Genomic DNA, 71,188 nt, shown 5'->3' with positions numbered 1-71,188 from the left:
GTGGTGGATACCTGAAACTATCAAACTGCAACCCAGAACCCATGAATCTCGAAGACAGTTGTATAAAAATGTAGCTTATGAGGGGTGACAATGGGATTGGGAAAGCCATAAGGACCACACTCCACTTTGTCTAGTTTATGGATGGATGAGTAGAAAAATAGGGGAAGGAAACAAACAGACAAAGGTACTCAGTGTTCTTTTTTACTTCAATTGCTCTTTTTCACTCTAATTATTATTCTTGTTATTTTTGTGTGTGTGCTAATGAAGGTGTCAGGGATTGATTTGGGTGATGAATGTACCACTATGTAATGGTACTGTAAACAATCGAAAGTACGATTTGTTTTGTATGACTGCGTGGTATATGAATATATCTCAATAAAATGAAGATTAAAAAAAAAAAAAACCACAATGAAAGATCATCTCACACCTACCAGAATGTCTATTACAAAAAAAAAAACAAAAACACAGGAAGTTACAAGTGCTAGAGAGGATGTGGAGAAAGAGGCACACTTATTTACTGTTGGTGGGAATGTAGAATGGTACAGCCACTCTGGAAGGCAGTGTGGTGGCTCCTCAGGATGCTAAGTATAGATGTGCTACATGACACAGCTATTCCATTACTAGGTATATACTCAGAAGAACAGAAAGTTAAGACATGAATGGACATTTGTAAACTGATGTTTATAGTGGCATTTTCATGATTGCCAAAAAGATGGAAACAGCCCAAATGTCCATCAACAGACAAGTGGATAAACAAACTGTGGTATATACACATGATGAAATATTACACAACTGTAAGACAGAACAAAGTCACGGAACATACAACAATGTGTATGAACCTTGAGGATGTTATATTGAATGAAGTTAGCCAGAAACAAGAGGACAAATACTGTATGGTCTCACTAATATGAACTAACATTAATGAGCAAACTTTGAGGGTTAAAAGCTCAGAACACAGGTTATCAGGAGATAAAGAGGGTAGAGATCAGGCATTTCATATGGAAGGACTAGAATATTCAACAGGATTGAGTGTATAGATCCAGAAATAGATAGCATAATACTGTGTGATGGCAGCACAATATTGTAAGTACACTGAACAAAGATGTCTGTGAGTAAAGCTGAAAGAGGATGGCTAGGGACATTTATGACACCAAAGGTAAAGATAGACTATAAAGACTGGTACTGTAGAACTTAGCAAAAACTAGAGTGGTCAATGATTGGGACTAAATGTACAAATATAAAAAATGTTTTTACATGTGGGAGTACAAATGAATGTCATCCACGCAAAATGGTATTGGAGAAAAACTATAATCAAAGTGAACTGGAGTCTATGGTCAACAGTAACATTGTAATATGCTTCCATTAAATGTAACAAAGGCAATATACCAAAGCTAAATGTGTGTGAGAGGAGGATATAAGGGAGGGATATGGGATTCTTGGTAGTGGTGATGTTGTCTGACCCTACTATTATATTGTATTGCATCATATTTTATTTTTCTTTTTATTATCTTCTTTATTATTCTTAAAAGAAAGTTTTTTCATAGCAATGAATATGTTCAAGTGCTGACTGTGGTGATAAATGCACAACTATATGATAATACCATGAATAACTGTACACTATGGATGATTGTATAGTATGTGAACATATCTCTATAAAGTCATAGGAAAAATATAAATAGGGATAAAAGTGCTAGAGAAAACATGGAGAGAGGGATGTATTTATTTACTGTTCATGGGAAGGTAGAATGGTGTAGCCTATCTGGAGGACAGTGTGGTGGGTCCTCAAGATACTAAGTATGTGGGGGTGATAAGGTCCTGCAACATTATGGGGTATATACTTGGAAGATCTGACAGCAGGGACATGAATGGACATTTGCACACTGGTGTTTATGGAGGCAGTATTCATGATTTGCAATGGGTGAAGGTGGCCTGAGGGTACTGTGAACAGTTGATTGTACACCATGGATGATTGTATGGCATGTGAATATATCTCAAAACTGAATTTTTTAAAAATGAGAAGGGATTTTAAGGGAATCAATAGGAAAGATACACTAAATACAAAAATAGGCAGTAATGGACAAATTGTAGGACAAAAAAGGGTAGAAAATTTATATATAAAAAAGAGGAAAATGGCAGAAAAAAAGTCCTTTATTATCAGTAGTTACTTTAAATGTAAATGGTTTAAACTCCCCAGTCAAAAGGCAGAGATTAGGATTATGGGAAAATAGTGGAGTAAGAAGGACTAGGAATCAATCTTTACACCAAACCAACTTTTGAAATGGCAGGAATTGTCTGAATTGACTATCTGAGAGCACTGGAATATAGTGGAACACTGTGCAGCATCCAGTAAGCACTGAGTAGAAAAGCTGATAAATGGTAAATATGGGTGAATTTCTTCCTTTGTACAGTGGCTACTTTCCCCATCCCCCAGCCATGTGGGAGGAAATAGGAATACAGCCAGGGCTCCTGGTGCAGCTTACTGATGTCATGATGGGCTATAAGGACTTAGTCCTAAAAAATTCAAGAAAGTGTGGTCTGATTGCTGATCACAGCTTTTGATTAGCTACTTCAGATGAGGTTAGGGGTGGCTCTGAGAGTACCCATTGTTCTAGTCCCCCTCAGGCAAAAGCAGAAGAGGAATCTTAATGAGACAGTACTTTTTTTTTTCTGTTTTCGGTTTCCTTTTCCTTTGGGGGAACAAAATTAATTTGGAAAAGTTAAAAATATCGGGCTCCAGTCCTCAAAACAACAACAACAATAAGAGTTATAATAAGATAATATTCAGAATGTCCACTTCTCAACAACAACCAAAAATACAGAACACATAAAGATACTGGAAAGAATGCCCCATTTACAGGAAACAACAACAAAAATAACAACAAAATTTGCTAGACAACATCCATGAGGAAGCTGACACATTGAAATTAGTCAAAGATTTTGAATCAAACATCTTAAATATGTTCAATGAGCTACAGGAAACCATTTCCTAAGAGGAAATTAGGAAAACATTCTCTGAACAAAATTTTTTATAAAAAAGAAGTTTTGGAGCTGCAAAGTACAGTTATGGAAATAAAAAGCACATTACACAGATTCAAGAACAGATTTGAACAGGCAGAAGAAAGGATCAATACACCTGAAGACAAGATAATTGAAATTATTCAGTGTTAGGAACAGAAAAAAAAAAATGATGAAGAAAAATGAACAAAACCTGGGAGACCTGGGAGACACCCATTAAGCGTACCAACATCCACAGCACTGGAGTCCCAGAAGGACAGGAGGAAGAGAGAAAGGGACAGAAAAAGTATTTGAAGAAATGACGGCCCAAAACTTCCCAAATTGCATGAAGGACATGACATACACATCTAGGAATCTCAACAAACTCCAAGCAGGATAGACTCTAAGAGATCTACACCAAGACACATTATAGCAAAACTGTCAAAATTCAAAGACAAAGTGAGGATTTTGAAAGCAGCAAGAGATAAGCAACTTGTACATACAAGGACCTCCAATAAGAATAACAGCAGATTTCTCATCAGAAACCATGGAGGCCAGTTGACAATGGGGTAACATATTTAAAATCTTAAAACAAAACAAAACTGTCAACCAATTCTATATCTAGCAAAATCGTACATCAAAAATGAAGGATAATTAAGACATTTACAGATGAACAAAAGCTGAAAGAGATCATTCTTAGAAGACCTGTTCCACAAGAAATACTAAATGGCATACATCAGGCTGGAGAAAAATCACCCTAGAAGTGACTTGAAGCCGTAGGAAGCAAGAAGGAACATTAGTAAAGGTAACTAAGTAGGTAAATATGTAATCTTGTATACTATAGTTTTGGTTTGTAACTTCTACCCCCTCCCATATATGACTTAAGAGGCAAATTAAAAAAAAAAAATTTAACATCTATGTTAATGGCCATACAATGTATAAAGATATAATCTGAGACAATAACAACATTATGGGGAGGAATGGAAATATATTGGATAATTTGTATAATACCAAAACTAGGTTATTATTTTAAAATATTAATGTAATTACAAAGATAATCACCAAGAAAATAAGTGAAAAATACAGAGAAAGAGAAAGAAGGGAAGCAAAATGGTACACTACAAAAAGAAATCATTTTTTTAAAAAGGCAGGAACAAAAAATATACAAGACATTTGGAAACAAATAGCTAAATGGCAGAAATAAATCCTTCCTTCTTATGTTTTGATGCTAAATGTCAATGGATTAAAATCCCTTATTAAAAGGCAGAGAGTGGCAGATTGGATGAAAAAGCATGATCCATCTATATGTTGACTACAGGAAGCTCACTTTAGGTACAAAGATACAAACAGGTAGAAAGTAAAAGGGGAGAAAAGCTATTCCATGCAAACAGTAATCACAAGACAGCTAGAGTGGCTATATTATTATCAGATAAAATAGACTTTAAGTCAAAAAGATTACAAGAAACAAAGAAGAATAATATATATTGATATGAGGTTCAATCCAGCAAGAAGTTATAATGATTATAAATGTACCTCACAACAGAGTCCAAAAATACACAAGGCAAAAACTGATAGAATTGAAAGGAGAAATAGATCATTCTACAACATAAGTAGAGACTTAAATACAATACTTCAATAACTGATAAAATATATAAACAGAAGATCAAAAAGGAAATACAGGAATTCAACACTATTAACCAATTGGACCTAATGAGCATATATAGAACCCTCCACTCAAAAACAGAATATACATTCTTCTAAAGTGCACATGGATCATTTTACCAGGATAAACCACATAAGGTCACAGATAAAATCTCAATAAATAAATTTTAAAAGATTGAAATCATACAAAGTATCTTCTCAGACCACCATGGACTTAAGCTAGAAATTATAACAGAAGCAAAATTGGAAATTTTATAAGTACTTGGAATTTAAAAACACACTATTAAACAACCAATGGGTCAGAGAGGAAATTGCAAAGGGAAATTAAAAAATATCTTGATATGAGAGAAAATGAAAACACAATATACCAAAAGTTAGGGGATGCAGTGAAGGGAGAGGAATATTTATAACTCTAAATGCCTACATTAAAAAAGAAAGAACACAAATCAGTAGCCTAAATTTAAAGCTAAAGAAACTAGAACAAGAATATCAAACTAAACACAAAGTTAGTAGAAAGGAGGAAAACATAAAAATTAAACCAGAGATAACTGAAAAGGAGAACACAAAAACAGAGACAATCAATAAAACTAAAAGTTGGTTTGTTGAAAAGGTCAATGAAATTTACAAACTTTTAGCCAGATTGACAAAGAAAAAGAGAGAGGACACAACTAAAATCAGGAAGGAAAGTGGGGACATGACTACCAACATTAGAGAAATAAAAAGGATTATAAGACAGTACTATGAACAATTATATGCTAAAAATTAGAAACTGGATGAAATGGACAAATTTCCAGAAACACACAAATTACATAATCTGATACAAAAAGAATAGAAAATCTCAACAGACCTATAACAAGAAATTGAATCACTAATCAAAAACCTCCCAAAAAAGAAAAGTCCAGGACCAGATGGCTACACTGCTTAATTCTACAAAACACTTCAGGAAGATTTAGCATCATATCCATCTTAAACTCTTCAAAAAATAAAGAGGACAGCTCACTTCCTAAGTCATTCTATGAGGCCAGCATTACCCTAATACCACAGTCAGATAAAGGCAGCACTGGAAAAGAAAATTCCAGGACAAAATCACTTATGAATATAAATGCAAAAATTCTCACAAAATACTTTCAAACCAAATCCAACTGTGTAATAAAAAGATCAAACACCATGACCAGGTGGGATTTATTCCTGGAATGCAAGAATAGTTCAACATAAGAAAATCAATGTAATACACCACATTAATAGAATGAAGGAAAAAAAGCATGATTATCTCAATTGACACAGAAAAGACATTTGACAAAATCCAACATCCTTTCATGATAAAACACTCAGAAAACAGGAATAAATGGAAACTTTCTCAGTATGATAAAGGACACTTATGAAAAATCCACAGCAAATATCATATTCGATGGTGAAATACTGAAAGCTTTCCCCTAAGCTCAGGTACAAGAATGCCTGCTGTCACCACTGTTATTCCACACTTAACTGGAAGTTCTAGCCCAAGTAGTCAGGCAAGAGAAAGAAATAAAAAGCATCCAAACTGGAAAGGAAGCTGTCAAATTATCTCTTTGCAGATGACATGATCCTACACATAGAAAACCCCAAAGAAAGCTACTAAAATTAATAAACAAATTAGCAAAACTGCAGGATACAAGGTAAACTCTCAGAAGTCCTTTGGGTATGTATAAACCAGTAATGAACAATCTGAAACGGAAATCAAGAAAAAATTCCATTTACAATAGCATCTAAGTGAATAAAACACCAAGTAATAATTTTTACCAAGGAGCTAAAAGACTTGTACACTGAAAATGACAAAACATTGCTGAAAGAAATCAATGAAGACATAAACCAATGGAAAACCATCCCCTGATCATTGATCATAAAACATAATATTGTTAAGATATCAATATCATCTAAAGTGATCAACAAATTCAGTGCAATCCCTATCAAAACTCCAGCATTACATTTTGCAGAAATGGAAAAGCTGATCTCCAAATTCATATGGAAATGCAAAGGGCTCCAATTATCCAAAACAATCTTGAAAAAGAAGCACAAAGTAGGCGACTCACAGTTCCTGATTTTAACACTTACTACAGAAATCCCAATACATCCCAGAGTGATATGGGCAGAGTGTAAAAGTGTATTTGTGGGGCTCCCCAAGGAACTGGGGAGAAATAAGGAAATGTTGGACCTCCCCACCTGGGTTATTGATTTTCCTGCAAACATTGAGGATGGCCAATTTAGTGGGCCAAGCCATCGATCTGGGGGCTTTCCCTTGTGAGGCTAGTTGCTGCAAGGAGAGGCTAAGCCTATCTGTAATTGTACCTAGGAGTCCCCCTGCCCCACCGCAGAGAGCCTCTTTGTTGCTCAGATGTGGCCCCCTCTCTCTCTAAGCCCACTCAGCAGGGGAACTCACTGACCTCCCCCTTACGTGGGACATGACACCTAGGAGTGTAAATCCCCCTGGCAATGCAGGAGATGACTCCTGGGGATAAGCCTGGACCCAGGACTGAGAGGATCTTCTTGACCAAAAGGGGGAAAGAGAGATGAAACAAAATAAGGTTCCATGAGCTGGGAGATTTCAAATGGAGTCAAGAGGTCACTCTGGAGGGTATTCCTATGCACTATATAGATATCACTTTTTAGTTTGTTGGAATGGCTAGAGGGAAATACCTGAAGCTGTCGAACTGCAACCCAGTGACCTTGATTCTTAAAAATGATTGTATAACTGTGTGGATTGCATAGTGTGACTGTGTGATTGTGAAAACCTTGTGGCTCACACTCCCTTTATCCAGTGTATGGACAGATGAGTGGAAAAATGGGGACAAAAATTAGATGAAGAACAGGGTGGCATGGAGGGGATAGAGAGATATAAGTGTTCTTTTTTGCTTTTATTTTTATTTTGGAGTAAGGAAAAGGTTCAAAAATTGATTCTGGTGATGAACGCATAACTGTTTTATGGTGCTGTGAATAACTGATTGTACCTGTAGATGACTGTAGGGTGTGTGAATAAATCTCAATAAAACTGTATTTTGAAAAAGTAAATGAACAATGGGGGGAGGAGGGGAATGGGATGTTTTGGATGTTCTTTTTTATTTTAATTTTAATTTTATTTTTTGGAGTAATGAAAATGTTCAAAGATTGATTGTGGTGACGAATGCACAACTATATGATGATACTGTGAACAACTGATTATACACTTTGAATGACTGTATATTATGTGAATAAAATTGCATTAAAAAAACTTACTACAAACCAACAGTAATTAAAACAGTGTGGTACTGGCATAAAGATAGACATACAGATCAACAGAATAAAATTAATAGTCCAGAGATAAATCCACACATTGTGGCCAGTTGATTTTTGACAAGGGTGCCAAGTCCACTTAATGGGGAAAGAAGAGTCTCTTCAACAAACGTGCTGGGACAACCAGAACTCCACAGGCCAAAGAATGAAGGTAGACCCCTAACTCTCACTATTCACAAACAACCTAAATATAAGAGCTAACATAATAAAACTCTTACAAGAAAACAGGGAAATACTGTCAGGACATTGCAATAGGCAATGGACTTTTCAATTTTACACCAAAATTACAGGCAAAAAAACAAAGAGTATATAATATGGACTTTATCAAAATTAAAAAGTTTTGTGTTTTGAAGGACAGAATAAAGAAAGTGAAAGCTATAGATGGGAGAAAATATTTGGAAACCAAATATCTCATGAGTTTAATATCAAAAATATAAAGAAACGCTAACTCAATAAAAAGCCCAATTTTAAAATAGCCCAAGGACTTGAACAGATATTTCTCCAAAGAAGATATTCAAATGGGCAATAAGTATATGAAAATATGCTCAACATCATTATCTATTAGAGAAATGCAAATTAAAACTATAATGAGATACCACTTCATACCCATTAGGATGGTTATTATTTAGAAACAGAAAATAAATGTTGACAGGATGCAGAGAAATAGGAACCTTCATACATTGTTGATGGGCATGTAAAATGGTACAGCCACTTTGGAAAACAATCTAGCAGTTCCTCAGAAAGTGAACCAGAATTACCACATGACCTGGCAATTCCACTCCTAGATATATACACCAGGAAATGAAAGCAGGAACCTGAACAGGTATTTGCATATCACTGTTCATCACAGCTTTATTAACAACACCCAAAATGTGGAAGCAACCCAAGCATCCATCAACAGATGACTGGATAAACAATTATGTTATATCCATACAATGGAATAATTTTCAGCCTTAAGAAGGGAAGTGCTGTACACGCTACAACATGGCTGAACTCTGAAGACATCACGTTGAATGAAATAAGCCTGATACAAAAGGACAAATATTCCTTGATTTCTCTTATATGAAATACTAAGAATAAGCAAATTCATAAAGACAGAAAGCAGAGTAGTGGTTTCCAGAGGTAAGGGGGCAGGAGAACGAGGAGTTATTAATAATAAATGAGGAGGCGGGGCAAGATGGCAGACTGGTGAGCTGTATGTTTTAGTTACTCCTCCAGGAAAGTAGGTAAAAAGCCAGGAACTGCGTGGACTGGACACCACAGAGCAATCTGTCTTTGGGCATACTTCATACAACACTCATGAAAACGTGGAACTGCTGAGATCAGTGAAATCTGTAAGTTTTTGCGGCCAGGGGACCCGCGCCCCTCCCTGCCAGGCTCAGTCCCGGGGGAGGAGGGGCTGTCAGCTCCGGGAAGGAGAAGGGAGAATTGCAGTGGCTGCTCTTATCGGAAACTCATTCTACTGATTCAAACTCCAACCATAGATAGACTGAGACCAGACACCAGAGACTCTGAGAGCAGCCAGCCCAGCAGAGAGGAGACAGGCATAGAAAAAAAACAACATGAAAAACTCCAAAATAAAAGCAGAGGATTTTTGGAGTTCTGGTGAACACAGAAAGGGGAAGGGCGGAGCTCAGGCCTTGAGGCGCATATGCAAATCCCGAAGCAAAGCTGATCTCTCTGCCCTGTGGACCTTTCCTTAATGGCCCTGGTTGCTTTGTCTATTAGCATTTCAATAACCCATTAGATCTCTGAGGAGGGCCCTGTTTTTTTTTTTTTAAATCCTTTTTTCTTTTTCTAAAACAATTACTCTAAGAAGCCCAATACAGAAAGCTTCAAAGACTTTCAATTTGGGCACGTCAAGTCAAGAGCAGAACTAAGAGAGCTCTGAGACAAAAGGCAATAATCCAGTGGCTGAGAAAATTCACTAAACAACACAACTTCCCAAGAAAAGGGGGGTGTCCGCTCACAGCCATCATCCTGGTGGACAGGAAACACTCCTGCCCATCGCCAGCCCCATAGCCCAGAGCTGCCCCAGACAACCCAGTGTGACGGAAGTGCTTCAAATAACAGGCACACACCACAAAACTGGGCGTGGGCATTAGCCTTCCCTGCAACCTCAGCTGAATGTCCCAGAACTGGGAAGCTGGAGCAGTGTGAATTAACAAAGCCCCATTCAGCCATCATTTGAGCAGACTGGGAGCCTCCCTACACAGCCCAGCAGCCCAGAACTGCCCTGGGGGGACGGCACTCACCTGTGACATAGCACAGTCATCCCTCAACAGAGGACCCGGGGTGCACAGCCTGGAAGAGGGGCCCACTTGCAAGTCTCAGGAGCCATACGCCAATACCAAAGACTTGTGGGTCAGTGGCAGAGACAAACTGTGGCAGGACTGAACTGAAGGATTAGACTATTGCAGCAGCTTTAAAACTCTAGGATCATCAGGGAGATTTGATTGTTAGGGCCACCCCCCCTCCCCGACTGCCCAGAAACACGCCCCATATACAGGGCAGGCAACACCAACTACACACGCAAGCTTGGTACACCCAATTGGGCCCCCACAAGACTCACTCCCCCTCTCACCAAAAAGGCTAAGCAGGGGAGAACTGGCTTGTGGAGAACAGGTGGCTCGAGGGACGCCACCTGCTGGTTAGTTAGAGAAAGTGTACTCCACGAAGCTGTAGATCTGATAAATTAGAGATAAGGACTTCAATAGGTCTACAAACCCTAAAAGAACCCTATCAAGTTCAGCAAATGCCACGAGGCCAAAAACAACAGAAAATTATAAAGCATATGAAAAAACCAGACGATATGGATAACCCAAGCCCAAGCACCCAAATCAAAAGACCAGAAGAGACACAGCACCTAGAGCAGCTACTCAAAGAACTAAGATGAACAATGAGACCATAGTACGGGATATGAAGGAAATCAAGAAGACTCTAGAAGAGCATAAAGAAGACATTGCAAGACTAAATAAAAAAATGGATGATCTTATGGAAATTAAAGAAACTGTTGACCAAATTAAAAAGATTCTGGACACTCATAGTACAAGACTAGAGGAAGTTGAACAACGAATCAGTGACCTCGAAGATGACAGAATGGAAAATGAAAGCATAAAAGAAAGAATGGGGAAAAAAATTGAAAAACTCGAAATGGACCTCAGGGATATGATAGATAATATGAAACGTCCGAATATAAGACTCATTGGTGTCCCAGAAGGGGAAGAAAAGGGTAAAGGTCTAGGAAGAGTATTCAAAGAAATTGTTGGGGAAAACTTCCCAAATCTTCTAAACAACATAAATACACAAATCATAAATGCTCAGCGAACTCCAAATAGAATAAATCCAAAAAAACCCACTCCGAGACATATACTGATCACACTGTCAAACATAGAAGAGAAGGAGCAAGTTCTGAAAGCAGCAAGAGAAAAGCAATTCACCACATACAAAGGAAACAGCATAAGACTAAGTAGTGACTACTCAGCAGCCACCATGGAGGTGAGAAGGCAGTGGCATGATATATTTAAAATTCTGAGTGAGAGGAATTTCCAGCCAAGAATACTTTATCCAGCAAAGCTCTCCTTCAAATCTGAGGGAGAGCTTAAATTTTTCACAGACAAAGAAATGCTGAGATAATTTGCTAACAAGAGACCTGCCCTACAGGAGATACTCAAGGGAGCCCTACAGACAGAGAAACAAAGAAAGGACAGAGAGACTTGGAGAAAGGTTCAATACTAAAGAGATTCGGTATGGGTACAATAAAGGATATTAATAGAGTGAGGGAAAAATATGGCAAACATAAACCAAAGGATAAGATGGCCGATTCAAGAAATGCCTTCACGGTTTTAACGTTGAATGTAAATGGATTAAACTCCCCAATTAAAAGATATACATTCGCAGAATGGATCAAAAAAAATGAACCATCAATATGTTGCATACAAGAGACTCATCTTAGACACAGGGACACAAAGAAACTGAAAGTGAAAGGATGGAAAAAAATATTTCATGCAAGCTACAGCCAAAAGAAAGCAGGTGTAGCAATATTAATCTCAGATAAAATAGACTTCAAATGCAGGGATGTTTTGAGAGACAAAGAAGGCCACTACATACTAATAAAAGGGGCAATTCAGCAAGAAGAAATAACAATCGTAAATGTCTATGCACCCAATCAAGGTGCCACAAAATACATGAGAGAAACACTGGCAAAACTAAAGGAAGCAATTGATGTTTCCACAATAATTGTGGGAGACTTCAACACATCACTCTCTCCTATAGATAGATCAACCAGACAGAAGACCAATAAGGAAATTGAAAACCTAAACAATCTGATAAATGAATTAGATTTAACAGACATCTACAGGACATTACATCCCAAATCACCAGGATACACATACTTTTCTAGTGCTCACGGAACTTTCTCCAGAATAGATCATATGCTGGGACATAAAACAAGCCTCAATAAATTTAAACAGATTGAAATTATTCAAAGCACATTCTCTGACCACAATGGAATACAATTAGAAGTCAATAACCATCAGAGACTTAGAAAATTCACAAATACCTGGAGGTTAAACAACACACTCCTAAACAATCAGTGGGTTAAAGAAGAAATAGCAAGAGAAATTGCTAAATATATAGAGACGAATGAAAATGAGAACACAACATACCAAAACCTATGGGATGCAGCAAAAGCAGTGCTAAGGGGGAAATTTACAGCACTAAACGCATATATTAAAAAGGAAGAAAGAGCCAAAATCAAAGAACTAATGGATCAACTGAAGAAGCTAGAAAATGAACAGCAAACCAATCCTAAACCAAGTACAAGAAAAGAAATAACAAGGATTAAAGCCAAAATAAACGACATAGAGAACAAAAAAACAATAGAGAGGATAAATATCACCAAAAGTTGGTTCTTTGAGAAGATCAACAAGATTGACAAGCCCCTAGCTAGACTGACAAAATCAAAAAGAGAGAAGACCCATATAAACAAAATAATGAATGAAAAAGGTGACATAACTGCAGATCCTGAAGAAATTAAAAAAATTATAAGAGGATATTATGAACAACTGTATGGCAACAAACTGGATAATGTAGAAGAAATGGACAATTTCCTGGAAACATATGAACAACCTAGACTGACCAGAGAAGAAATAGAAGACCTCAACCAACCCATCACAAGCAAAGAGATCCAATCAGTCATCAAAAATCTTCCCACAAATAAATGCCCAGGGCCAGATGGCTTCACAGGGGAATTCTACCAAACTTTCCAGAAAGAACTGACACCAATCTTACTCAAGCTCTTTCAAAACATTGAAAAAAATGGAACACTACCTAACTCATTTTATGAAGCTAACATCAATCTAATACCAAAACCAGGCAAAGATGCTACAAAAAAGGAAAACTACCGGCCAATCTCCCTAATGAATATAGATGCAAAAATCCTCAACAAAATACTTGCAAATCGAATCCAAAGACACATTAAAAAAATCATACACCATGACCAAGTGGGGTTCATTCCAGGCATGCAAGGATGGTTCAACATAAGAAAAACAATCAATGTATTACAACACATTAAAAACTCGAAAGGGAAAAATCAATTGATCATCTCAATAGATGCTGAAAAAGCATTTGACAAAATCCAACATCCCTTTTTGATAAAAACACTTCAAAAGGTAGGAATTGAAGGAAACTTCCTCAACATGATAAAGAGCAAATATGAAAAACCCACAGCCAGCATAGTACTCAATGGTGAGAGACTGAAAGCCTTCCCTCTAAGATCAGGAACAAGACAAGGATGCCCGCTGTCACCACTGTTATTCAACATTGTGCTGGAAGTGCTAGCCAGGGCAATCCGGCAAGACAAAGAAATAAAAGGCATCCAAATTGGAAAAGAAGAAGTAAAACTGTCATTGTTTGCAGATGATATGATCTTATATCTAGAAAACCCTGAGAAATCAACGATACACCTACTAGAGCTAATAAACAAATTTAGCAAAGTAGCGGGATACAAGATTAATGCACATAAGTCAGTAATGTTTCTATATGCTAGAAATGAACAAACTGAAGAGACACTCAAGAAAAAGATACCATTTTCAATAGCAACTAAAAAAATCAAGTACCTAGGAATAAACTTAACCAAAGCTGTAAAAGACCTATACAAAGAAAACTACATAACTCTATTAAAAGAAATAGAAGGGGACCTTAAAAGATGGAAAAATATTCCATGTTCATGGATAGGAAGGCTAAACGTCATTAAGATGTCAATTCTACCCAAACTCATCTACAGATTCAATGCAATCCCAATGAAAATTCCAACAACCTACTTTGCAGACTTGGAAAAGCTAGTTATCAAATTTATTTGGAAAGGGAAGATGCCTCGAATTGCTAAAGACACTCTAAAAAAGAAAAACGAAGTGGGAGGACTTACACTCCCTGACTTTGAAGCTTATTATAAAGCCACAGTTGCCAAAACAGCATGGTACTGGCACAAAGATAGACATATAGATCAATGGAATCGAATTGAGAATTCAGAGATAGACCCTCAGATCTATGGCCGACTGATCTTTGATAAGGCCCCCAAAGTCACCGAACTGAGCCATAATGGTCTTTTCAACAAATGGGGCTGGGAGAGTTGGATATCCATATCCAAAAGAATGAAAGAGGACCCCTACCTCACCCCCTACACAAAAATTAACTCAAAATGGACCAAAGATCTCAATATAAAAGAAAGTACCATAAAACTCCTAGAAGATAATGTAGGAAAACATCTTCAAGACCTTGTATTAGGAGGCCACTTCCTAGACTTTACACCCAAAGCACAAGCAACAAAAGAGAAAATAGATAAATGGGAACTCCTCAAGCTTAGAAGTTTCTGCACCTCAAAGGAATTTCTCAAAAAGGTAAAGAGGCAGCCAACTCAATGGGAAAAAATTTTTGGAAACCATGTATCTGACAAAAGACTGACATCTTGCATATACAAAGAAATCCTACAACTCAATGACAATAGTACAGACGGCCCAATTATAAAATGGGCAAAAGATATGAAAAGACAGTTCTCTGAAGAGGAAATACAAATGGCCAAGAAACACATGAAAAAATGTTCAGCTTCACTAGCTATTAGAGAGATGCAAATTAAGACCACAATGAGATACCATCTAACACCGGTTAGAATGGCTGCCATTAAACAAACAGGAAACTACAAATGCTGGAGGGGATGTGGAGAAATTGGAACTCTTTTTCATTGTTGGTGGGACTGTATAATGGTTCAGCCACTCTGGAAGTCAGTCTGGCAGTTCCTTAGAAAACTAGATATAGAGCTACCATTCGATCCAGCGATTGCACTCCTCGGTATATACCCGGAAGATCGGAAAGCAGTGACACGAACAGATATCTGCACGCCAATGTTCATAGCAGCATTATTCACAATTGCCAAGAGATGGAAACAACCCAAATGTCCTTCAACAGATGAGTGGATAAATAAAATGTGGTATATACACACGATGGAATACTACGCGGCAGTAAGAAGGAACGATCTGGTGAAACATATGACAACATGGATGAACCTTGAAGACATAATGCTGAGCGAAATAAGCCAGGCACAAAAAGAGAAATATTATATGCTACCACTAATGTGAACTTTGAAAAATGTAAAACAAATGGTTTATAATGTAGAATGTAGGGGAACTAGCAGTAGAGAGCAATTAAGGAAGGGGGAACAATAATCCAAGAAGAACAGATAAGCTATTTAACATTCTGGGGATGCCCAGAAATGACTATGGTCTGTTAATTTCTGATGGATGTAGTAGGAACAAGTTCACTGAAATGTTGCTATATTATGTAACTTTCTTGGGGTAAAGTAGGAACATGTTGGAAGTTAAGCAGTTATCTTAGGTTAGTTGTCTTTTTCTTACTCCCTTGTTATGGTCTCTTTGAAATGTTCTTTTATTGTATGTTTGTTTTCTTTTTAACTTTTTTTTTTCATACAGTTGATTTAAAAAAGAAGGGAAAGTTAAAAAAAAAAAAAAAAAAGAAAAAAGACAAACAAGGAAAAAAAAAAAAAAAATTTTTAGTGCCCCCTTGAGGAGCCTGTGGAGAATGCAGGGGTATTCGCCTACCCCACCTCCATGGTTGCTAACATGACCACAGACATAGGGGACTGGTGGTTTGATGGGTTGAGCCCTCTACCATAGGTTTTACCCTTGGGAAGACGGTTGCTGCAAAGGAGAGGCTAGGCCTCCCTATGGTTGTGCCTAAGAGCCTCCTCCCGAATGCCTCTTTGTTGCTCAGATGTGGCCCTCTCTCTCTGGCTAAGCCAACTTGAAAGGTGAAATCACTGCCCTCCCCCCTACGTGGGATCAGACACCCAGGGAAGTGAATCTCCCTGGCAACGTGGAATATGACTCCCGGGGAGGAATGTAGACCCGGCATCGTGGGATGGAGAACATCTTCTTGACGAAAAGGGGGATGTGAAAGGAAATGAAATAAGCTTCAGTGGCAGAGAGATTCCAAAACGAGCCGAGAGATCACTCTGGTGGGCACTCTTACGCACACTTTAGACAACCTTTTTTAGGTTCTAAAGAATTGGGGTAGCTGGTGGTGGATACCTGAAAGTATTAAACTACAACCCAGAACCCATGAATCTCGAAGACAGTTGTATAAAAATGTAGCTTATGAGGGGTGACAGTGGGATTGGGAATGCCATAAGGACCAAACTCCACTTTGTCTAGTTTATGGATGGATGTGTAGAAAAGTAGGGGAAGCAAACAAACAGACAAAGGTACCCAGTGTTCTTTTTTACTTCAATTGCTCTTTTTCACTCTAATTATTATTCTTGTTATTTTTGTGTGTGTGCTAATGAAGGTGTCAGGGATTGATTTAGGTTATGAATGTACAACTATGTAATGGTACTGTAAACAATCGAAAGTAAAAAAAAAAAAATAAATAAATAAAAAAAATAAATGAGTCTGAGTTTTGGTTTGGGATGATGAAAATAGTCTAGAAATGATAGTGATTAAAATCACACAGTATTGTCAGACTACTAAATGTCAAAGAATTGTCCCCTTAAAATGGTTAAATTATTTTTATGTTACTTATATTTAGCACAACTAAAAACAAATAATTTTTTAAAGGTGTATACAAAACACATTTTGCTAAAATACAAAAAAATATATGAACAAACAGGTCATTCCAGGAATGCTTATATTCAAAAACTGAAAACATCCAAAGTGTCCATAAAATATTGTTCAAATATATTATACTGACTGAAGCTCTTTTAGTGAAAGAAAAATAGAAAATCCAGCAAAGTGTGAATCCATTTTGGATAAATTTTCTTAAAGGACATATGTGTTGGGGGTGACATCATCAACATGGCAATGCAAACAGCTACTGAAAACTTCTCTCCAGAGATTCAATGAATAAAAGGACAATTCTGAATTGTCTGAAACTCTGGAGGAGGATATAGACTGGAGAAAGACCCTGCAAATGCCAAACTGAAGAAAGAGAAGAAATATCAGGTAGGAATCTTCCATCCCAGACCATCTAGTCCTCTCCCCTCCCCCTCACTCATTCCCCATGTGGGGAAGCAGACAGGAACCCTCCTACCAGGGACATAGATTTTTAAATCTCTCACAGCAGAGAAAAATACCCTCACTGTTTGAAGACCTGGTGGACAGGGGAGGACACTTCAAGGCAGTAAGGGACAAAGAGACTGAGAAAACATGGATAGAGACTTTGTTTCCAGCCCTGGGTCTGAAAGCTACCCCCCCACCCCCGCCCTGAGAGAAGCAGCAGCTGGTGGCCGTTTCCTGCCTTGGGGACAGTTGGAGTACTGGGTCAGCTGAGGGAGTAATTTGCCACAGGTGGAAACACACATAGAGCCAGATTTTGGCTGGCAAAGTGAGGGCATAGGAAGCCTGCAGTTTCAGCCTTGCTGGGTCATACAAAGCCTGTACTCAGAGAAAAAAACAGCCTCTGAGGATGATTAAGTTACTGAACAGTGCCATCTGCTGGACAGTCTGGAAAGAGAAGTAAAATACTTTTAAAAGATGCTTCAGAACCTTTCTTAGGGGCACAGAAGCTGGTCTACATGCCCTGTACTGAACCTGGCACTGTTTTGGCTAAGAAATAGGGAAGACCCAACTGTTAAAGCATGGCCCCAAAACAAACCCAGGTCTTGCTAGCTGGTGGAAAACAGAGCACCACTGGAAGAAAGCAGATTTGTATTACTACACACAGTGAACTTGCTGGGGTGCCCAGTGCCTACCTCCCAACCCTGCGGCAGGCCACAGTGGGTGCCTGATTTTGGGGGGAAAACTGGGGGGCAGAGCCAATCTGACAACTGGTCAGGGAGAGAAACAAAGAAAAGATAGAGATCAAAGTCAACCAACAAGAAAACCTTAGGCAAAGGAGAGAAAACAACCTCCAGAATAAACCAAACAAGAAAACCAAATACCTAGACAGCAAAAAATCATAAGCCACCTCAAGAAATGGGAAGATATGGCCCAGTCAAAGGAAGAAACTAACAACTGAACTGAGATCAGGATTTAAAACAACTAATTATAGATGTTCAAGAAAATCTTTTAAATCAAATCAATGAGTTTAGAGAGAATGTGCCAAAAGAGGTGGAGGGTATAAAGAATACACTGGATGATCATAAGGAAGAATCCGTAAGCTTGGAAAAACAAATGGCAGAACTTATGGGAATGAAAGGCACAATAGAAGAGTTGAAAGATACAATAGAGAAATACAACAGCAGACTTGGAGAGGCAGAAGAAAGGATTAGTGAGCTAAAGGACAGAACATTGAAATCCTGCAAACAAAGGAATAGATAGGGAAAAGAATGCAAAAATATGAGCAGGGTCTCAGAGAACTGAATGACAAAATGAAGCACATGAATATATGTGTTATAGATGTCCCAGAAGGAGGCAAGAAGGGAAAAGCAGTGGAAGGAATAATAGAGGAAATAATCAATGAAAATTTCCCAACTCTTATGAAAGATATAAAAAGACAGGTCCAAGCAGCACAGTGTACCCCACACAGAATTGATCCAAATAGACCTACTCCAAGACACTTACTAATCAGAGTTTCAAATGTCAGAGACAAAGAGAGAATTCTGAAAGCAGCAAGAGAAAAGCAATCCATCACATACAAGGGAAGCTCAAGAAGACTAAGTGCAGATCTCTCAGCAGAAACCGTGGAGGCAAGAAGGCAGTGGTATGATATATTCAAGATACTAAAAGAAAAAAATTGCCAACCAAGAATCCTATATCCAGCAAAACTGTCCTTCAAAAATGAGGGACAGTTTAAAATATTTACAGATAAACAGTAAGAGAGTTCACAAACAGGAGACCTCACCAGGAAATACTAAAGGAAGTGCTACAGACAAACAGGAAAAGACAGGAGAGAGAGGTTTGGAGAAGACTGTAGAAATGAAGATATGAGGAGATAGAGGGTAGAGATCAGGCATTTGATGTTGAAGGAGTATAGAATGTTCTAGAGGATTGATTGTATAGATCTAGAAATGAATAGCATAAAACTGTGTGTAGGTTGGCACAACATTGTAAGTACAGTGAAAAAAGATGACTGGGAGCACAGTTGAAAGAGGAAGGTTAGGGGTATGTATGACACCAGATGGAAAGACAGAAGATAAAGACTGGGACGTATCACTTAGTGAAACCTAGAATGGTCAATGAGTGTGATTAAATGTACAAATATAAGAACGTTTTTACATGTGGGAGCAGCAAGAAGAGATGAAGTCATGAGGTATGCAACTAGGTGAATGGACCGTGAGGACACTAGGTTGAGTAAATAAACCAGAAATGAAAAGACAAACATTATAAGATGCCTCACTAATATGGACTAATAATGTGGAAACTCTGAGAATTGAATCTGGGAGCATGGGTTAACAGGGAAAGGCTTATGTAAGCCTAGACTCTAAGCTCTTACAGCATCACATCTATTCATGAGTTGTAACAGTTACTTCTAAAGTTGGAGATTCTGAGCTGTTTGTGTGTGCTGTGGTCAGTCTCTGGAGCTTTGGGTGTCTGTGTGGCACCTGGAACTCAGAGCCAGAGTTTGGCAGCTATGAGTGTCAGCATTGCCCCATGAACCAACTGTTAAAGAGGCTGAAAGGGAGATCAGACTTCGATTGGGGATATGAATGAAATGGACTTGGTTGAAATTGGGGTAGATGAGACTAAAGGATAGAGGATGATATTAATTGTGTCTTAAACTTTGGCTTCAGTGTGGGAACAAAGGAAGAGATGTTTATTTGATGTAAAATCTATATTTTCTGTAACACAGTATATAATTTAATTTGTATGGTCAGTTTACTCAAATACTGTAATTACATGGAACCTTGACTAGACAGTGAGATCTTGTTGGTTTGTACAGGTTAGCATGAATCCCAGATACAACCCAGAGTAATTTGGGCAGAGAATAAAAAGTATTTGCAAAACCCACTTGAGAGACTGGGGGAAAATGCAGAAATATTAAACCTCCCCAACTGGGGAATTCCTGATATTCTCGCAAGCATTGGGGACTACCAACTTAGTAGGCCAAGACCTCAGTCTTGGGGCTTGCCTTTATGAAGCTTGTTACTGCAAAGGAGAGGCTAAACCTACTCATAATTGTGCCTAAGAGTCACCCCCAGAGAACATCTCTTGTTGCTCAGATGTGGCCTCTCTCTCTAACCCAACTCACAGGTAAACTCACTGCCCTCCCCCCTACATGGGACATGACTTCCAGGGATGAGCCTGGACCCTGCATTGTGTGACTGACAATAAAAGAAGGCTTTTTGGACTGAAAGAGGGAAGAGAAATGAAACAAAATAAAGTTTCAGTGGCTGAGAGATACAAAATGGAGTCGAGAGGTCAATCTGGAGGTAACTCTTGCATTGTATAGATATCCCTCTTTAGTTTTTAGTTTATCAAAATAGTTAGAAATAAATATCTGAAACTGTTGAACTGCAATTCAGCATCCTTTATTCTTGAAGGTGAGCGTATAACTATATGGCTTATACTGTGTGACCATGTGATTGTGAAAACCTATGGCTCACACTCCTCCCTTTATCCAGTATATGGATAAATGAGTAGAAAAACGGGGACAAAAAAGTAAATGACTAATATGGGGGAAGAGGGGTATGGAACATTTTGAGTGTTTTTTTTACTTTTATTTTTAATCTTATTTTTATTTTTTGGAATAATGAAAATGTTCAAAAATTGATTGTGGTGATGAATGCACAACTGTGAATAACTGTTTTACACGTTGGATGACTGTATGGTATGTGAATATATTTCAATAAAAATGGTAAAACAAACAAACAAAAAAGGACATATGTGTTGCTTTGTGCATACAACGTTTTCTCAATGATAATAGGAAAAAAACTTTTAACAGTGGTTATTTCTGGTCAGAAGCATTAAGTAATTTGCATTAAAAGAGGAAGACCTTTAGTTTGATAAATTTCTGTACCATTAAATTTTTTAATCATGAAAAAACAACCACAATGAGAATCCATTCAACACCCACTAAGATGGCTGTAAAAATAAACACACACACACACACACACACACACACACACACAGAAAATAACAAGAGTTGGAGAGAGGAGGATGTGGAGATAGGAACTCTTGCGCATTGCTGGTGAGAAGGTAAAATGGTGCAGCTGCTGTGGAAAACAGTTTGGCGGTTCCTCAAAAAGTTAAACACAGAACTATCATATGATCCAGCAATTCCACTTCTAGGTATATACTAAAATAATTGAAAACAGAGACTTGAACAGTATTTGCACACCATTGTTCAGAGCAGTATTATTCACAATACCCAAAGGGTGGAAGCAACCCAAATGTCCATCAACAGATAAATGCATAAACAAAATGTGGTATATCCATATGTTTTCCTTTCTCAGCTACTAAAACAAATACCATGCAATGGGTTGGCTTAAACAATGGGAAATAATTGGCTCATGGCTTTGGGGCTTGGAGAAGTCCAAAATTGAGGCATCAGACTGATGCTTTCTCCTCAAAGCCTATGTCCTTCTGGGGCTGGCTGCCAGCTATCCTTGGTCCCTGACTGTTTTGGCACCTGCCAGTGCACATGGCAGTGTCTTCTCCTTTCTCTTCCATGTTCCATTGACCTCAGCTTCTGGCTGCTCCCCATGCCATCCCTTTCTGTGCCCAATTTTCTTTGCTCATAAGGACTTCAGCCATCTTCGATTAAGGCCACCATCATTCACTGTGGGGACACTTTAACTAATAACACCTTCAAAGGTCCTGCTTACAAATCGGTTCACAGCCATGGACCAGGGTTTAAGACCTGAACATGCCTTTGTGTGGGATGCAATTCAATCCCCAGCACAATACAATGGAATATCATTTAGCTGGAAAGAGTGAAGTGCTGGACATGCTACCATGAGAATGATCCCTGAAGACATCATGTTGAGTGAAATATGCCAGACCAAAAGGACAAATATTGTACAATTTCTCTTATGTGAAATATTTAGAATAAGCAAATTCATGAAGACAGAAAGCAGAAGAGTAGTTACCAGGGGTAGGGGAATGGGGAAATGGGGAGTTATTCATAAATAAGTATGAGTTTTGGATGATGAAAATGGTCTGCAAACAGTGAAAATTACACAGTATTCAATGTACTTAATGTCCAAGAATTGTCCACTTAAAATGATTAAAATTAATTTTTATGTTATGTATATTTAACCACAATTAAAATTAATAAATTATTAAACAAACAAACAAAACTCCCAAAAAAGAAAAACCTAGGACCACGTAGCTTCACTGGAGAAGTTTATCAAATATTCTAAGAAAAATTAACATCAATCCTGCTCAAACTCTTCCAAAAAAATTGAACAGCGGGCAACACTACAGAACTCATTCTATGAAGCCAGGAGCACCCTAATAAAAGATAAAGATACCACAGATAAAGTTACCACAAGAAAAGAAAATTACAGACCAATATCCTTGAATATAGATTAAAAAATCCTCAACAAACCGAATCCAACAGCACATTAAAGAATTATACAAGACATCCCAAATGGTCATAGTATGCCAAGCCCTTACCAAAAGTAGTCCTATCTGAGATTCTATTAAGTTTCACTCGCTAAGTTTTCACTCAAAGAAACTTAAATCCACCAGAGCGTTCCTATGCCAGACATGTCCTAAAACCCAGAGGCAACAGCCTCTTTAAGAGAAACAACCAGATGCAGCCCCCTTCCCCATAGTATCAACACCCCCTTTCAATATGAACAAATCAGGGCGCTCACTGCCTAGAGACCCCTGAAGATCAAGAAAGTGATTAAACAAGAAGAAGGTATAGCAATGGATAATATAGGATTCAATAAAGGATCATGAATACTGAAACTTTACATAAATATAAATATATGTATACATATATTAGATGCTAGGGTATTAGAATCGTTAGAAGGAAATAACTGAAATGGTGGAACAGTAACCTATAACATTCTTTGAAATTGGTTCTACAGCTATTTGTTGAATTGTGCTTTGAAAGCACCTTTCTGTATATATGATATATTTTACAATAAGGGAAATAACTGAAATTGTGGAACTGTAACCCATAACACTCTTCGAAATTTGCTAACTACTTGATAATCATACTTTGAAAGTTATCACTGTTATGTATATACATTAAAGTTCACAATAAAAAATGCTTTAAAAATAATTATACACCATGATCAAGTGGGATTTATCACAGGTCTGAAAGGGTGGCTCAACATAAGAAAATCAATTAATACACCACATTAAGAATGAAGGCTTTGAAGGATTGAATGTTATGTGAATATATCTCAATAAAATTGCAAAAAAAAAAAAAAGTGAAGGAAAAGACTACATGATCATCTTAATTGATGCAGAGACAGCATTTGATAAAATCCAGCACCCATTCTTGATAAAAATTTTCAGAAAACTAGGAATAGAGGAAACTTCCTCAACAAGATGAAGGGCATATATCAAAAACCCACAGCTGACAATAGTAAAAAACTGAAAGCCTTGCCTCTAAGATCAGGAAAAAGACAAGGATACCCACTGTCACCACTATTATTCATCCCTGTACTGGAATTTCTAGTCAAAGCAATTAGACCAGAAAAATAAATAAAAGGCATCCAAAGTGGAAAGGAAGAAGTAAAAATTTCCCTATACGCAGATGACATGAAGCTAAATATATGATTCAGCAAGATGGCAGGTTATAAGATCAGTATGCAAAATCAGTAGTGCTTCTATATATTAGTAATGAATAACCTGATGAGGAAATTAAGAGAAAAATTCCATTTACAATAAAATCATCAAATATCTAGTAATAAATTTAACCAAGGACATAAAGGACTTGTACATGGAAAACCACAAAACACTGCTGAAAGAAATATCAGAAGACCTAAATAAATGGAAGGACATTCTGTGTTCATGAACTGGAAGACTAAATATTGTTAAAATGTCAATTCTATCCAAAGCAATTTACAGATTCTATACAACCCCAATAAAAACTCCAACAGCCTTCTTTACAGAAATGGAAAAGCCAATTATCAAATTTATATGGAAATATATGTATAGCCAAACCCATCTTGAAAAAGAACAATTCTGGAGGAATTATACTTCCCAATTTTAAAACTTATTATGAAGCTATTGTAATCAACATGGTACTGGCACAAGGACAGACATATAGACAAATGGAATAAAATTGAGAGTTTAGAATGAGCCCTCACATCTATGGCCAATTTATTTTTTTAAATTCAATTTTATTGAGATTGTTCACATACCATACAATCATCCCAAGTGCACAATCAATTGCCCATGGTACCATCACACAGCTGCACATCTGCTATTCCAGAAAAGAAACAAAAACAAAAAAGAAAACTCAAATCCTCCCATACCCCTAATCATTACTGACTCATAGTATTGGTATAGTACATTTGATACTGTTGAAAGAATATTAAAATACTACTAACTGTAGTACATAGTTTGCAATAGGCATATTTTCCCCTATATTAACTTCTATTTGTAGTGTCATACATTTGTTCTAGTTCATGAAAGAGATTTCTAATATTTGTACAGTTAATCACGGACATTGTCCACAAGATTCACTGTTATACGTTCCCATATTTTAACCTCCAACTTTCCTTCTGGTGACAAATGTGACTCTATGCTTCCCCTTTCCACCACATTCACACACCATTTAGCTACCCATTCTTTAGCCTAATTCTATATCCTGGTAACTTGTATTTCACATCTATGAGTTTACATACAGACACGTAATTAGCTCATATCAGTGAGACCATACAATATTTGTCCCTTTGTGTCTGACTTATTTTACTCACTACAAAGCCCTCAAGGTTTCCTCATCAACCTGGTTTTTTGTGTTTGTTTTTTGTGTGTGTTTTTTAAGACTGTTTTGTTCAACCACCATACATTCTGTCCTAAGTAAACAATTGATGGTTCCTGGTATAATCATGTATTTATGCATTCACCACCATCACCACTATCTATATAAGGACATCTCCATTTCTTCTACAAAGAAGGAGGAAGAGTCAAAGAAGGTAGAGAGACAAAGGAAAAAGAAAAATAAAAAAATTGACAGCTAAAAAGCAACAAAAGGAAAGCTAGAAATAAACTAAAATACAATAAAAGAGTAGACAACATCACCAATGCCAAGAGTCCCATACTGCTCCCTTATATCCCCCTCTTATAGGCATTTAGCTTTGGTATATTGCCTTCATTACATTAAAGGAAGCATAATGCAATGTTTTTGTTAACTATAATCTCTAGTTTGCTTTGACTGTATTCTTCCCCAATACCACCCCATTTTTAACACCTTGCAAGGCTGACAATTTCTCCGTCATGTAAAAACATATTTGTACATTCTATCACAATTTTTGAGCACTCTAGGTTTCACTGAGTTATACAGTCCTGGTCTTTATCTTTCCTTCTTGTGTCCCACATGCTCCTAACCTTCCTCTTTCAACCATACTCACAGTCATCTTTGTTCAGTGTACTTACATTGTTGTGCTACCATCACCCACAACTGTGTTCCAAACCTCTTACTCCTATCTTTTCCTATCTGTCTACAGTGCTCCCTTTAGTATTTCCTGTAGAGTCAGTATCTTGTTCACAAACTCTCTCATTGCCTGTTAGAGAATATTTTAAACTCTCCCTCATATTTGAAGGACAGTTTTGCTAGATATAGGATTCTTGGTTGGTGGTTTTTCTCTTTCAGTATCTTAAATATATAACCCCACTTCCTTCTTCACTCCGTGGTTTCTACTGAGAAATCCATATATAAGTCTTATCAAGTTTCCTTTGTATGTGATGGATTGCTTTTCTCTTGCTGCTTTCAGGATTCTCTTTGTCTTTGACATTTGATAATCTGATTATTAAGTGTCTTGGCATAGGTCTATTCAGATTTATTCTGTTTGGGGTACACTATGCTTCTTGCATCTGTAATTTTATGTCTTTCATAAGAGATGGGAAATTTTCATTGATTATTTCCTCTATTATTGCTCCTGCCCCTTTACCCTTTTCTTCTTCTGGGACATCCATGACACGTATGTTCATGCGCTTCATGTTGTCATTCAAGTCCCTGAGCCATTGCTCATATTTTTCCATTATTTTTCCTATCTGTTCTTTTGTGTCTAGGATTTCAGGGGTCTTTTTTTCCAGTTCCTGAGTGTTTTCTTCTGCCTCTTGAACTCTGCTGTTGTATGTCTCCATTATGGTTTTCATCTCTTGTGTTGTGCCTTTCATTTCCATAGATTCTGCCAGTAGTTTTTTCAAACTTTTGATTTCTACCTTATGTTCACCCAGTGTTTTCCTTATAGCCTTCATCTCTTTTGCCATATCTTCCCTGAACTCTTTGACTTCGGGTTTTTTTTAATATGATTTAGCATATTTCTTTGAAAATCTTTGATTATTTCATTAAAGTGAAACACTATCTCAACTCTATCTTAATTGAGGTGTAAGTTTGTTCCTTTGACTGGGCCATATCTTCACTTTTCCCAATGTAATTTGTAGTTTTCTGTTGTCTAGGCATCTGGTTTCCTTGGTTACCCCAATCAGATTTTCCCAGACCAGACCGGGTTCAGGTCTCAGAGTGGGGCTATATTCAGATTCCCTGAGAGTGTGTCTTAGAAGATTGACAGACTTTTCTGTGAGGCTCTAGCCACTGTGCTTTTCCTAACCTGCCCAGCAGGTGGCACCCATCAGCCTGATACTCCCAACTGGTGTAAGGAGGTGTGGCTCCTTTAATTCTTAGTTTAATTTGTTTCTGTTTTGACTGTTTTCCCCCAGGCCCTGGGGTCTGAGTTCTGAAGGGTGGGCTGGCACTAGAGCTGGGCCCCACCTCCTTCCTCTTAGGGAAGATACACCCACTAGGGAACTATCTTCTACATTTGAATAGCTCCTTTGTCTCTCTAACTCTATAACTCCACCCCTGTCTGGGTCAGCATGCTGCAAACTGAAAATGGCCACTCAGGTTGAGAGAGAGAAAAAGGGAAAGAAAGCTCCCTTTCAGAGCCAGTCCACAGCCCCCTGGATTCACCCTTCGGTCAGATAGAGAACCTGGTCCTCTGAGCTCCCTCTCCAGAGGCTCTGGTGTCCTCTGGCTCTCCAAGGTCAGTGTCTAAAAGCCTCCACATTTTTCCTTTTTGTAATTTTTTTTTCCATCAGTCCTACCTCCTCTCTGCTGGGAGCGACCTCAGGGTACTTTGCTGCTTGTTAGGGTTTTGTGTTTGTAGCTTGTATTCAGCAGTACACTTTTGTTAATTAAAATCCCAGTTGGAGCTGGGCTGAGCTATATTCGCTTGCTCCAAGAACGCTGCTTTCTCCCAAGTGAGGTCCTGCAGCTCAGCCTGCCATGGGTGGAGGGGGCTCCCAGCGTGGGTCCACAGTTTTTACTTACAGATTTTATGCTGCAGTCTCAGCCATTTCACCCAATCCAGGTTGGCGTATGATGTGTGGACAGTCACAGTTGTCCCCCAGCAGTTGTTCCAGATTATTTACTAGTTGTTCCTGATTGTTTATTAGTTGCTCCAGGGGACTAACTAAATTCCATTCTTCTCTATGCTGCCATCTTGCTCCTCTCCCCCAATTGATTTTTGACAAGGGTGTCAAATCACTCAGTGGGGAAAGAATAGACTCTTCAACAAATGGTACTGGGAAAATTGGATGCCCATATGCAAAAGAATGAAGGTGGACCCCTACCTCACACCATATATAAAAATTAACCCAAAATGGATCAAAGCCCTAAATATAAGCACCACAACTATAAAACTCCTAGAAGAAACCATAGGGAAGCATCTTTAGGACCTCGTGTGTTAGGCAGTAGTTTTTTAGGCTTTATACCAAAAGAATGAGTAACAACAAAGATAGATAAATGAGACTTCATCAAAATTAAAAACTTCTGCATACCAAAGGACATCATCATGAAAGTAAAAAGACAACCTGCAGAATGGGAGAAAATATTTTACAAGTCACATATCCAATATGGTGTTAAGATCCAGAATTTATAAAGAAATCTTATAACTCAACAACAAAAAGACAACCCAGTTAAGAAACAGGCAAAAGACTTAAATAGATATTTCTCTTAAAAAGATATATGAATGGCCAATAAGCCCATGAAAACCTGCTAAACATCATTACCCATTAGGGAAATGGAATCAAAACCACAATGAGATAGCATTTCATCCCCACTAGAATGGTTTCTATTTCAAAAGTGGAAAATAACAAGTTGTGGAGAGAATGTGGGGAAATAGGAACACTCATTCATTGCTGGTGGGAATGTAAAATGGCAGTCACTGTGGAAAACTGGCAGTTCCCCAGAAAGTTAGATATAGAATTACCATATGACCCAGCAATCCCATTTCTAGGTATATATTTCTAGGTATATAAAAGAATTGAATGAAGGAGCTCAACTAGGTATTTTCACATAGATATTCCTAGTGGCATTATTCACAATTGCCAAAAGATAGAAGCAACCTAAGTATCCATCAACAGATGATTAGATAAACAAAATGTGGTCTCTCAATACAATGGAATATTATTCAGCCCTAGAAAGGAATGAAGTTCTGATACACGCAACAACAAGACTTCATGTTAAGTGAAATAAGCTAGACACAAAAGGACAAATGTTGTATGATCTCACTGATATTAAATAATTAGACAAAGTGAATTCAGAGTCAGAAACTAGAATACAGGCTACCAGGGGCCAGGTTGGGGGTAGGGAATGAAGAGTTAATGCTTAATTGATACAGAATTTCTGTTTGGGATGATAGAAAAGTTTTGATAATGGATGGTGGTGATGGTAGCACAACATTGTGAATGTAAACACTACTGAATTATGTTTTTGAATAAAAACATGCTACTAGAATAAAAATTTTTTAAAAACCAGAACTGTACAACACAAACAATGAACCCTAATGTAAACCAAGTGCTTTAGTTAGCAATATAATTATAATAGCATTCTTTCAACAGTTGCAACAAAGATACCACACTAATGCAAAATGTTAATAATAGGGAAAACCGTGGGGGGTATGTTATATGGGAACTCTGTATTTTTTGCATGATTTTTCTGTAAATGTACAACTTTTCTAATAAAATATATATATATTAAAAAAAAACAAATAGGCTGTGAGGTGACAAGAGAGAAAGCAAAGCAACTCATTAGGAGGCTACTGTAGGATATCAGATAATAAATGGTGGTGACCATCTGGGGTTATGGGAATTAAGAGGACTGCTTTTGGATATTCTTTATAGATAATGTCAGTAGGACTTATACTTTACAGTGGTACCTTGGTACTCGACGACTTTGAAACTTGCCAAATTTGGTACTCAATGCATTTGGAAGCGAACATTCAGACCCAGTACTCGTTGTTTGTTTGGTACTCAACGTGCAAGCTAGAACGTGTCAGTGTCAGTTGCCTCATGACTCGATATCTTTTCCAGCCGAAACAAAGGGTCACACTTTAGTCACGTGGTAGCTCTTGCCATGTGCACATCCCCTTGTGGTCTTGGCTTCTGTGGTCATTTTATATAGTTTTGCGTTTTTTCTCACCATGGGTCCTAAGAAAATGAGCATTGATAGCGCTGAGCAGAAAAGAAAATTACTTCGCACCACCATTGAGAGAAAAAAAAAAGTATAGGCAAATACGAGAGCAGTATTTGCATTACTGATCTTGCTAGGGAATACGGCATGCCTAGAACAAGTCTCCACCATCACTAAGAATAAAGAAGTGATTAAAAAAGGCCGATGCTTGTTTTGATTATAGTTTGTTAACTTTCTTGGGGTATGGTAGGGACATGGTGGAAGCAATACAGTTATTTTAGGTTATTTGTTTTTCTTATTCATTTGTTTTGTTTGAATTTTTTTTCAATTTTTTGATAAAGCAAAAAAAGCTATTGCATTTTTAAAAATTAGCTTCAACGTAGTCATTTTGGGTTATTTGGTTTTTCTTATGCCTTTGTTTGATTATGGTTTGTTAATTTTCTTGGGGTATGGTAGGAACATGTTGGAAGAAGCAAAGTAGTTATTTTAAGTTATTTGTTTTTCTTAATCCTTTGCTTTGTTTTGTTTGAAATGTTTTGGGGTTTTTTGTTGTTTGTTTAAAATTTGATAAATACAGTTAAAATTTTTTTTTGAAAAAAGGCTGCTGTTGTGAAAGGAGTTAAAGCGGTAACAAAGCAGCATTCCCAAACACTCGAGGAAGTTGAAAAGCTGCTACTGATTTTGGTAAATGAGAAGCAGTTAGCAGGCAACAGTGTATGGGAAGCCATGCACGTGAAAAAGCGAAAGTCTTGCATGCTGATCTTTTGAAAAACAAACCAGGACCCAGTGATGAGAGTGTTGCAGTTTTTAAGGCCAGCCACGGCAGGTTTGATCATTTTAAAAAGAGGACGGGCATCCATAGCGCCGTGAGGTCGTTAGGCATGGCGAGGCGGCGAGTGCTAATAAAAAGGCTGCAGGTGCGGAGGGTGCAGTTGTGCAGGATGTTGTATCTTGGGCCAATCCATGGGTCTGGAGGTCGATGCTGCTGATGTTGAGGAGTTAGTGGAGGAATGTCGTGAAGAGCTCAGCACCGAGGAGCTGCAGGAACTACAGAAGGAGCAGCAAAAAGAGGTGGTCGAAGAGATTTCTTCAGGTGAGGAGATAAGGGAGGATTCCCCAGTTCCTTGATAAAGGAGATGTGTTAGGGGACTGGTGGTTTGATGGGTTGAGCCCTCTACCACAGGTTTTACCCTTGGGAAGACGGTTGCTGCAAAGGAGAGGCTAGGCCTCCCTATGGTTGTGCCTAAGAGCCTCCTCCCGAATGCCTCTTTGTTGCTCAGATGTGGCCCTCTCTCTCTGGCTAAGCCAACTTGAAAGGTGAAATCACTGCCCTCCCCCCTACGTGGGATCAGACACCCAGGGGAGTGAATCTCCCTGGCAACGTGGAATATGACTCCAGGGGAGGAATGTAGACCTGGCATCGTGGGACGGAGAACATCTTCTTGACCAAAAGGGGGATGTGAAAGGAAATGAAATAAGCTTCAGTGGCAGAGAGATTCCAAAACGAGCCGAGAGGTCACTCTGGTGGGCACTCTTATGCACACTTTAGACAACCCTTTTTAGGTTCTAAAGAATTGGGGTAGCTGGTGGTGGATACCTGAAACTATCAAACTACAACCCAGAACCCATGAATCTCGAAGACAGTTGTATAAAAATGTAGCTTATGAGGGGTGACAATGGGATTGGGAAAGCCATAAGGACCACACTCCACTTTGTCTAGTTTATGGATGGATGAGTAGAAAAATAGGGGAAGGAAACAAACAGACAAAGGTACCCAGTGTTCTTTTTTACTTCAATTGCTCTTTTTCACTCTAATTATTATTCTTGTTATTTTTGTGTGTGTGCTAATGAAAGTGTCAGGGATTGATTTGGGTGATGAATGTACCACTATGTAATGGTACTGTAAACAATCGAAAGTACGATTTGTTTTGTATGACTGCGTGGTATGTGAATATATCTCAATAAAATGAAGATTAAAAAAAAAAAAAAAAGGAGATGTGTGCAAAATGGGTAGACGTTCAAAACTTTGCGGAGAAGTACCATCAGGACAAAGCTCTGACAAAAAGAAATGTGAATTTATTGAATGACCAAACAATTTCACATCTTCGAGGAATTCTGAAAAGAAGACAGAAGCAGTCCTCATTGGATAAGTTTTTAGTGAAGGTGACAAAGAGTGTGTCAGAGCCTGTGGTGCAAGTTGAAAAAAGGCAGAAAAGAGAAAGGACACCTGAAGTGCAAGTATCTGGTGTTCTATTGGAGGGGGACTCTCCTTCCAAGCATCGCTCCATGTAATCTCTCCTCCACACTACTCTCCTCCCACCATCCCATTAGGCCACGGACTCTCTCAGTACAGGGAAAGTGAAGGTTTTATTTTATTTAATCTAAGTATTTATTGATTTTAGATTTATTTCTCATGTAATGATATAAACTGTATCTTTTTACTTATTGCCTTAAAAATGTGCATTGTCTCTGGTTTGGGAACGCATTAAATCTATGTACATTATTCCTTATGGGAAAAATTTGTTTGGTACTCATCATTTTGGATAGTCGTAGCGCCTCCCGGAACCAATTAATGACGAGTACCAAGGTATCATTGTATAAGCAAGTTACGCTGTACAAAGATTTGAATATTCTGTCTTGTCACTGGTGTCAGTTTGCAGCGTAGCACTAGAGGGCTTTCAAATAGACATGGATTTCAATTCTTACTAGGTGCCTTAGTAACTTTGTGGCCTTATTTATACACATCATCCTTACTGCTTCCTCATCTATAAAACTGAGTAACAGAACTGAGCTCAAAGGGTAGTTGTGAAAGTTAAATAAGATAATGCATTATTTCACCCAGTGTCTGGTCACACGTTTTAAAGCTCAATACATTTTAGCTGTTATTATTTTTATTAGTTATGCTCCAGTGAATTACTTCTTGGTCCTGGGACACTCATTAGAAATAGATTTGCTGGGGACTGTTCTAGAACTTCACTGTTAAACAGTTGAAAGCTCTTAGTTGGAAAAAAATACACTTTATTGAATTAAAACATCCTTTTACATCTAAGAAGTTTTTATAAATGATGGGTATCGAGTTTTACTAAAGACAAGCATTCAGCCATAGTTCTACAAAAAAACCCCACAAAGAACAAAAAAAAACAACCAAACAAAAAACATTTCCACATTAATTCCAATGGACTAACTGCAATAGTTATTTTCCTGGCCTCCCTGCCTCCAGTTCCTACCCACTCCAATCCATCCTCCACTCCACTGCCAGATTTCTCCACCTAAAATATAAATGAAGTGTGTCACTCCCCTTTCATAAACATTGCAGTGGCTCCCCCACCTACCAATTAAAATCCAAATTTCTTAGAATGACATACAAGATTATAATCAGGTCCTTGCCTCCCTACCTGTCCAGCTCCTGCCCATATCCTAGCCTATAGCCATACTAACTTATTTCCAGTTCTCCTAGGAAGCATCGTTTATTTTTCCCTCCCGCCATCCTTCCTTCTGTCCATGCTGTTTCCTCTGCTGGGAGTGAACCCACTGGGTACCTGCTGAGTTCTTACTCATCCTTCCAGACATAGCTTAAATATCACATATATTGACACCCCAATTCTCTACCACCCAAACAGAACTGCTCCCCCCTTTCTCTGCCATCACCTCACTGTATATAATTCCAGTACCTCCCTTATCATTCTGCAAGTGTCTGCTGAGTACCTGTCATCTCCATCCGAACTCCCGGAGGGCAGGACTGCAGCCACTGTTGTATTCAACCCCCTCACCCCCACCCCCAGTAGCCAGTCAGGAAATGTATGATGAATGAATGAATGGATGATGAGGCAGAAGGTGGAGGCCTTTATGGGTATATTCAGGTGAGTATCTTCCATTCCTAACCAAAGCTGGTCAGAGAGGCTTTACCGTGTATTGGTCAAGAGAAAGGGCTTTGGAGTCAGAAAGAAATGTGTTGGAACACACTCACTGTGTGACCCCAAACATGTTACTTGGCCTGAGACTCAGTTTCTTCACCTGTAGAACAGGAATAACCTCATAGGGTTGCCGCAAGGATAAAAGAGATCTGGAAAGGGCTCAGCTAAGTGCTTGGCACCCAGCGAGTGTTTGATAAATGGAAGCTTTTAAAACATACCAAAAAAAAAAAAAAAAACAAAAAACCAGCAACCCTTAATAGGAGCTATGGGGTGGGGAGAAAAGGGATACATTTTGAGGGAGTTTAATTTTCCATTTTATATATGTCTAGGTATTGTTTGAAAATCAGAAAAATAAAGATACATCAAAATGAGTAATAAGATTAAATACAGTTTCAGGTCTTCTAACCATATCCAGTGTGTTTTTTTTACCCCCTCCCAAAGCCTGGAGAGGAGAAGGGTCATGTTTATGAACAAAAAGGGGTTTTAGGCGGATAAGAGGCTGGCCCTGAGAAAAGAACAATGGCCTTTTAGGTGTCCTTTGCCTTAGCTCGTCCTTTCTAGGTCACAGAGGAGACAGGTGTCCAGCACAACCGTTCTGTTCAGTAACGAACACTATGCAGAAAACAAGAGTGCTCCCGAGTCAGCAGGCACACTCACAGGCCTTCAGCGGCCGCAGTGAGAACACGCACATGCACTTTGCAAACAGCGAGGACGTGGCCTGCTAAAGGAAACAGCTAACTGCTGTCTGCCAGGGGATGTACAAGTCCAGTGTCAACATATCTTCTCCTTTTTTAAGAGAAGCTGGAAATCTTGACTAGTTGTGTCAACTCTTAAGCTGTTGCTTCAAAAAAATTTTATAAATTTTACATTGGCCGAACAAAACACTCAGGCAGTCTGAATTCAGCCCAAGAGCCGCTGGTTTGCAACCATTCTTTAAACAGTATTTCTTAGGAAATTGAGGCTGGGGCAAACCATAGAAATGAGTATCCACAGCAAGATAATATTCCTTCATCTTTGCTTCTGAGTACACAGATAATTTAAGCCATCTGCCCTTGTATTTTTCCTAATCAGTAAGGCTGATAACGATAACGTATACGAATCAGCATTCAACATGCTTCGGCGTAAACTGAGGAAAGGAAATTTCCACTCATTCTTCACAACTCAGCTCAGGCATCTTCACGTTTGCCCTAACTCCCAGGTGCACTGCAGTGCCAACACACACTTTCTTCCTGTAACCACCCAGTTAATCCTCACAACACACCTATAAGGTAGGTTCTACTACCATCCCCATTTTACATAAGAATAAGTAATCAGTCCGAGATCACACAGGTAGGGCAGAGGAAGGTGGGGACATATAATCACCTGCTTGGCACTACTTGTCTCCTGCACTAGACAGGGAGCTCCTTGAAGACAAGCGTCTTGTCTTACTCATTTTTGTATCCACAGGAATCCTCAGCACTTTAGCACAAATGTTTGTGGAAGGATGGAAGGATGGAAGGATGGAAGGATGGATGGATGGATGGATGGATGGATGGATGCAGCACTCCTCATAAAAAAGAGTACTATGTACATGGTAGGCTCTAAAGGGGGAGTCCTGACAGCACATGCAGTTATTCAACAAATATTCTAGGCATCAGACCTACTAGGTTCTAGAGAGGAGAAGGTTAGGATTAGAGGGCTCACAATTTGGTGAGGGTACCAGAAGTGTATATGAAAAATAACAGCATTGTCACTTGTCTTGACTTGGAAAAGTCAGGGAAAGCTTACCGGCAGAGTAGATGCTCAGACTGAATCTTGAAGGGAGAGAGTAAGTGTTTCCTGGCAGACAAGGACAGGAAGGAGAGCCCAGGCTGAGGGACAGCATGTGCAGAGGCAGGAAGATGACAGAGCCTTTATGGGAGCATCTGCAGTCAGCTCCCAACTGCTCATATTCAAGCGACATACTGGGCACACCAGGAGAGGCCAGAGGGGTGGAGAGCCTCTGGGCATGCAAAGGGTAAGCCGTGGGGAGCCAAGAAGGGTTTTCTTTGTTTGTAAACAGCTTTATTGAAGTTAGTTTATATAGCATAAACTTTATGTTTTATGTGCACAATTCAATGATTTTTAGTAAATTTACAGAGTTGTACAAGCAACACCACAAACCAGGTTTAGCTTTCCATCACCCCAAAAAGATCCCTCATGCCTATCTGCATTCAACGTCCCCACCTCCAGCTCCAGGCAACCACTCATCTGCTTTTTGTCTCTATAAATTTGCCTTTTCCACTAAAGGGTTTTAAATCACCACCTGCCATGCCACGCGCCCCCCCTGCCACCAAAAAAAAAAAAAAAAAAACACCTCTGAAAAATAAAACTAAAAAAAAATCACTCTGAGTTGTGGAGGTCAGCTGGAGGGGGGTTAAGACTGAAAGCTGCGTCTCTATTTCCCTCCAACTAAGAGCCTGTTAACAGTTTATGCATCACCTTTCCCACTGGCATTGATGGACTTCCCACAGATTTTTTCAAAGTAACCCCTAATTGATTCAAGTGTCAGATGAATCATTAGCCCAATGAATCAACGTTGTGTGCTTTTGTCACGGGAAACCAGTGGCATTTTCAGATTTTCTTTTTATCAGTGAAAGGAAATGTCCTCAGGATTCAATCTATTGCATAAGGTCCACATTTTTCTTTTGTACTGCTGTTTTTCAGATGTCAGCATTGTAATTAAAGGAACTGCTGTTGTTTTCCTCACAGCACCATATCACATTCAGGGAAAGAGGCTCTCCCTGCTCCCTATGAGGGAATGTGCTAGTTTTTTTTGCGTGTTTTTTTTGTTTGTTTTGTTTTTTAAAATGACTGTTGGCTGAGTTTGAGGTGATCAGCTCAAATGAGCAAAAGGCATGGGTGGGATAGGGGGGCTGTTGTAAGGATCACATCACAGACATTAGGGAAAGGTTAACCCAAAAAACAGCACTTCTGTCAGTGGTGGTGACAACTACCACCCATGTAGAACCTCCCTGCATACATTAATAAATACACTCCTCAAAAGTAGGCATTTGATAAGTACCTGTGGTTTGACAGGCAAATGGTATCACCAAATTAACTGCCATTATTCTATAAATAAACAATTTTGGTTCTTTTAACTGTTACTTCAAAATCCCTACTTACATTTCTCATGTTCCTTCCAATAATTTGCTAGGAGGGTACACCTGTCAACAGGAAGGACAGAAAATGATCAATTATCACCAAATGCCCTCAAACTAATTGGTTAAAGAACACAAAACACCAGGTTGGACATTTCAGAATTAAGTCAAACTCATCCAATTACCTCCCAGTTTTGACTTTGCCTCAAGTGCTCCTCATACTTGGTTCAGCCCAAACCAGCCCAGTAAAATAAATTAAAACTGCTGTTCACACCATCTTGGTTGCTGGGATATGGTAGTTGGTTGGGAAGGGGCAAGAAGATCCAGCAAAAGCAATGTCTTAAATTTAGTAGCTTGGGGCTCAGATGATGAAGGCACAACATCTTACCAGAGTTTGGGAGAGAGTTGGATGCTCACCAAGGTAACTCGGCACGGTGAAAAATGTTTGATTCATTAAATAGGAAAGCTCTATCACTACTCCCTTATCTACACTCTTCTAGGACACTATTTCTTCATCTGTAAGTCAATGAGGCTAATAAAAACGCTTACTTGGCGAGTTAATTGTGAGAATTATATATGACATGACTGAAAGTGCTTTATAAGTTGCAAGCACTACTTACATATTAGCTATCAGTTTTCCTAAGTCCAGCCATTTTTACAGAAGTATGGCGTCTAAAGATCAAATATCTTCCCAGGGTTTTACAGCTAATTAGGACACAGATCACTCAGTCGTCTCCACCCATCAAAACCCTACCCAATTTTCAAAGCGTTGTCCAAGTACCCCTTCTCCCTAGCCTAGGGCAGTGGGTCAGGAGTGAAAGGTCCCAGGTTCGTATCCCAGCTCTGTCTCTTAATGACACACTCCCAGGGCAGATGTCTGTCCCCGGGTGCCTCGCCTGCCACCTCGGGAAGGAAGTGGAGGTACCCGCACCTGGCCAGCCGAGATACTTAATAATGGCAGTTACCCCCTGTCAGCCCCAGTTATCACTCCCTCTCTTCTTTCCACACCGCACTGTGGTTGCAATCAAGACCACCAGTTTTCTGGGCCGGGCACTGTGCGAATTGCTCTGGCCGAGCGTAGCCCCCTCACCTCAGTGTAACTAAGACAAAGGAGGGTCTCGCCGCCCCCCCTTCCCCCCCTCGCTGGGGCGCAACCCCAGGACTCGGGTCCTGACCCTGTCAGCCCCCAGTCTAGTGATTCTCCAGAATCTCGGGGTGGCCCCTACGCTCCCCCAGAGCCTCCCGTACACGGCCCTCACTGACCCCCCCCCCAAAAATTGGACCCGGCTGGGAGCGCACGGGCAGCGGGTTGCAGCCTTCCAGCCCCGAGGGCACCCGGCCGGCCACGCGCCGCGGGCGAGACGCGGGGGCGGGGCGGGGCGGCAGGCGGTTGGCGCTCGGAACCCGCGCGCGCGCGCGCGCTCGGCCACGTGACCGCCGGACCCGCCCCAGCCGGGAGTTGGGCGGGCGTGGGGGCGGGGCCCGGACGCTGTGGGTCGTGCAGGCGATCGCCGCCGGTTAGCAGCTCCTGGCCTGGCAGAGGGGCGGTCTGGGGCCTGTCCGCAGTCACCTGGGAACGGGAGGCAGGCCGAGCGCCAAGGCGGTTATCCGGAAAGCGTTGGTCTTTCCCTTTGATGATGGTTTGGGAACGGAAGCTCCGTGAAGACAGGGACCGTGCGGTCCTCCGGTTCACTGTGGTAGCCACCACAGCGTCCGGCGGCATAGTGGGCGTGCAGTAAATTATGTCAGTTAAATACTCTTCCCTGGCCCTTCCCGAACTCTCTGACCTCAACTGGGAGCACCCCCACCCCTTCCCAAAGGCCCCAATAATTGGGGGAGGGCCAGACAGAAGCGGGTAATGCGGAAGCGAGCACCCAACCTGCAGATCATCGATGCAATCTGTTTTGTTTTGTTTTGTTTTTAACTTGTGTAGAGAATTAGTGGGCTGGGGTAAGAGAAGAGAGCAGCTAGGTGGCGTCTGCTATCCAAAGGAGAGAAGAGGTGTCTGGATTTAAGTTGTGACAGTGGAGACAGAAGTGGAAATATTTGGGGTAGTTTTTGGAGAATTGAAAGCATTTGCTGATGGGTTGAAGAGAGATGGCCCACAAGGGAGAGAGGATTGGCAAGAGAGGAAAGAGGAAAGCCAAAAGGGACCCAAGAAAGGACAGTGTTTCAGGAAGGAGAGAATAGTTACTTGTGCAAAAGAGGGGAGTGGCCACTGGATTTCACAGAGGCTGTACTTGACGAAAGCAGTTTTGGTGGAGTGTAGGGACAGATGGGAAAGCCAAGAGAAGAAGTGGAAGTATGTGTGTAGAGGAGCATTTAAAAGGTTGGGGGCTGGCGGAGAAATGGCACAATGGCAGTAGAAGAGGTGGATCCAAAAGATTTATTTGTATAATTATGGGTGACCAGAAGCACATTTGTGTTGCTTTGGGGAATGATCCAGTAGAAAGCAAGAGATTCGTGATCCTGGAGAGAGGGACAATGACTCACGTGAGGTCCAGGTGTAGACGGATGGCTCAGACCAGCCAAAAAAGCTCCCTGTGCTTGCAGAATGAGACCCGGGCCCAGGAGCTCTGCCACAGAAGGAACAGCCACACTGTTCCGAGGTGGCCAGTGTTGCCTAGCAACCTGTGTTTAATAGGCTGCTTCAACTGAATTCTTAACTAACGGCCATTTGCACTCATGCTAGCTGTTACTGTCACCAGGCTCCCTCTCTTCTCTGCCTTTCTCCCTCCTCTGCAGTCTGGTGCTTCCAACTCCTGCTGAAATTCTGTGAAACTGGAAAGCTCACATTTCTGTTTTCTTGTGCTGCTGATGACATGTGCATTGAGATGAAAAATAATTAAACCACAGAGAGGATGGATATAGGGACTCTCAATCCATCTTAAAAGAGGATGCCAGCAGTTGCAGGATTTAGTTCACCAGTTCAAGGCTCTCCTCTGAGCTCCAACTGCCTTCTTGCCCTCTTCTCCATGGTCTCACAGGCATCTCAGACGAAGTGGAACTCCTAATTCCTTCCATTCAATCATCCAAACTCATTCATTGCTGCTCCAGTTTTCACCATTATATATAATAAATAACAGCACTGCCATCCACCCAGTTGTTCAGGCCTTAAAACCTACTCATTCTTGACCCCCCCCCTTCCAAACCCACTACGTACAATTAATTACTACCTCCAAAATATTTTTTAAAATTCTTCCACTTTTCTGCATGCTCTCTGTGCTCTAGAACAGGCCACCACCATCCCTCACCGGGAACATTACAAGAGCCTTCTCACTGGTCTGTGTGTTTCTTCTCTTGACCATCCTCCAACCCATTCTCCACACTAAAACATACATTGAAGCAATTCATTCCCCTGCTTAAAACCTTCAAAGGTTTCCTGTTACAGTCTCAGGCAAATTGGAGCTGTTCTCTGTCTTACTTCCTACATTCTGTGCTGATTCGTCCTCCCAACCCTCCTCTCCCAGCTGGCTCCTTCTCATCCTGCAAGTCCAAGTTTGTTTCCTAAGCAGCAGGCCTTACCCACCTCCCATCCAGGCACTCCCACAGTTCTCCATCACAGCACCCTGTTTAATTCCTTTCCAGTTGTAACTAGATGTTTGTTGTTTAAGTTGTCTTCATTGGCATCTCCCTGCAAGAGGCGGGAAGCTCCATAAGAACAGAGATGTTTGCTGTGTTTCCCCTGAGCTGAGTACATTGCCTGGCACTAAATAAATACTTGATGAATAAGAAGATGTGTCGCTCACAGTTTCTCTGCCTGTGAGGTTTGTGGCTATGCTTCTAAAATATTAATAGAAGATTAAGCAACTCATAAAGGTTATTCTTTATGGCTGATTTACCCTTCTGGTTGCTGCCATTCTAGTGTCTAAAAGTGATAATGACCATTTACTGTGCCCAGTATGTACTAGGCACTGCACATGTATTTTTTCTAATTCTTACAACAACCCAATGAAATAGTCCTATAATCCCCATTTTACAAATTGAAACCAGGACTCCAGATGCTTGTCATGCTTGATATTGCATCTTGAGTTATTGCACCCTGAAATTTATACGGATTGAATCATGTCCCCCACAAAGACATATTCAAGCCCCAACTAATCTCCGGTCCTGGGGATGTGAACACATTTGTAAACAGGATCTCTGTGGGCGTTATTAAGGTGAGGCTAAACTGAATGAGGGTGAGCCTTAATCCAAAATGACTGGAGTCCTTATAAGCAGGGGAAATTTAGATACAGTCAGGAGGAGACAGAAGGAGACAGACGACTGCGTGATGGAGGCAGAGAGTGAGTTACAGACTGCTGGCAAGTCACCACCAGAATGCTACAGACTTCAGACAAAGCAAGATCCTACCGACTCCTTGCTTTTGGACCTGTAGTCTTCGAAACTGTGAAACAACTCCTGTCATTCAAGGCAACCAGTTTGTGTTATCTGTTGGAGCAGCTCTGACAAACTAAGAAATCATAGAATTGCTCAGTTGGATGAGGTTAACTTAATCCAGCTTGCTTCTGTTCCAGATGAGGAAGACGAAACCCAGGGAAGGAAAGCCTAGGTCTCCTCATGGTGGAACTGGGCCCGGAACCCTGTTAGTGATAAAAACCAAACCAAATCAAAGAATTCACAATGGTCAGAGTAGCAAGTCACTCAATCCAGTGCTTTGTCTTCAAGAAGCATCCTGTTGTAAGCCTTGAAGTATTACTGTCTAGCCATTTGGTCACTGGGCACCTCCTGTATACTAGGCTCTGTTCTTGGCCCTGGAAACAGAACAAGATAAAGTTATTGCCCTCACAGAGCTTACATTCTAGTGGTGGGAGATAAGTAATAAAAGTGACAAAATAATTTCAGATAGAAACAAATAATATGAAGTGACTATAAAATGGTTGACAGGACACGGAGGGGAAGCCCTGTGGGGATGGTGTGTGACTTTGGGCTGAGAGCCAAAGTGTTGAGCTGGCCACGAGAAGAGCCATAGCAAGCATGTTCCACACAGATAGAACCACAAGTGCAAAGGCCCTGAGGCAGACACAGGCTTGGTACTCAAGAAACAGGTAGAAGGGAAGGGTGGCTGGCCACAGCAAAAGGGTAGAAAGGGTAGTGCAAGAGAAGGTTGGAGAGAAAAGCTGGAGTAGGTTATTCAGGTCTTGAAAGTTTAGATTTTTGCTTAAGTTCAAGGGGAAGCCATTAGGATTTTAAGCAAAAGAATGACCATGATATGATTTGTGGTTTAAAAAGATCAGCTGGTTGCTATGTGGATTGAAAAAGGACAAGATTCAAAACAGGGAGGCCAGTTGGAAGGCAGTTGCAGTGGTCCAGTAGGTCGGGTTAGGATGGTAGTGGTATAGGGATACAGGATATATTTTGAGGTGGAAGAACCAACATTACTTGTTGACAGCATGAATCTTGGGTTGGTGGGAGAAGGAGTTGAGAAAAAGAAAGAAATCATGGATGACTTTCACATCTATGTGATAGAGTTCAAATTTTGGAATATATTTTACATATATTTAGCCTCCAATTATTAAATTTATATGCTCTATTAATTGTTAGGACACTACATAGCATAGGGAAAGAATTGGAGTGTATCAAATTCCAGTCCTGTGTGGTTTTGGAAAGTGTCTAAACCTGAAGAACTCCGTCTTTCTCATTTTTATAACGGTGATTGGATACCTACGGACTTGAAAATCTAGTTTTTAAAGCTCCACAGCAGCACCTAAAATTCAGGAAATATAGGGAGGTTGTGGGAAATCCAAATGGGATGAGGCTCAGTCTCATCCTCGAGGTTTTATTCAGATGATGATGAAGGGGAAGTGTTGCAGGAGTTTGAGCGTGTGCGGCATTTATGGCTTTGGGTATGAGAGTAACCCAGTTTCCGGCTGAATTGGAAAGGAGCCTTTCAGCTAGGCTTCCTGGCCCAAGAGCACCTTAAATTTTGCACCGGAGCCTGCGAAGTCCAAGAGAGTTATTCCTGGTGCCTGGCACAGTGCCGGACTATCCCAGGTGCTCAACAGCTGGTTAATGAAGGATGGGGTCCGGGAGTGGGGAAGAGATTGGGGGGTAAAGAGAACACTCGGTACAGGGAACGGCGCAATGAGAGCTTTGGCGATTTCGCATCGCTATGGCAACACTTCGGGACACGCACCCAGCGACGGAACTACAAGTCCCACAACTACCCGCGGCGCAGAGGGGAAGGAGGGATTTGGACGGGCGCGGAAGGGGCTGTTTCGTTTTCTGAAGCGTGATTGGTTCGCGGCTCAGGGAGGCTGCCAATGAGTGCGCTCCGGGAGAGCGGCTAGGGCAATATGGCTTCCTGCACCTGGTGACGGTGGAAGGAACTGTGTTAGGTCTCATGGAGAAGCCCCGGAGCATCGAGGTGAGAGGGAGAGGGCTTAGTGTGAATGGGAACGGGAACCCCGAGAGCCTCGTTCAGTTGACCCTTGTTTAGGCCTTTTAGCGATGCCTGGAGGGTGGAGAGTGGAAGGATGAATAAACTGAGGTGGTTATGCTGACCTAGGGCCAAGAGCGATTGGCATTGCATTTTGCTCCTCCACTGCTGTGTCGGGCCAACTACGTCGGGCCAGTAGTTGAGAGAAGAGCGCCTCCCTGGCCTGGGAGGCGGGGAGCGGGGTAAAGGATCTGAGCGCTCGTGACACTCCCTTTGTCCTTCCCTTCTCGTGGCCGTATCCTTTAGAGATCGTGAGGCCTGTTGCCGCCTAGTGTGAAGGGGAGAGGAAAGATTAATGAACACTTTCTCCCTGCCTGGAGCGATCACGTGCATTATCTCCTAATATACTCACACCAATCCAGTGTTATTGTTTCGTTCAAGCAACTGAGGCTTAGAGAGGTAGTGCGACTCCCAGGAATGTCACACAGATGCATACTTAAGGAGGTGGGCACTAAGTCTGTCAGGCTCCAAAACCGTACCTGTTAATGCTTTCCCACTCCACCACAACCGGTAACCCACCTACCTTGTAATCATTTGGCTTCTGGGCACCCTGTATTTGAATTCGGTTTCCTTCCTACCATATTTGCATATGTAGTTGCAGTTAGAAAGTGAAATAGCTCAAAATCTACTCTGGAAAAGGTCCTGAAGTGGAAAATGATAATAACTCACACTTTAAGAGCTGTTAGTAACTGCTGGAAACAGAAATAGGGTTAACATGATTTTATCTCAATCCTCACCCTCTAAAGAAGGCTTGTTATTGTTTCTGTTGTACTGAAAAAAAGAAACTGAGGGCAGCGAGGTTAAATATCTTGCACAAAAGCACAGTTAATAAGTGGTAGGGCCAGGAATCAAACCCAGGCAAATCTGATTTGGGAAGCCATGTTTTTAACCAGTAATGATAATTGCCAACATTTATTGAGCACTTACTATGTGTTCTGGGTGATTTACCTGCATTAACTCTTACTTCTCCCCCAAATCCTATGAAATAGATTGTATGATCCTCATTTTATAGATGAGGAAACTGAAGTACTGAGAGAATGACTTGCTGCAGGTCATAAAGCTAGTTAGTAGTAGAGATAGTATTTGAGTCCTGGCTCAGAGCACAAACTCTTCATCTTGCTTCACACCTTTTCTAATGAATATCTCACTGACATCTCAACACTCCTGTGAGCCATATAGTTTTCTTATTTTATAGATGAGAAAATTGAGGCCCAAGCTGGTTAAGTGACTTGCCCAAGGACTCATAGCTAGTTTGGAATAGAGCTAAATCTAAAACTGGAGTACAGGCACTATACATAACTATCTGTATGTCCTCTGCCTCCCAGACCGTCTTGGGGCAGTCTGGATATCAAATTAACATTGCTTTTTCCTGACTTAAACTGTATTCAAGTTGAGATTATTTTGTTGTACGTATGCTGAAGGGGAAGAATGGGTTTCTAATGTACACCTTCTATCCCAGAAAGTCTTCATGAGGCATCTTAGGATATTTTTACATTGTGTATTCTATTCAAACTATGTTAAAATACCATTTTAAATCTACAGAATGAGCTTGGTGAATTATTAACATGTAGCTTCTTTGCCATATAGTTATTCTTTTGAATTGTGGTAAAGTCTTGTATAAGCAGGAATAATGATCCTATATTCAAATGGGTATTTGAAAAATGTCCCAAATTGTTGATTTGACAAGGAAACAGGGAAGAGGGCTGAGAGTAGAGGTTTAGCCTCTCACCCCGTACACTAAGCCAGCTGTGATTTTTCTTGCCTCGTTTGTGTCATTCTGCCACTAGGAAACCCCATCTTCAGAACTGATGGAGGAAGATGACGACGACTTAGAGCTCTTTGGTGGCTATGACAGCTTCCGGGGTTACAACAGCAGTGTGGGCAGTGAAAGCAGCTCCTATCTGGAGGACTCAAGTGAAGCAGAAAATGAGGATCGGGAAGCAGGGGAGCTGCCCACCTCCCCCCTGCATTTGCTCAGCCCTGGGACTCCCCGCTCCTTGGATGGCAGTGGTTCTGAGCCAGGTGCCTTCAGAGTGCCCCCTGAAGATGGGGAGGAGTCAGGAGGTTATAGAGAAAGAGGGGATACAGGCCATATGGGGAGAGCTATCCGGGTATACAGGGCTGTTTAATCTGATGTCTAAGGGATTGATGTGTAAGGACCTGTGAGGGAGACAAGCCCCCTAAGTAGCCACAAAGGTCAATTCCTCTGCCACAGTCAGATTTCCAACTGTGATTTTATTTATTCTTTCATACACTGAAAATCAATTCAGCACTTATTATGTACCAGTCATTAACAAGGTGCTGCATTTACATTAATTTGTGTGATTGGCTGCTGACTTTCTAAGCCTGGAGATAGAGAAGATGGGACACCCAAAGTGTCCGGTTACTGTCCAGGAAGGGACAAGAAATAGCTTGTCGGTTAGAAATGAGGGTGGCGGAAATATAGACTAAAGTTACCTCTGGGTAAGAGGATGGAGGGCAAGGAGGGGCAGGTAAGAATCCCCATGATTATCTGGAAGCCAGTTGACTTCAGATATGTGATCCTTGGGCAGCTGCTGGACCCCTGAGTCAGAGCCTCCAGTGTGTGGGTTCCTGTGAAAAGAGGCAGGCTGGACAGTCTGTGATGACTTTCCCATTCCTTGGTGCCTGGACTCTTTAAAAGTGTAATCTAATATTCTTTGCCAGTGGAATCTTACCTTTCTATTCATCTTGTCTTCTTTCCCTCTCTCCCTTTTATCTTTCTCCCTTCTATCTTTCTTCCCTTTTCTTAGAATCTTAGAACTTTAAAACTAGAAGGAACCATTAGAGACCACATGTCTGGTGCAGGTGTTCTCTACCCTGACTGTACATTAGAATCACCTGGGGAACTTTTACCAAAATACAGATGCCAGTGTCCCCCCATAGACCAATCATTAGGATCACTGGCTTGGGCATTTTAAAAAGCTGATATAGTTCAACCAATAGATCCAGAGAGGTTAAGTAACATTGGCACTTTCTCTCCCTATAATTTTTTTCTTCTTTTCTCATTTTCCTCTCTTGCAAACTCTCCAATGTTCGCCTCTTTCCTCATTGGCCCTCGTATATTTTCCTTAGCCTCACTGTTGACACTCATATAGCCAAGGGATGCCAAACAGCTTATCTTAGGCAAAATAGATTCAGGTGTGCACACAAAACCTCCTTCTGTTCCTCTTATTCCAATTGTGTTAGCTTTAGTGGGGGCTGGGGCGCACCTTGTGAAAGGCCTGTATTTGTTTGATGTGGGGTGTCTGTGAGTCATATGCTAAGTTCTCTTCCCAGCTGTCTGTGAGATGTGTGGGATCGTGGGCACAAGGGAAGCCTTCTTCTCCAAGACCAAGAGGTTCTGCAGTGTCTCCTGCTCCAGGAGCTACTCCTCCAACTCCAAGAAAGCCAGTATCTTGGCCAGATTACAGGTGAGAGGCAGTCACTGGAAGAACTTTCCTGGGACCCTGGGTGCTGAGACAAGAGTCCAACTTACTGAAGACAGGGGGCCAAGAGGGCTTCGCTTGTGGCTTTCTGAGACTGAAAACTTCCCAGTATCTCTTGTGCTTTCCATCTTTAGAGGGCAGAGGAATCCATTTATGGAGCTTGCTAAAAGGCAGATCCCTGGAGCTACCTTCCATTCCCCACCCTCATCCCCCAGAGTCTGATGTATTCAGTAGATTCTAAACAAGTCTAGAGAAGTCTGATACCCTTGATCTTTGCCCCACACATCAGCAAATACTCTGAAAAGAAGCTGGGAAACAGGCACAAAACTCAGCTAGCATTGGTGGGTTTGGGACGTTGATGCCTTATCTGTGGCCTCATTGTTATAGGCAGCCACCTACTTATTCTTACCAATCTTTATTCACGTTTATAGTGGGGATGATGAAAGATTTTAGCGATGAAAGGACTCTTAGAGGTACATTGTCCAACTCACATATTTATTGGTAAATGCACTGAGGTCCAGAGAGGTGGAACGACTTCCCTAGAGAGGCTCTGCAGGAAGAGATCGGCAGAACAGAGCCTGGAAGCAAATGTCAGCCTCGGGTTGTTTCACAGCCCCTGTGGTCACACTTGCAATACCGAGTTTCAAACTGGGCTCCCCATTGGACTCTCCTGGAGCGCTTTCAAAATAGTCACACTTGGTCCTACTCCCACAGATTCTGATTTAATTGGGATGGAGCATGGCTTGGACATAGGGAATTAAAGAGCTCCCCAGGTGAGTCTAATGTGCAGCAAAATTTGAGAACGACTGGTGTGACTCTTATTGAAAGTTGCTGTGTGCGAAGCCTGCTGTGCTCTCCACACACTTTTTCTCCTTTGTGAGACAATTACTGTTTCCCTCATTTTGCAGAACTTAATCAAGGGGAGAAAAAACAGTCATCTACAATCCCTCTCCTCAAAGTTAATAACAAATTCAAAAACTACAGTTCGGGCTTCTTGCTAAAGGCCTGGCACTTTCATTCAGTCCAACTGATGATCCTAAAAAAAAATTAAAGATTTAAAAAAAAAATTCCCATATTAAAGTCTCAAAAATTTTAGTGACCTGCTCAAGGGTACACATCTAAAAGTTGTAGAGCAAGTCTCTGACCCCAGGTTTGTCTGGAATTTAAACCCATATTTTTACTTCACTTTTTTATTTAATAAATTCCCTGGCCTTTCTGGGCAGTGCTGAAATTAAAAGATAACAGCCCAGATCAGTGGTCTTTGGACGAGGACCCTTTGGGGCATGTGATGAAAGCTGTGAACTCTCTCTCCAGAACATTCATTTATGTACAGAAGGTTCAGGGAGTTCTCAGTCTCTGTAGCCCTTTTTCTGCCATCAGTCTGTAGAAGCACAGGAGGAAGGAAATGAATGAAAACTGAAGCCTCAGGTGGGCGGGAGAGAAAGCACCTCACTTAAAAGACGCAAGAGGCCTCCCTCCCTGCTCTGCAGCTCAGCTGACAGCCCCCCACCCCCCATCCCCCCTTAACAATCGCTAAGCTCTTACTGCCCGACAGGCAAGCCGCAGTGGCTCATTTATCCTTGCAACCACCCTCTGAGCTAAGCATTGTTATTATCGCCATCCTATTTTACAAATGAAGAAACTGAATCCCAAAAGAGGTTAAGTTATTTGTCCAAGGCCAGGATTTAAACCTAGGCAGTCCAGAGCCACATTCTTCGCCACGAGGCCACACACCTCCCTTCTTTCCTCAGGGGAAACCACCTACCAAGAAAGCCAAAGTCCTGCACAAAGCAGCCTGGTCTGCCAAAATTGGGGCCTTCCTCCACTCCCAGGGGACCGGACAGCTAGCAGATGGGACACCAACGGGGCAAGACGGTAAGATTGCAGGGGACTGGTGCTCAGCTGCCAGGGACAGAGGAGGGTGCCAGAACTGGGGTGGCCTTCCCTAGGAGTGGGGGATGGAAGAGATGGCCAGCCTTAGCTCTAGAAAGTACTCTCATCCAGGCTTGCTTGTTGCTAGGTATTGTGGAAACTAGCCCTGAAAATCCCTTCAATCACCAGGACTCCTCCCCTTGATGATTCCAAAGCTGAAGATTAACTTCTGTTTCTCTTCACTCTTGGCCCTATGACTTCTATTTCCCTGGGGCATTGGAGGCCCAGATCTAGTTTGATGAGGATATGGGAAGATGAGTGGTGTGTTAAGGAACCTTTATCTCTTTTGCGTAGCAATTTCTAAGCAAATTATGCGTGAGCATGCAGCATCTCCGCTCTAGTTGGGCTCAGTTTCTGACTGAAATTGAGCAGCTGTGAGAGTCGGAGGGGCCCAGGTGTGCGCACCTCCCACAGATGTAGACTGGGTGTGGCCAGGGAGAGGTTGGGGGCGGTCTGGGGAATTTAAACCCACCTGCCCTTTGAATTTCCCTCTTTCCTCTGAGGAACAGGGGTGGGAAATTTCCCTCTGAATATTTCCTCTGCCACTGAGTCACGCCTTTCTGACCTCAGCCTCCCTGATGGCCACTGGTGGGCCAGGTACGGGAGCGTGGAGGGGCTGTGTGAGCAGAGTGGGGCTGCTGGGGTGAGGTGACCTCAGCGTGGACTTAGTGTTCAGAATGCTGCAGGGAGTGAGCCAGGGGACCAGCGTCTGTGCCTTCTCCAAGTCCTCAGGGCCTAGCTCCAACCTCCGTGACCCTCTCTTTCTGCTCTGCAGCTCTGGTCTTGGGTTTCGATTGGGGGAAGTTCCTGAAGGATCACAGTTACAAAGCTGCTCCTGTCAGCTGTTTCAAACACGTGAGTGCCCCGGAGGCCAGGGGTGGGAGCCAGGGAGCCTGGGGTGGGGATGCAACGTGGTGCTCACCAGCTAATCCCACCCACCTGCTTCCCGGGGGCACTTCCAGGACGGAGGGCCGCACTTGGGAGAGAACAGTGGGAGGTCCGGATTGCTGAAGTCTTTTATTTTTACTGTCCATTCTGTTCAAAAAGTCCTCCACAGATTCTTGTTGACTGGGCCTGACTCTGAGGTCCCTGCTTGGCTTATTTGCCTGATGGAACTTTGGGCTAGTTGATATCTAAGGGTCTTGCCAACTCAGAACTGCACCACCCCCTTCCTTACCCCTATTTTGAGTGTTTTCCCATTGACAGCTGGGTGCTTCTGCACCGGGCTAGTCCCCTCGGCCCCCCCGGAGGCAGGTGTGGATACCTCCTCCAGCCATATCCATCTGGAGGCAGCCTCTTTGGTCTCACCTGACCTGAGTAAAAATCAGCTTCCTGGCCTCTCCTTTCTTAACTGCTCCGAGCTCTGGGGGGTGTGCCCCGACCGGGAAGTGCTGGCGCTTAACTCTGTCTCCTCTCCTCTGAATTGCTAACGCAGCTTTCCCAGTGGGGGAAGCCTTTTTATTTTGCCCTCCATTCTCTAGTAGCCCTGGCACTCTCATCTCAGGGGAGTTACATATGTTCTGTTCTGCATTTAACATAAACGAATCAATATTCTCTGCAAAATCCTGTCCCCAGGTGCCTCGTGTAGCCTGCCCATTTTCAGGTTCTGTGACTAATCAGTCTCCGGCCAGGTAGTTGGGAAGGGATACCCCTTAGGGGCGTAAGCCAGGGCTGAGAGTGAGAAAGGGCTGACTCCCAGAGGAGAGTCAAGGCACCACCAGCAGCAAAGTCGGGGGTTAGATGTTGGAAGCAGCCACAGTGAGCCTGCTGCCCAGGGGTGGAGGGTGGGGGGGCGTGGAGAAGTGGAGAAAGAATGCTCCACATGTGGGGGTACATGGCTCTGTGAGCTGTGAAGTGAGGAGAGAATAATACCACCCAGGTCTGAGCCAGGAGGGGAGATGGTGCTTGTGCTGAGAACAGGGCCTGGCACATGATAAGCACTCGAAAGTGTTAGGTGGCGCTACTGCTGTTACTACACGGACGGGCACAGGGACAGGGCTTAAGGCTCAGCAGGCTTGAAATTTGCCCAAGATCATGAAGCTGGTAGGTGGTCCTGGAAGGCTCAGAACGCAGGTCTGTCTGACCCTAGTCCTAACCATCTCCCCTGTTCCCCGAACGAGCTCTTCAAGGGCAGCAGACATGTCTTAATCACCACTTTCCGCACACAGTGAGTGATGTGAAAAGTTGAGGTGCCAAGGTAAAGGGGTGATGAGGGCAGCCTCTGTTCCCTGGCAGCCTGGACAGCCCACTCTCCCCTCCCAGGTCCCGCTCTATGACCAGTGGGAGGATGTGATGAAGGGGATGAAGGTGGAGGTGCTCAACAGTGACGCCGTGCTCCCCAGCCGGGTTTACTGGATCGCCACTGTCATCCAGGCAGCTGGTGAGTGTCCTCTGCCGAGGGCAGGTTCAGGGATGTGTCTAAAAAGTAACATCTCCAGACGGGATGGGCAGCACTTTGGGCCGAAATTGGCTTAAAACAAACCACCCACTGGAGTTTCTGTCCCTGCTTCCTGGGATGCCCCTACCTTGCCTGCCCTGGCAGGGACTAGAGAGTTTGGCAAGCTTGGAAACTCCTGTTTTTAAAGCATATTCCAGGGTGATCAGGCTATAGAAGATTGGTTTTCACCACTATGCCATAAGGTTTTTCTAATAAGTGACCTGGCTTTGTTTTGGGCATGACTGTGGGAGAAAACAGGGACCCACTCACCTGGAAGGTTTTGGAATTGGCAGCAGAAAATTTAGGATAGGCTAGAGAAGTGGGAAGGCCTAAAGATGTGCCTTTCCCTATACTACACTCTCTCACCGTCAGGGTATCGGGTGCTGCTCCGGTATGAAGGCTTTGAAAATGATGCCAGCCACGACTTCTGGTGCAACCTGGGCACGGTGGATGTCCACCCCATCGGCTGGTGTGCCATCAACAGCAAGATCCTGGTGCCCCCGCGGAGTGAGTTGATGAGAACATGCTCCATGCTGTTCCCCCAGGGCACTGTGGGAAGGGTCATCCTTGGTATTCTGTTACACCAGAACAGAGCCTCCTGCCTCCTTGCTTCCTGCCCCTCCCCGTTATAGAGCCCAGCTTTACAAGATGAGGTGACCGGCCACCCTAGGTGACTGTCCTCTCCCGATCTCTGGGGTGACTGCTGCCCCCTGCCCATGGGGGTGCTGTTTGTGTAACCAAGATCCTGCTTCTGCCCCACAGCCATCCACGCCAAGTTCACCGACTGGAAGGGCTACCTCATGAAGCAGTTGGTGGGCTCCAGGACGCTTCCTGTGGATTTCCATATCAAGGTCTGGCAAGGAGCCTCTTGGGCCTCCCAACCAGTCTCGCTTCCCTCCCCTCTTCTGTTTGAATCCATCCTTTATGCTGCTAGTTGGGGCATTTTTGCTTGGACTCCCTTGCTTGGCAATCTTCAGTGGCTCCGTGTTTCTCAAGGATGGAGTCAAGCTGCCCCAGTGTAGTTGCCGTCTGCCTTTCCAGCCGAAGGTCAGACAACTCCCCTACCCAGACCCTTTGTTGCTTTGTCTGCCTTTTACTTTTCCAGATCCCTTGTTGCCTTTGCTCCTAGCATTTTTCAGGAGCGTTCATTCAATAGATCTTAAGTATTTGTTGTATACAGGCACTGTGGGGAATGAAAGAATGCAGACCATGCCATCCAGGAAGCTCTCCTCTGGCAGAGGAAACAGGTGTCACGCACTTGAATAATTCTAAAATAGCTTTGGTTCTGAACCATGGCTATGCTTCAGAATCATTGGTGTGAAATTTTATTATCCTGTTTAAAAATGGTGTAGTTCTCTAATTTAAAAAGTCATATGTGCACATGGTACAATTTCAAAGGGATCGGAAGGGTTTACAGTGAAAATGTGGCCTCTCCCACCCCTATGAGCCAGCCCCCGGTTGTGGGCTCTCATCTGCAGGTGCCTGGGCTGCATCTGCCGCGTTGTATATGCAAGGGTGTGCTTTCCTGTGTTGCCCTGGGTGGGAGTCTCCCCAGTGTGCAGAGTAGACTGCCCTGTGGCCTCAGAGGAGAGGCAAGTACTGAGGAAGGCTGCGGGAGAAATGGCATTTGAATTGAACCTTGATGGCTGGGGTGTGGGTGGAGTGGAAGGTGAGGCCTTATCACCCAAGGCACTGGACCCCAGGTGGAAAGGGTGCACCCCATGGGCCTCAGCAAGTAGAGAGCTGGCCTCTGGCAAGGAACAGTTCAGAGCGCCTCAAGGAAATATTCTCAGGCTTTTTTTTTTTTTCCCCAAACTAGAAGTGATTTTTCCCTTACTAGAACTTAACAGGATACCGCTTGTTTGCTATTTGTCTCTCCATGTTGTTGATTGTCTTTTCATGTCCTCTTTATTCTCTCTCCAACAAAATCATAAGCTCTTTCTCCTGCATTTCCCATAGTGCCTTGGACAGTTGACAAAGCTGGTGATTGAAGATGATCATTTAATTCTCAGCTGGTCCTTGCACTAAGATGAGGCAGATGCTGGTGGGTGGGGCAGGCCGCTAGGGGTACCGAGGTGGCCTCTTTTCTGCTTCAGTAGAAAAGGGCTTGATTCTGGGTGGTGGAGCAATCAGCAAACCTGTGATGACTGGCTGTCCTGCAGTACATGCTGGAGGGGATACAAAAGCAGAATCGGACAGTCTCAGCCCCTGCCCGATTGGGGCAAAATTTTAGATAATGGGGGGAGAGAAGGGGAGGGTTGTGAGTCCAGGAGGAGTCCAGAACGATTGTCTGAGCTCCTAGGGAGGCCCCGGAAGGAGAAGGGAGCCGAAGCCCTGAGAGCCTTGGCACAGAGAGCACAGCCTCAGCGGGGCAGGGTCTTTTCCTGCTTGCCGCCCCCCTCTGAAGACTGGGGTGGAGAAGAAAAGAAGGGGCTGAGTTTGTAGAGGTAGCTCCAATTCAATGTCCTCTGGTCCCTGCAGTGTAGTAAATGCTTAGCAAAATGTTTTGAATGAATGACGCGACAGCCAAGGTCACGTGTGGGTGTGTATCTGTTCATTCATTCATTGGTATTTATCAAGTACTAAAGTGTGCCTAGTTATGTGCTCAGAGCCAATGATGTAGAGATGACTCAAACCCAGGTTCTGCCTTTAAGGAACTCAAGTTCCAGTGTGTAACCACAACCAGCACAACCGAGTGTTCTGGGTTGTGGGCTGTACTGGGAATAGGCACAGAAGAAGGGAACAGGTTGGGAAAGGCAAGGTAGGTAGGATGCCCCCACCGGCCCCACCCTAGGGATCTCACTCTCCTAACTGAGGTGCTGGGACACGGGGTTGAGGCCCAGTGTCAGATGTTTTCCGGCCCTAGGGTTGTGAGCTGAAGGATAAGTCTGATTCAGAGTTCCTGTTGCAGCTTTTCCTGTTGGCTGCTTTGACGCTTTGGAGATGTGCCCCTTCCTGGTGTGCCCTGAAGTAGCACTGTCGGGTCTTAAACATACCCTGTCTCCACCATTCCTAGGTTGGGGGCCGGTTCTCGCTGAGCTGGAAAACCCTGCAGAGCTCACCTGCCTGCTCTCTGCCCCAGGCAGGACAGCTCCAGAGTCACAGCAAACAAAAGAGGAGCTTTGAAAACAGCACCACAGCCCATCGGGTCAGGGCTGGGGTTGGGCGTAGAGGCCCAGGGGCCTCCTCTGGACATGAGTCTTGGACGTGACTTCAGCAGAGGTGGCCGGAGGTAGAGGGGAACATGGGGTGACCATGGGATCAGAGTGCAGGGCTCTGTGAAGACCCAAGGCTGGACACCAGGGGCCAGGTTCAAGCCCAGCACTGGCACTCGTGAGGTCTATGCAATCTGGACAGGGCATGGCCTCTCTGGGCCCCCTCAGTCTCCTGGGTCTGAAATGGTTTTGTGATTCCTGTCAAAGCCCCTTACTGACACTTTGCTGGCAAGAAGTGGCACACACGTTGTAAGTTGGCTGCCTTTCCGTCAGGTCAGGAAACTGGGAGCCGTGGTTGAACCTAGGGGTGGGAGGGCATGTCCCTCCCGAACTCAGGTTACTCTTGAGAGACAGCAGGAAGGTGGGCAGGAGGGGCCTGTGGCCTCAGCAGGCCTGTGCCCGGTGTCTTTGCAGATGGCAGAGAGCATGAAGTACCCCTTCCGGCAGGGCATGCGGCTGGAAGTGGTGGATAAGGCCCAGGTGTCGCGCACCCGCATGGCTGTGGTGGACACAGTGATCGGGGGGCGCCTGCGGCTCCTCTATGAGGACGGGGACAGTGATGATGACTTCTGGTGCCACATGTGGAGCCCCCTGATCCACCCAGTGGGTTGGTCACGGCGTGTCGGCCACGGCATCAAGATGTCAGGTGAGCAGAGCCCCAGGCTGGGGGGAGCCCCTTCTCTGGGCCTCACAAGAGGGCATGAGGTGGAGACTCTTCTCCACTCTGCGGATGAGGGTACAAAGGTGCAGAGAGGACAAGAGACTAGACCAAGGTCACCTGACTTGGAAATGGTAAAAAATCAAGATTTGAACACAGGTGCCACAGGCCCTGATCTTTCTCCTATGTCATGTGGGAAGAGTTTGAGTCTCATGGCAGCCATGCTCGGGGCTGAAAAGTCCCTACAGGGAGCTCTTGGTGTTTCCCAGGTTGGTCAGTCTATCCTGTATTTGGTGGGGAGCAGGGTGCAATGAAATACAGATCAGTGCCTAGGCAGGGCAGCCCCCCATTTCTGGGGGCAGGAGTGAAGACTGCTCTCTAGCTGCCTTCAGCTCCTTTCTCTCCCCCACTCCCTCTGCTATCCCCCATCACCCCCACAGAGAGGCGCAGCGACATGGCCCATCATCCCACCTTCCGGAAAATCTACTGCGACGCGGTTCCTTACCTTTTCAAGAAGGTGAGGCCCAGCCTTTGGGCACTTTTTCCCTTGACCAGGGGGCTCTGGCTCTCCCCCAGGACGTCCCTTTTCCTCCCTGTTCCCTTCCCAGGGCTGTGGCCTCTGAGGCCTGCTTCCCCCTCAGCCCTTCCCCTTGGCCCACCCAGAGGCCCCCCAGCTGCCCTTTTCCCTGAAGGTACGGGCCGTCTACACAGAAGGCGGTTGGTTTGAGGAGGGGATGAAGCTGGAGGCCATTGACCCCCTGAATCTGGGCAACATCTGCGTGGCAACTGTGTGCAAGGTGAGCCAGTCCCACCCCTCAAGGGGATCAGCAGGGCGACAGACCTCCGCACCCCACCATCGGCTCAGGTGGACTCCTAGGGCTAGGAGTCCGTGCCGTCTCCAACACTGGTTTGGGCCTCAGCTACTGGGTTTTGTGAGTAGGGTGCTCATCTGCTCCTTGCTTGGAATCCACTTCCAGGCCGGGGTCCAAGGATGATTGGACAGGTGCTGTGGAACAGCTGGCTGAGCCCGGTCCTGGGTCAGTGGAGGCCCCGCTCTGTCACCTCTCCCGGGGCCTTCCGCCTGCCACCTCCGCTGAGTGCCGGTGCAGTCTAGCCACAGCTGGGCTGACTCTGCTCCTAGGTTCTTCCATGACTGCTGAAGCCTCGGCCTCCTGAGGGACGCTGCTGATGTGTTCATTCAGCACGTTCACTCTGTGCTGAGCCGGGCACTCACCACCGAGAATGCAGTGCAAACCGGACAGGCCTCGTCCCTGCTGGCTTGGTGCTTGCTCTCTAGTATGGAAGATACATAATCTCACAAACATGTAATTACAGAAGTGCTCTGAAGGAGAAGCTCAGGGTGTTCTCAGGAAAGATCCAGTTGGATCCATTTGCTTTTGTCCTCACCATAGCTGCCTTATCCTGGGATGGGGTGCAGCGCGTGATATGAGGTTCACAAGCTGCCCTGCCTCCCTCCTCCCACCCCCACACCCTAGGTTCTCCTGGACGGATACCTGATGCTCTGTGTGGATGGGGGGCCCTCCACAGACGGCTCGGACTGGTTCTGTTACCACGCCTCCTCCCACGCCATCTTCCCAGCCACCTTCTGCCAGAAGAATGATGTTGAGCTCACACCCCCAAAAGGTAAGTGGGGAGGAGCAGGTGAGGCCACAGGCCTGGCTTCCTGGCCAAGTGAGACCCCCAGGGCTTGGAATCCCAGGCTGTGTCAGAGAAGTGACAAGGACACAGGGCCAGCCTTGCCCGGACACTACCAGGCTGCCTCAGCCCCTGCCAGTGTGTGGCTTGGTGAGCAGAGCCCCCTCTTGTCCCTTTGGGTCATGAAACAACCTATACAGACAGGGAGTGTGGTCCTCGAGCAGGGAGTAGCTGGGGATGAGGGCAGGGGCTGCTGGGATACTCCGGGTGGTGCACCGACAAGCTGCAGTGCCCACCCCACCCCATCTCCTTCCCACTTCCCCTCCTCTACCCCAGCACCCCAAGCTTTCTGCTCTTCCAGGGTGCGAGGCCCAGACTTTCAACTGGGACACGTACTTGGAAAAGACCAAGTCAAAAGCGGCTCCATCAAGACTCTTCAACATGGTGAGAGGCTGAGGACGGAGCCGGGGGCCTGGCGCAGCCCCAGGACCCGCCCTGCTGACTACTGTCGGGGCACCTGCTCCAACCCCTGCTCTTTTCTTAAGGCTTCTCTGCTGAGATCAGCCCTTTCCTGGGGAGAGGTCCCAAACCATGACATGACACTCAGCGGAGCCTCAGTTAGCTGGTCCCTTTTTCAGAGAGAGGGGCTCATGCCTGGGAAAGAAGTGCAGTGGAATCACTGTCCCAAGGAACCTCCCCAGCTGGCACTCTGCAGGGCCAGCCCCAGTCCCCAACCCCCCGGTTCTGCCAGAGCCCCGTAGGGCCGGGCGTGCCTGCCGGGGCGGGGAGCTGGCCGGCCTGGCAGCTGCCTTTTCCCCCCTCCCCAGGACTGCCCCAGCCACGGCTTCAAGGTGGGCATGAAGCTGGAGGCCGTGGACCTGATGGAGCCCCGGCTCATATGCGTGGCCACAGTGAGGCGGGTGGTGCACCGGCTCCTCAGCATCCACTTCGATGGCTGGGACAGCGAGTATGACCAGTGGGTGGACTGCGAGTCCCCAGACATCTACCCCGTGGGCTGGTGCGAGCTCACCGGCTACCAGCTGCAGCCGCCAGTGGCCACAGGTCCGGGTGCTCACTGCCGTAAGGGGCTCTTGATTTTCCTTCATTTTCTCTTTTCCTCCCTGCCAGTCCCTGCCTTTGTGCTCCTGGTGCCCAGGCCTGAGAAAGAGTGGCCCTTGTTCCTGCCCCCCACCTCCGCTCCTGACCTCCGTCTCCCCCTCCCTCTGGCCCACAGTGCTCCTTCCTTGATCTTGCCCTCCTCCCACCCTGCCCTCATCGCCCCACTCTGGCTTCCCTCCTTGGGGTGTCCTGCATGTGAAGGAAGGTAGTGGGGACAGGCAGGGGTCTCGGGAGGCGCCTCTACCCTGTGGGGTGTAGGCTTTCTCCTCATTCTTTTTGTTCTTACTTTTCTCCAACAGAGCCAAACACACCTCTGAAGGCCAAAGAGGCTACAAAGAAGAAAAGGAAACAGTTTGGGAAGAAAAGTAAGTGATGCCTCAGAGCAGCGGGGCTGGGGGCCCCGGGAGTGGAGGATGGCGAGGCAGCCCTCCAGGCACGGCTCCCCGAGACACTGTCCCACATACTGAGCTCTCTTCACCAGCCTGCCCCGTATCCTCTCCCTTGCCCTTTGACCTCACGTGCTCTTCACTCTGATTTGGGGACCCAGAACCTAAAATTGGGAGTCCTTAGTCTGGAAGTGGTTAGGATGCTGAGGAAGAGCACCACAAGGGGTAGGGCATCCTCATGGTCCTCCTGGGCAGGCCGCAGCTCTTGTGTCTCGGTGGAAAGTGCAGGAGGAGCTAGGAGAGATGGTGTCATCTCTCCAAGGCCATCGTTCTTCCCTCGTGGCCTCCGGGCAGGGTGGGAGCCGAGAAGGCAGGCTGCCGGGTGCTCAGCATCCCCCTGGCTGTCAGGGCAGGCCGTGTCCTTTCCCTGGGCTGCCACCGCCTTCCCCAAGCACACGTGGGCTCAGCTTGAGGAGCAGCCGGTTGGAGAGGGGCCGAGAGGGGGCAGAGGCAAAGCCATTCTTCCAGGCTGCAGGCTGGTGATGAGCTGGTCTCCAGGACCCAGCACCATGCAGGAAAGATAGTGTCCCGATATGGGCCCGCGCTGAACCAGGGGTGAGGCCCCTGGGGAGGCTTGTGAGTGTGAGAGGGTGTGGCGTGCCTCAGACAGGAGGTGGCCCTGGTGGCATTCAGAAATGCAGGGCCAGGAACTTCACCTTTTGTGGGAAAGAAACTGAGGATCAGAAAAGGGAAACCAATGATCATGGCCGCTCTGAGCCCCGGTTTCTTTATGGAACTCGCCCACAGGCACACAGCCAGTAAGGGGTCAGAGCTGGGACCGGGGCCTTCTGTTCCCCATATGGCACCTTTTGTAGATACGATCCTGGCTCAGGTTTGATTCCAGTTTTATTCAAAGGGAAAAGAATCCCACCCATCAAGACCCGGCCCCTCAGACAGGGCTCCAAGAAGCCCCTGCTGGAGGAGGACGTGCAGGCCGCAGAGAAGACCGTGTCTGAGCCCGTTCCTGACGAGAGTAAGAGCCGCCGGTGGGGGGGGGGGGTCCTGGAGGGCCGGCCCTGCTCCAGCACTCAGAGGCGGCTCCTTTCCTTCCCCACCTGCATGGGAGAGTAGAGTCAAGTTTGAAGAGAAGTTTCTGTGCACCAAGCAGCCCTTCTCAAGCCACTGGGCCCAGAGAGCTTCCCAAGCACCCACTCCCCCAACTCTGAATGGAGCCGAGCCCCTCTCCAGCCAGGCTCCCAGCCCCTCCTCCTCCTCCTCTCTGCCTGCTTACCCCCGCCCCAGGTGCTTGGCAGGGCGGGTGGCAGATTGGCAGGTGCCAGCATCTCTGGCACAACCTGCCTGTCTGGGCGTGACCTGACCGCTGGGCCCTCTGTTGCCCCCAGAGGGCCTGTAGTAGGGTCAAGGTGCTCCCCCCGCCCCCCTGCCTCATTCCCGAGGGCCCCATCTGTAGGAAGTGTAGGAAGCCAGATCCCATCCCTTCCTGGCGGCCTGAGCCCCTGGCCTGAGCCCCCGCCCTTCCCAGCGACGCTGGTACGTTCACTGTGTTCTCCCCCCGACCCCTCCAGCCCTTGCCCTGCCCGTGAAGGAGGAGCATCTTGACACGCCCGACAAGGCTCCCCAGCTGCCCGTGCCCCTCGAGCACATCAAGCAGGAGACAGAGGACTGAGCCTTCCCTGCCACCAGCCTGGTCACCACCACAGCTGTCCTCCCACCCACTTTGGTTTGGAGACTGAGCCTTTTTGCATAAATTCTGCAAGGGCCGGGCACTGAAGGACCAGCCTGGGTTTTCCTCAGACCCATCCTCTTGCCTTGCCTTCTTCCTTGGCAAGGCCTTTGTGACTGGGGTTGCCTGGGGTCCCCACACTTGTCTGTGAGCAACTCCCTCTGCAGCCCAAGTCCCGACTTGAACACTAGCTGCCCAGACTGCCAGCAGTAGCCTCATATCCACCCCTGCCAGGGTCGGGGTGGCCGCTGGTCACCCGGGAAGGCGAGACTGTGAACTATGTGAGCATGTGTGTGCACGTCCCCAAAAGAGTGGCCTGGGTGACAGTGATGTGATGGGTGCAGCCTCTGCCTAAGTCCTGACAGGCCTCACCAAGAACTTCCTCTCTTGCCCCCTGGGCTGGTGCACCACTCCTCGCACCCCCAGGGAGGTCTGGAACCCCCTTGCAGGGTTTTGGTGGATATGACCAGGATGTGGGTCCCAGTGACTTGTGAGGTTGCCTTGACCCCTTTTCTCTTTTGGCATGAACACGGATGCCCCTTTCCTAAGAGGAGTGGTGGGGGAGAGGCCACATCTGCCTTGCAGGTGGGGAGGCTTGCAGGGTCCTCTGAGGGTGGACCTGGAGCAGACTGTGGGTGGGGTGGGTGTGCCTAGACCAGGCCACTTGCCACCAGGGGCAGCAGGATCGGCAGGTGAGCTTGGGGCCACGTGTTGACAGTCTTAGCTGAGAGGGAGCCATTGAGTGTGACCGGCCAGAGGGTCCCAGGGCCTTGAAGTTGGGAAGTGGTGAGCTCTGCTGGTTGAGGTGGCTCTTACCCCACCAGTGTTTCTTGGACAGAAGGATATAGGGGGTAAAATGGCTCCCTTTTCCTTACTGTCTAACTTCACATATTTCCATTCTGCCTGCTCCTCTTTCAAATGGTATTTGAGAAGTTTACTGTGTATCTACCCCAATTCCAAATACTTTTCTTTCTCCCAGTCAATCTCCATTTGAAACTATGATCAGTGCCGTCTCTTCAGCAGCTCTTCTGCCTGGAGCCTAAAGTTGGGGTGGGCGTCAGCCCTCACCCTATCCCCCCCATTCTTGGATAGAGACAGCACCGCTCGGGGCATGTCCCCCGCAGCAGTGCTGCTTGGCCAGCTGCCTTCCCAGCCCCTCCTCGATGTGCTGACTGGGTTTGCTCAGGACCCAGGCTGTTTGGTTTCATTCCAGAGCTGGGGTGACCAGCCCAAGGAGAGCAGGTTTCCAATCCTCACGGGCCTGGGGTGTTTCCAGGCCGGTTCAGTTGCCAATTGCCTTAGGCAGCCCCCATGCAGTGCAGAAATCAGGCTCAGAAAGTGGCCTGTTGGCACAGCCCAGATACCTCAGAAAGTGCATAGACAGTGGGACACAAGGCTGAGGCGTGTCTCAGGAAGGCTGAGGCGTGTCTCAGGCAGAGGGGCTGTGCTCTGCCCCCACCCTGTCACACACTAAAACTCTGCAACTCAGGTGGTGACAGGTCAGTGGCATCCACCTCCCAAGGGAGGGACAGAGTCTTGGTTCTTTTGGGGACAGGACAGTGGGAGGGAGATGGCCTGGGAGTGAACTTGGGCCCTGCCACCTGCTCACAGAACCCTGCTTTTGTTCAGGGTGATGGGCCCAGTTAAAAAGAACTCATCTTCCCAGATGAGTACAGGGCCCGGTTCTGACCGAGGGCTTCTGGGAAGATGGTTTGTCTGCTACTTTGGCCCCTTGCTCCTCCTTCCTGGATGAAGAAACAAGGGTGACAGGTGCCATGGGCACAGAAACCACCCGGTAAGGACGTTAGAGAAGAGGACATGTTCATCTGCCATTCCAGCCCCGGACTGGCCTCCCCACACTTACTAATTTCTTGTATGAAACAAATAAACCCCTTCTGTTGCAGCAGAATAGTCTGATTCTGCCCCATAGTGTTAATTATGACATTTCAGTGAGTTAGTACATGAAGAGTCCACAGAACAACACAGTATAAACGTTGCCTGTTCTCTGGTGAGCTCACCCCGTCTCGCTAGAACTGTCCTGCCGGGCCTGCCCCCACCACCAGCACCACCACCACCAGGCAGGTGTGTGCGTAGTTTGTGTTGCTTGTGCCTAAAGGTCAACTTGGTTGGTCACGGGTGGTAACACTGACCTTTTGGAAAGCTGTATTTGAGACACTGGATGAGCCTGGTGCCTCCGAGCTCAGGTGCCCCTGCTTGCCCACCGAGGGAACTGAGTGTCTCCTCGAAGTCTGAGGGAAAAGCGGCCTCTGGCCGGGTGCATCAAGAATGCCTCCCCATTCCCTTGTCCCCTGCTCGGGGACCTGCCCCTTGGGGCCCAGGAGATGAAGTCCGACTCCTCAGGGAGCCTCGCATACCTTTCATGGCCGTTACCCAGTCGCTCCTCTGTGCCAGGCACTCATTTCAATAGCTCAGAGTGGAGGTGTCGGGAGGGTGAGTGATATCCGGGGGGTGGGGGAATGACACAGAGCAGGGTTCCACCAGGTGGTTCCCAGCCCCAACATGGGGTCACAGCAGAAAACAGTCCCACAAGATCCAGCAAATATGGTGACGGTGGGGTTGGTTATGGACACCTTGGGACCAGGTGTGCTATGGCTGATGCGAAAGGCCACTGCCCCACAGGATGAAACAGCACCTGGCCATTTCATGCCCAGACACAGGAGGTGAGGAGACAGGGCTGGACGCCACTGAATGGATGACAGGGTCACTGCCCAGCCCTGGGACCACGTGAGTCCCAGAAAGGTCAGGCCTGGCCACTCAGGGGCTTTAGAATCCAGCTCCGCCTGTCAAGGCCTCCCCCCACCAGCCCCACTGCCAACCTTGTTTGCTCCCCGCTGCCTCCCTGTGCGGGGTGCTCTCCTGGCGCTGGGCCTGAGGGCTGGCATCCGCTTGGCCTTCCTGGCAGCCCAGCCTGGGCAGGTCTCGAAGACGGCAGTCGCAGCCTTCACCCTCTGGCCACGGGCACTGGGAGGGGCAGCACAGGTGGCCCCCACCCACAGGTTCAGCCCGGTGAGCCACCTGGGGAGGAAAGAGAGCTGAGGGGTCTGTGCGGACCCTCGGCCGAGAGCCGGCTCTGCTGCTTAGCCAGTGTGTGACCTGGGGCAGGCCACTCCAAGCCCCCAACCCCTTACCTGAGAAAAGGGGCTAGTTACAGTCACAAACAGTTACAGAGAGCCTCCCACACACCAGGCCCCGTTCAAACCAATCTACACAGGTAATTTAATTCTTGCCACCGTCAGGAGGTAGATACTATGGTTATCATCCCCCTTTTGACAGACAAGGAAATGGACACAGAGAGATTACATGGTTTGCCCAAAATGAGGCTGCCGCTAAGTCACAGAGCCAGGGTTTGGGTCCACATCAGCCTGACGGGTTCCCGCTGCCCTCCAGTAGGAGAATTACATAAAGTACATATTTACTGGGTGCCAGTGAACCTTAGTCTCCCACCTCAGAAGGCAGGACGGAGCACTCTCCATGGGTGAGGGAGTCGAGGCTCCGAGCCGTCCTCCCCAAGCCCCCAGGGGACCCTGGAAAGGACTCACTCCTGCCTAGCTCTGGCCGCCTGCAGATGTGGTGCCCCCAGGGAGACAGGGTATGGGGTGCCCACCTGTGCAGCGGGAGCAGCTGGCAGTCGCAGTGGAAGGGATTACCACTAAGGTCGATGAGCTCGAGCCGGGTGAGGGCGGGCAGGGCTGGCAGGGCCGACAGCTGGTTATTCTGCAGATGCAGGCTCTGGAGCCCAGACTCCAGGCCTGAGAAGGCCCCTGGAGAAATCTGCAAGAAGGTGGCCAGGCCCGGGTGTGAAGCCCTACAGAGCCCCCCAACCCCCATCCTCCCCAGCAGAGGGAAAGCAGGAGAACCCAAGGTGGGCAGTTAGGAAAGGGCTGTGCTGGGATCAAAACTAGGGATGCCAAAGCACTTGCTCTTTCCAAGTCACATGAAGGTGGTTTGCAGCTTTTTCTGTTGTGCCCGAGCCCCACCCTGATTAATAGCAATGCTTCTTGGGGGCACCAGCCCTCCCCTAAATGTATACAACAGCAAGTAGCCCCAGAGTTCCAAATTCCTCCCTCCATGCCCCGGCTGTGCCCTCGCTGTGCCCTCCCCGGGCAGGCCCCTAGCCATGAGGCACTGGATTCCCCCAGATCTGTGGCCACAACTGAACTCCCAAGGGCAAGGGCAGTGTCTGGTGGATCTCAGGGTCCCTGCACCCAGGGCCTGGCACTGAGGTGCAGCAAGTGTTTGTGGAGCGAACACCTGCAGCGGGTGGCCTCGTGCTGCCAACCCCATCTCACTACACACACTGTGCCCACCTGCTCCAGACCACTGCTGTTCAGGAAGAGGTGCTGCAGCGACCCGGCCACAGGCCGGAAGGCCCCATCCTGCAGGGCCCGGAGCAGGTTCCCCGAGAGCTGCAGCTCCAGGAGGGCAGGCAGCCCCTCCAAGGCCCCGGTGGGCACCTCTCGCAGCTGGTTCCGGTCCAGGTGCAACTTCTCCAGCTCCTGAGCTGGGCCCAGGGCCCCAGGGGACACGTGGCTGATGTGGTTCCCACTCAGGTAGAGCCAGCGCAAGGCCCGTGCCCCGGCCAGGTCCCCAGGTGCCAGGCGGGTCACAGCGTTGCCCTGCAGGTGCAGGGAGAAGAGGCTGGGCAGGGCCCGCATGGCGGCCCCCGGCACCTGCAGGAAGCGGTTGCGCTCCAGGTACAGGTACCCCAGGTGGGGGGCCCCTTCCAGGGCGGCAGCGCTGAGGCCGGAGAGCTGGTTGTCCGAGAGGTAGAGGTAGATGAGGCGGCTCAGCCCCGCCAAGGCGCCGGCCTCCAGCTCCGCGATGCCGCAGTGCTGCAGGTGCAAGGACACGAGGTCGCCCAGCCCGGGGAAGGCCGCTCGGGGCACCACGGGGAAGCGGTTCCTCCTCAGGTCCAGGAGCCGCGTGCTGTTGGAGAAGCCGACGGGCACGACCCGCAAACCGCGGCCCTCGCAGCTGCTGTGCCGGGACTCGGAGACGCACACGCAGGCGCGCGGGCAGGGCCTGGTCGCCCCGTTGTCCCCCGTGGGGGCCCGGGTGGGGGCGCGGGCCCTGGCGGCCGCAGCCAGCTCCTCGGCCTCCTCCTCCAGGCCGTCCCCCGGGCAGCGCAGGTCGGCAGGCCGCAGGGCGTCCAGGGGCTCCCCGCGCAGGCGCCGCGGCCCCCCGCACGCGCCGTCGGCCCGCACGCGCGCCCGCGCCAGCCACTCGAGCAGCGGCCGCGCCCGGCAGCCGCACCACAGCGGGTTCCCCTGCAGCCGCAGCCGGCGCAGCCGCCCGGGGCCCTGCAGCGGGGGCAGGGCGTCCAGCTGGTTCCCGCGGAGGTCCAGGGTGTGCAGGCGCGGGCAGCGGGCGAAGGCGCGGGCGTCCAGGGCCTGCAGGGCCCCGCGCTCCAGCCGCAGCTCCCGCAGGCCGGGCAGCGCCAGCCCGTCCTCCTCGCCCGCGTAGGTGAGCGGGTTGTGGCCCAGCTCGAGGCGGACCAGGCCGCGGGCCTGCGACAGGGCCGTCCCGGGCAGGGCCTGCAGCTCGTTGTGGTGCAGGCTGAGCCGGCGCAGGGCCGGCAGCCCGGCCAGGGCCTCGGGGGCCAGCACGCTGAGCGCGTTGTGGGACAGCTGCAGCCAGCGGGTGCGCAGCAGCCCCTGGAAGGCCATGGCGGGCAGGTAGACAAGGGCATTGTGGGCCAGGTTCAGGGTGGCCAGTGCGCCCAGGGCCTGGAATGTCCCCGGCCGCAGCTCCTCCAGCAAGTTCCCTTCCAGCTCCAGGCGCCGCAGCGAGCCCAGCCCGTCCAGCGCCTCCTGGGGCAGTGTGCTCAGTCGGTTGGCGGCCAGGTTGAGGAGGAGCAGACGGCCCAGGCCGCGGAAGGCACCCTCGGCCACCTGCTCCACCTGACAGTGCCGCAGGTCCAGGTGCGTCAGGTGGGGCAGGGCCTGGAAAGCAGCTGGAGGAATCACCTTCAGCATGTTGCCCTGGAGGTCCAGCCGCTGGGTCAGCTGGGGAGTGGGGAAGGGCAGGGGGAGGCTGAGGGATGGGGACCACATGTGGCCTGTGCCCCTTCCTAACCCCACACCTTTGTACATGCTTTCCCTCACCTGTTCTCCCACCTGTGCACCCCTCACTTGCCTTTTCCTCATCCTATCCATCCAGCTGATCGCAGCTTCCCTAACACTTCCTCCAGGAAGCCTTCCACCCCGGCCACTAGGGCATCCCTACTGGTGCACTTTTCACCTTATATTGTCACCGCTTGTTTACTTTCTCTATCCCCCACTAGCTCATGACTCCATAGGGTGGAGACCACATTTGACCCCTTGTCCTGGCTTGAATAGTAACCCCCCCGCCTGCCATTCATGTCTTCCCCCAGATCTTCTAAATGTGACCGTATTTGCAAATAGGACCTTTGCAGATGTAATTAGTTAAGATGGGGTTATACTGGATTGGGATGGGCCCTAAATCCCATGTGATCAGTGAGGGAAACTTGGACACAGAGACGGCTGTGTGAAGATGGAGGCCGAGAGTGGAGGGATGCGGCCACAGCCAAGGAATGCTTGGGGCCACCAGAAACCGGAAGAGGCAAGCAAGGATTTCCCCTAGAGCCTTCCAAGGAGGCAGAGGCCTGCTGATGGCCTTGATTTCGGACTTTTGGGCTCCAGGACTCCGAAAGAATCAGTTCCTTTTGTTTTAAGTTACCCAGTTTGTGGTACAGCAGCCCCAGGAAATGAAGACACGCCAGTTGCATCCCCAGTTCCCTGCTGCTATAGTGTCTGTAATTAATCCACTATAGGCCAGCAACTTCTTCCAGTCACATGGTAAAGATTTTAAGTAGGTTATCTCCCTGCTATTGGTTATTGTTATTCCCATTGTACAGATGTGAACACTGAAGCTCGGAGAAGTCAAGTCACATGATCTCCCAGCCAGGCAATTGTAGATCTCCTGGTCCCAGCCCGGGCTCTTCCCACTGCCCCCTTTCTGCCATCCTGAGCCCTCCTGCCCTGCCCTGCTCACCTCAGGGATAGTGTCCGGCACCTCGGTGAGGTTCTGGTGCCGGCAGCTCACATGCCACCTGGGGTTGTCACAGATGCAAATCCGTGGGCAGCGTTGAGCGGCCGTGGGCCACACTAGGCCCAGCAGCAGCAGAAGGAGCAGCACCAAGGAGAAGCGGGAGGAGCTCTGGGGCCTGGGGGGAGGGAGGGCTGGTTGTCCTCAGGGACGAGGGTCCCGCACTGTCCTCCCACTGGGCCCCAGCCACGGTGCTGTCTCCCAGCCCGAGAGCCCCTCACCTGGGCACCTTTCTCCTTTGGGGCCAGGGAAGGCCTTTGTCATTGCCCTGAGCCTCACACCCCCTGTGTGGTGGAGGTTCTCTTATCAGCCCTGCTTTACACCTGAGAAAACTGAGGCTTGGAGGGGTCACCCAGCAAGTCCCTTTGTCTCCCGAGGGGCTCTGAGGATTTGCTGAATGTGCAATGACTCTGGGGTCCAGAGCATGGCCAGGGCTGTGAGGTTGGTGGTGGAGAAGCAGCCAATCACCTGACAGGTGGGGCCCCCTGGTGGCCGGGAGCAAGGTGGTCCCCACCTGGAGAAGACAGCATGGCAGTGGCCCCAAGTGGTGGGGCCAGCTTGAGTGGGACCAGCTGTGTGTTCTTGAGGAGACTTAATAGCTGGTTAGGGCCACATGACAGGGTGAGCAGGCAGCTTGGGCCTCTTCGCTCTTCTGTGTTTATTTCCCTGCTGTTCTCCTTTATCTTAGTACCGTCTAGCTGGCCTGAACTGGAATGAGGGAACTGAGGAGATGGGTTTGGGGCTGTACTTCGGGCAACGTCCATCTGTCCATCCATCCATCCATCCACCCACTCATCCATCTGTTCATCCATCTACACATCTATCCGTTCACTCATCTATCAGTCTGTCTGTCCATCCATCCATCATCCCCTGTTGAACCCCTACACCTCACATCCACAGCCACTGCCTGTCACTTCTTACAGGACAACCACTGCCACCGTGGCTTTCCTGGCCTCTCCTCTGCCCTGCTCACCACCCAGAAACTAAAGGGACCTTTCCAAAACACAGATGGGACCATGACACCTCCAGCTGAAAACCCTTCACCCTTCAGCATCTCCCCATTGCCTTTGGGAGAAAGTCCTGACTCCTATTTCCCCAACTGGAATCTGCTCAAATTCTTCAGTCACCCCACAGTTCTCCCACCATAAACACACACGGAGTTGATTGGCCTTCCTTGCACACACCCAGGCCTCCCTCCTGACTGCCGCCATCAGCTAACCCACTCGGGCTCCTCCTTCTCTTCTCAGCTGTGTCTTCACCTCTGAGCAGCCTTTCCTGACCCCTGGGTGGGCCCCTACCCTTTGAGCCTCCCCTGTCTCTGCTCAGTGGCATGTCACTGTCTCTTTTGAATCTCCTTTGGGTCCCAGAGTCCATCCCTGCTTCGGAGCTGGTGGCCTTCTCCAGAGCCTGTGGCAAAGGCTGTGGCTCAGGGCAGGCTGGGGAGGGGTCCCTGTGGGGTTAGATCCCTGAAAGGACAAGGGTCCAGGGCTGCTGAGCCTTCAGACAAGCCCCGGAAGGACTAACCCATGGGAGCAGGGAGCAGCTGCCCCCCTGCACACCTTGGGCAGACCCTGGCAGAATCTCCGGCCCTGGAAGGGCCTAGAGCCTCCGTTCCCCAGCCTCTTTGAGGCCCAGAGAGAAGCAGGGGCTTGCCTGGGGCCACCCATCTGCTCTAAGCCCCCCAACACTCCTGGGGCCCAAAGACTCACCCCTCCATGCTGCTGGCGCTGTCGGTCCAGCCTAGAGGCGCAGTGCAGGGGAAGGCCGACGGCGGCCCCTGCCTGGACACGCGGGAGCCGGCCTTCCGGCCCGCAGGCCTGGCAGCGGGGACAGGGCTGAATGGAAGGCATTGTCGCAGCCCGGCCGAGGTGAGGGAGGGGGTGGGAGCTGCAGCTGGAGTTTCAGGGCCTCCTGCCCAGCGCCAGCTCAGGGACCCCGCCCAGGTCCTGAGTACCAGGCCAGGACTGGCAGGGAGGGGCCACCAGAGCCGGCTTGTGGGTCAGCAAAGCCGGGTGCCCTCCAGGCTCCACGTGGCCTGGCCAGGGGCTGTTCCTTTCCCAATCTGTGCAATAAACCTAATAGGAACTAGCTCGGAGGTTGCTGTGAAGACGAAGGCAGGCATCTGGGCCTAGCAGATGCTCCAGAATGGCGACCATCCTCCTTCCTGTTTGATTGTGCTTATACATTTACAGGCATTGTTTAATACTGTATATGTATTCTACAAATCCGGGATTTTTTCCCCATTGAATGTCAGATTATTGGGGCTTATTCAAGTTGATTCATATCAATCATTCATTTTGACTTCTGTGTCGTATTTCATTGTATAAATATATCAAAATGTCTTTCTCCACTACTCTTGCACATTTTGGTTGCTTCCCGTTTTTTGCTATTACAAGTAATGTTGCAAAGGACATCCAAGCACCTAATTTTCAGCACACAGGCACAAATGGGATCATACAGTATATGGTCTTGCGTGTTTGGCTTTCTTCACTTAGCATGATGCATTTAAGATACATCTGTGGCGTTGCACACCTTGGTAGGTCGTTATTTTTTATTGTGGAGGAGTATCCCATTGTGCATATGTGGTCCAATTTGTTTATCCAGTCACAAGGTAATGGACATTTGGGTTCTTTCCAGTTTGGGGCAAGAAACGTTTGCAGGTCTCTGTGTGAATATTTTCATTTTTCTTGAGTAAATACCTGGAAGTGGGAATGTTGGGTTGTATGTTTAATTTTATATGACACTGCCAAACTTTTTTCCACAGTGGCTGTACCATTTTCCATTCCTGCCAGCTATCTACCAGAGTTTTCGTTCCTCCACGCCCTTGTCATAATTTGGAATTGTCGGCCTTTTTGTATTTTAGCCATGCTAACAGGTATAGAGCTGTGTCTCACTGCGTTTTTAACTTGCATTTCACTAATAACTATTCATGTTGGGCATCTTTTCATCTTATTATCCAGCTGTGTATCTTCTTTGATGTACTGTCTGATCAAGTATTTTGCCCATTTTTTGAATTTTGTCTTATTATTGAGTTGTAAGTATTCTTTAAGAATTTTGAATACAAACCCTTTATCGCCTGTGTTTGTAAATAGCTTCTGCCAGTCTGCCTTGCCTTTCATTTTCTAAACAGTGTCTTTTTTTATGAGAGAGAGTATATTTTATAATGTACATCATTTGTCTTTTCTTTTTCAAGAATGTGAGTCACTCCAACTGCTAGTCTAAGACATTCTGTTTTATAGGTTTGGAGAAGGAAAAGGGGGAAAGTAATGGTAGATTTCTTTCCTACTGTTACTGTTCAGATGCCTAACAGCTGCCTCTTCTTGGATTTCTTCCACAAAGAAATGATTTTTCTACCTGTTAATTACTTTGCTTATTGTGGACATTTCACTCATACTAAACAAAGCCACACTTCATGTTTCAATCACTTTTCTTTAGCTATTTGTTCCAGTGCTACATGAGCTCTAAAATGTAACTGGGCTTCTATGGCGTAGTCTTTGTAGTTTATGATGTTCTCTAAGTTTTTTATTGCACTGGTATGATCTCCTTTCAGATAGTGCAGAATTCCCAGTTCATAGTAAGTAAATGGCACCAGATAATGATCATATTTTAACACTTTCTCCTTTTCAATGACCAAATTAAAGTAGATCTCAGCTCTCTTACATCTGCCTAATTATTTCAAGCATATACCTTTCAGTAAATTTAACAAACTTGTGTCATCCATGCTGTCCTAGTTTGCTAATGCTGCAGAATGCAAAACACCAGAGATGGATAGGCTTTTATAAAACGGGGGTTTATTTCACTACACAATTACAGTCTTAAGGCCACAAAACGTCCCAGGTAACACCTCAGCAATCGGGTACCCTCACCGGAGGATGGCCAACGGCCTCCGGAAAACCTCTGTTAGCTAGGAAGGCAGCTGGCATCTGCTCCAAAGCTCCGGCCTCAAAACGGCTTTCTCCCAGGATGTTCCTCTTCAGCAAGCTTGCTTCTCTTCAAAACATCACTCCCAGCTGCACTCT

At 45.7% G+C, this 71,188-nt stretch overlaps 2 protein-coding genes across 3 annotated transcripts; one reads left to right on the top strand and one right to left on the bottom strand.

Annotated features, from left to right (window-relative positions):
- Nucleotides 1-43,312: 43,312 nt before the first annotated feature.
- On the top strand, nt 43,313-61,983 carry L3MBTL2 (L3MBTL histone methyl-lysine binding protein 2). 2 transcript variants are annotated; one of them, XM_037846595.1, is made up of 17 exons: nt 43,313-43,415; nt 45,275-45,509; nt 46,785-46,918; nt 48,685-48,808; nt 49,641-49,720; nt 51,128-51,245; nt 51,675-51,809; nt 52,065-52,153; nt 54,932-55,163; nt 55,616-55,692; nt 55,868-55,972; nt 56,672-56,819; nt 57,193-57,275; nt 57,659-57,911; nt 58,250-58,315; nt 59,253-59,369; nt 59,923-61,983. In XM_037846595.1, exons 1-17 carry the CDS (start codon nt 43,392-43,394, stop codon nt 60,021-60,023), a joined length of 2,121 nt encoding a protein of 706 aa, XP_037702523.1. In that variant the 5' UTR covers nt 43,313-43,391; the 3' UTR covers nt 60,024-61,983. The 2 variants fall into 2 exon arrangements, with proteins under 2 accessions (XP_037702523.1, XP_037702524.1); XM_037846596.1 differs by having other exon boundaries at nt 43,392-43,415; nt 57,659-57,893.
- CHADL (chondroadherin like) lies at nt 59,232-69,033 on the bottom strand. The gene is made up of 6 exons (XM_037846593.1): nt 68,879-69,033; nt 67,116-67,287; nt 64,409-66,106; nt 63,706-63,872; nt 62,918-63,116; nt 59,232-59,451 (listed from the first exon to the last, which is right to left on the bottom strand). Exons 1-6 carry the CDS (start codon nt 68,884-68,886, stop codon nt 59,425-59,427), a joined length of 2,271 nt encoding a protein of 756 aa, XP_037702521.1. The 5' UTR covers nt 68,887-69,033; the 3' UTR covers nt 59,232-59,424.
- Nucleotides 69,034-71,188: the final 2,155 nt, after the last annotated feature.

This window comes from Choloepus didactylus, chromosome 8, assembly GCF_015220235.1.
Source record: "Choloepus didactylus isolate mChoDid1 chromosome 8, mChoDid1.pri, whole genome shotgun sequence".
NCBI classification, from domain to species: Eukaryota; Metazoa; Chordata; class Mammalia; order Pilosa; family Megalonychidae; genus Choloepus; species Choloepus didactylus.
This window is presented reverse-complemented; position numbering and strand designations above follow the sequence as displayed.

What these genes read in the sequence shown, in the direction of transcription:
- L3MBTL2 (XM_037846595.1), top strand. Translation starts at nt 43,392, where the DNA reads ATGGAGAAGCCCCGGAGCATCGAG. An exon ending in CATCAAGACTCTTCAACATG is followed by an intron (nt 57,276 to 57,658) that starts GTGAGAGGCTGA and finishes CCCCCTCCCCAG; the next exon opens with GACTGCCCCAGCCACGGCTT. An exon ending in TGAGCCCGTTCCTGACGAGA is followed by an intron (nt 59,370 to 59,922) that starts GTAAGAGCCGCC and finishes CGACCCCTCCAG; the next exon opens with CCCTTGCCCTGCCCGTGAAG.
- CHADL (XM_037846593.1), bottom strand. An exon ending in ACAGCAGTGGTCTGGAGCAG is followed by an intron (nt 63,873 to 64,408) that starts GTGGGCACAGTG and finishes ACCTTCTTGCAG; the next exon opens with ATTTCTCCAGGGGCCTTCTC. An exon ending in CAGCTGCTCCCGCTGCACAG is followed by an intron (nt 63,117 to 63,705) that starts GTGGGCACCCCA and finishes TTTCCTCCCCAG; the next exon opens with GTGGCTCACCGGGCTGAACC.